This window comes from Macadamia integrifolia, unplaced genomic scaffold (assembly GCF_013358625.1).
Source record: "Macadamia integrifolia cultivar HAES 741 unplaced genomic scaffold, SCU_Mint_v3 scaffold_170A, whole genome shotgun sequence".
Classification (NCBI taxonomy): Eukaryota; Viridiplantae; Streptophyta; class Magnoliopsida; order Proteales; family Proteaceae; genus Macadamia; species Macadamia integrifolia.
The window spans coordinates 193,808-263,815 of NW_024870628.1; the positions used below are offsets into that span (position 1 = coordinate 193,808).

General features: G+C 38.3%; 10 protein-coding genes across 18 annotated transcripts in view; 2 read left to right on the top strand and 8 right to left on the bottom strand.

The window, feature by feature from the left end:
- The window catches only part of LOC122070978 (ultraviolet-B receptor UVR8-like), a 1,712-nt gene extending 526 nt beyond the window's left edge, over positions 1 to 1,186 (bottom strand). Inside the window, exon 1 of the mRNA XM_042635238.1 lies at positions 1 to 1,186. This exon is cut by the window's left edge and continues 526 nt beyond it. Within this exon, the coding sequence (XP_042491172.1) occupies positions 1 to 1,117 (1,117 nt within the window). The 5' untranslated portion in view covers positions 1,118 to 1,186.
- Positions 1,187 to 3,973: 2,787 nt separating this feature from the next.
- LOC122071011 lies at positions 3,974 to 6,794 on the bottom strand. The gene is made up of 2 exons (XM_042635281.1): positions 6,032 to 6,794; positions 3,974 to 4,431 (listed from the first exon to the last, which is right to left on the bottom strand). Exons 1-2 carry the CDS (start codon positions 6,540 to 6,542, stop codon positions 4,352 to 4,354), a joined length of 591 nt encoding a protein of 196 aa, XP_042491215.1. The 5' UTR covers positions 6,543 to 6,794; the 3' UTR covers positions 3,974 to 4,351.
- Positions 6,795 to 12,843: 6,049 nt separating this feature from the next.
- LOC122071006 (pentatricopeptide repeat-containing protein At1g08070, chloroplastic-like) lies at positions 12,844 to 17,399 on the top strand. The gene is made up of 2 exons (XM_042635277.1): positions 12,844 to 14,478; positions 15,369 to 17,399. The coding sequence occupies exons 1-2, from the start codon at positions 12,932 to 12,934 to the stop codon at positions 15,874 to 15,876; spliced, it is 2,055 nt and encodes a 684-aa protein (XP_042491211.1). The 5' UTR covers positions 12,844 to 12,931; the 3' UTR covers positions 15,877 to 17,399.
- Positions 17,400 to 18,521: 1,122 nt separating this feature from the next.
- On the bottom strand, positions 18,522 to 20,492 carry LOC122071007 (chalcone synthase 2-like). The gene is made up of 2 exons (XM_042635278.1): positions 19,774 to 20,492; positions 18,522 to 19,649 (listed from the first exon to the last, which is right to left on the bottom strand). The coding sequence occupies exons 1-2, from the start codon at positions 19,949 to 19,951 to the stop codon at positions 18,640 to 18,642; spliced, it is 1,188 nt and encodes a 395-aa protein (XP_042491212.1). The 5' UTR covers positions 19,952 to 20,492; the 3' UTR covers positions 18,522 to 18,639.
- A 2,787-nt stretch (positions 20,493 to 23,279) lies between these two features.
- On the bottom strand, positions 23,280 to 25,566 carry LOC122071009 (ribonuclease 1-like). The gene is made up of 4 exons (XM_042635279.1): positions 25,359 to 25,566; positions 25,048 to 25,203; positions 23,835 to 24,033; positions 23,280 to 23,727 (listed from the first exon to the last, which is right to left on the bottom strand). The coding sequence occupies exons 1-4, from the start codon at positions 25,461 to 25,463 to the stop codon at positions 23,462 to 23,464; spliced, it is 726 nt and encodes a 241-aa protein (XP_042491213.1). The 5' UTR covers positions 25,464 to 25,566; the 3' UTR covers positions 23,280 to 23,461.
- A 5,075-nt stretch (positions 25,567 to 30,641) lies between these two features.
- LOC122070988 (ribonuclease 1-like) lies at positions 30,642 to 32,116 on the bottom strand. Its single transcript, XM_042635252.1, has 4 exons — positions 31,959 to 32,116; positions 31,701 to 31,856; positions 31,248 to 31,446; positions 30,642 to 31,072 (listed from the first exon to the last, which is right to left on the bottom strand). Exons 1-4 carry the CDS (start codon positions 32,058 to 32,060, stop codon positions 30,819 to 30,821), a joined length of 711 nt encoding a protein of 236 aa, XP_042491186.1. The 5' UTR covers positions 32,061 to 32,116; the 3' UTR covers positions 30,642 to 30,818.
- Positions 32,117 to 36,488: 4,372 nt separating this feature from the next.
- Positions 36,489 to 38,162, top strand: LOC122070975 (pentatricopeptide repeat-containing protein At2g22070-like). The gene has a single exon (XM_042635234.1). It carries the CDS (start codon positions 36,489 to 36,491, stop codon positions 38,160 to 38,162), a length of 1,674 nt encoding a protein of 557 aa, XP_042491168.1.
- Positions 38,163 to 39,899: 1,737 nt separating this feature from the next.
- On the bottom strand, positions 39,900 to 44,621 carry LOC122070999. Of its 9 annotated transcripts, none has more exons than XM_042635269.1 (4): positions 44,293 to 44,621; positions 43,967 to 44,087; positions 43,238 to 43,330; positions 39,900 to 42,537 (listed from the first exon to the last, which is right to left on the bottom strand). In XM_042635269.1, exon 4 carries the CDS (start codon positions 42,404 to 42,406, stop codon positions 40,034 to 40,036), a length of 2,373 nt encoding a protein of 790 aa, XP_042491203.1. In that variant the 5' UTR covers positions 42,407 to 42,537; positions 43,238 to 43,330; positions 43,967 to 44,087; positions 44,293 to 44,621; the 3' UTR covers positions 39,900 to 40,033. The 9 variants fall into 9 exon arrangements, with proteins under 9 accessions (XP_042491203.1, XP_042491205.1, XP_042491204.1 ...); XM_042635271.1 differs by having other exon boundaries at positions 43,217 to 43,330; XM_042635270.1 differs by having other exon boundaries at positions 43,201 to 43,330.
- A 4,662-nt stretch (positions 44,622 to 49,283) lies between these two features.
- LOC122071004 lies at positions 49,284 to 52,791 on the bottom strand. Its single transcript, XM_042635276.1, has 2 exons — positions 51,378 to 52,791; positions 49,284 to 49,385 (listed from the first exon to the last, which is right to left on the bottom strand). Exons 1-2 carry the CDS (start codon positions 52,661 to 52,663, stop codon positions 49,367 to 49,369), a joined length of 1,305 nt encoding a protein of 434 aa, XP_042491210.1. The 5' UTR covers positions 52,664 to 52,791; the 3' UTR covers positions 49,284 to 49,366.
- A 10,974-nt stretch (positions 52,792 to 63,765) lies between these two features.
- On the bottom strand, positions 63,766 to 64,377 carry LOC122070983 (S-protein homolog 5-like). The gene has a single exon (XM_042635244.1). The coding sequence runs from the start codon at positions 64,314 to 64,316 to the stop codon at positions 63,891 to 63,893; it is 426 nt and encodes a 141-aa protein (XP_042491178.1). The 5' UTR covers positions 64,317 to 64,377; the 3' UTR covers positions 63,766 to 63,890.
- Between the last annotated feature and the right edge of the window lie 5,631 nt (positions 64,378 to 70,008).

The following is a 70,008-nucleotide window of genomic DNA, read 5'->3' on the forward strand; positions in this document are numbered from 1 at the left end:
TAAGGCTATGCACTAACTCTGGAATCATCTTGTCACTCTCATCTCCATGACCCAATGCACCACAATAACCCTTGCCCCATGTATACACAAACCCACTAGAATCAAGCCCCACGACATGCTCGTCGGCGGCAGCGATACGGACAACATGAACACCTTTAAATGCCTCAATTTCACGGGGTTGAAACTCATTTTGTTGTTGTCCATGACCTAAACAGAAATTAGAGCCTGAACCAAATGAGTATACCTTCCCATCATCAGTAACAGCTAAAGAGAAACTTGCACCAGCAGCAATCTGAATCACACAACCCATATCCTGAACAAGTTTGGGCGTGGGTTCAGCTAATGTATCACCATGACCAAGCTGCCCATGAGTGTTGATCCCACATGTATAAACTTGACCATTTTCAGTGAGAAATATAGTAAAACTAAGCCCTGTAGCAACCTCTTTGCAAGGAACTTCCTTCAATGCTTCAACAAGCTTAGGCCTGAAAATGGATTGGCCTCCTACTTCTCCATGACCACAACATGAATTTGAATTGTCTCCACAAGTGAAAACCTCCCCAGACTGCATCACAAAAGCTGCATGGTTGTGAGAAGCTGAGATATGGCTTACCCTACTGGATGAAATTGGGAAACTTATTTGGGTCATTGCACAGCAGAGCGATATACCTGGACCTTGCGCAAGAACACCAGATTGGTTGAACCCACAGCAGTATACAGTGGAGCCTTTGATCAATAAGGTGTGGTATCTTCCTGTGGTAACTTGCATAACGCCTGTAGAGGTCTCGACCATGCTAGATGATTGTTTGATCGACTGCAAGAACCTCAGCACTCGCTTCCAATTCCCACCGCAACGATTGAGGAGCTCGTCGGAAGCATTTGAAGGGAAGGAAGCAAATAATGGATGTAAGGTACAGAGCTGAAAGGCGGCGAAATCGACCGTAGATCGGAACTTGGGTGGGAATAGCCCATGATGAGTACTTCTCCCTCCGAAAGTCCAACATGACTGTTCTAGACAGGCAAGATCAGTTGCATTCAGTCGACCTGAATTTAGAATCTCTAGTATCAAATGAGGGGGCAATTCTTGCAAAGAAAGTGATTGATCATGATCTGCCATCCTTGAACTAAAAGATGTAACCAGTTGCCTGGACTTCACTTGAAACAAGAGATACCTAGAGAGGATAATTCAGAGTTTGGAGATTGATAAGACCAAAGACTGCTATTGGAACAGTTCCAGGTTAACTTCTAATATCAAAACTTGTATTGCATAGAAATCTTCTAGTCGAAGAAAGAGATTAGGAGTTTTAGCCTCTAATAGTCTAATATCAAAGAAATCTTCTCTTTGAAGAAACGGGTTAGGGATTTGAACTTCTAATATCTAATTGTTATGGAGATATCTTCCAGTCGAAGAAAGAGGTTGAACTCTTGATTTAAAAAAAAAAAATAATAATAAATAAATAAATAAATAAAGTAAAAATAAAATAAAATGGAAATATTTGTCAACTCTTCCTATAATTATTTTTGGAAAAATCTTGTCTTAACAAAGATGGTGAATCATAGACTCTCATTTTTTATCCAACGATTGTGTATGTTTGAATGTATACAAACCCATTTGCTATAACAAAATGATTAGTTACTTTTAATTTAATTTGAAAACATCTCTTTACAATGGCTTAAATAACTTTTGAGAATAAATGAAAGAGCAATAAATAAAAAAGGCTATAACTTCTAACGTCAATAACTTAGTAACAACTAGTGAATCCACTATTTTTTTTTTTTTTCTGCCTTGTGTCAAAATAATGTTTTAAAATTTATTTAAAATATATATGAAGAACAGATTAATATGTGGATTGATATTTTAAATGTATATGTAAAGCTATTTATAAGATTTCACCATATAATATGAAGACACCTGTTGGTGTACGATGTCTTGTATTCCGTCGCAGTTTAATCCAGGGAGTACTGGTTCAAATTTTTTATTTGAGGGCAATTGTGTACTTTCCGGATTAGGGTTTTTCGTTATATATTTGTAACGAGAGTTTCTTTCTCTGTAATGCAAGCAATACTGAGAGAGTGAGAGGTGTGAGGGACGAGCGTTGTAACTTTATTCTCCATTGATAATGAAGCAGGATCTCATCTCACTGTGGACGTAACAACCTTGCCGAACCTCGTAAATCTATGTGTATTGCTTGTTCTTATTTTTCCATTTTCTTCTGCATCGTTTTAGGGCTGCGTTTCTACAGACACCATGGTTTAAGAACATTGAATCAAGATCAAGATTGGTGAAGGAACGATACTAATCTGATTTGGATGGGCTTGGATTGGACAGAAATACTTGTGGGTTTAATTTAAAACCATTTTTTTTTTTTTTTTTACCATTTTACCTATCAATCCCACCTCCTTTCATATTGTATCAGCCAAAAATTAAGATCATCAAAATAAATATCAATTCAAGTCAATCAGTTCAAACCAATCCAATCCGTCCTCAAACCATGAGAGACACAAACTTCAAATCAACCAATTGACTCAAGGATTAAAAGAAAGGGAAGGTGCATGGTGCTGCCATCATGCCATATTCCGTGGTCTATTGAATACTTTGACACCAAAGGGCGAAACCAAGAGGGAACAAACATGCAATACTGAAGAAAAACCATGCTTTTGGATTAAAATGATATTCAATAAAAAAAAAAAAAAGAATGTGCAGTACACATTCAAGTGCTTTTTTTCTAAGAAGGAATAAAATGACGGACAATTACTAAATTTTTCTACCTTGAACATTCATTTTTTAGATATATCACGTTGGGTCATAAACCATATAAAGGAAAAGAGGTGAATGAAACTAAATACAATAGCTCACAATGTTTTGTATCGCACCAAATCATCATTTTATCCTTAAAGTGATTTGGTGGATCGGACATCGTCAGAATGTGCTAAAAATTTTTAGATAACATATTTTCATGTCATTAAAGCGTGCCCTAAATTTTGATGTGAGTTGGACACTATTTGAAACCCTATTTTTATAAGCCATTCTTGCTTTGTATACAAATCTTAACTATATTTTCAAAAAAAATTATAGTATCATTGGATATTGCTATCAAAATTATTTCCATTTGGGGTTCATCGAAATCTAACAATCCAATATCTTGGAATCATTCTTTAAAAATATCAAAAAAGGTCATGCCAGTGCCGACAGGGTTACCTTTTTAAGCAATTATGGGTTTTCCACGTGGCAACCCCTAATTAGGACACTCGTCCAAAAGTTTAGAGGAGCTACCTAAAGGCTTGGAGTGGCCCATTGTTCTCTCTCCTCCCCTCTAAATCCTCCCTTCCACTCAATTTTAAAAACACACGAAACCCTAGAGTTGATGGAGGGGGCGGGGGGACGGAGGCAGGGTCAAGGGTGTGGCCTGGCTGGGGAGCTGCATTGGTTGGTGGTGGAAGCAAGACATGGGCACAATTGGTGGGGGTAAAAATGAGACTAGGGTAATTAGTGATGTGAGTTAAAAAAATTGGAAGAGGGTGTGGGACAAGAGTAAATGATGTGAGGAAAAGATCCTCTTTAATTATTGGGCTGCTCAATTAGTCATTCGATAGTTAGATGGACCTAGATGCGTGCTCATGTATTGGGATGCATGTCTAAATCCTCTCAGTCATTGGATGGTTAATAGGACTCTAATTAAGTTGTCTACTAATTGGAGAGGAGCCAGATCCAATGGCCAGGATGGGGAGAGTGAGACTTGGGAGACATGGGGTGTTTCCATGTTAGGGTAAGTATAAATAAGTCATAAAATTAGAAATTAAAAAGAAATTGATTAACCTGGGTAATGTATATTGATATAGGAACTCCAAAAATAATATGTGAAATGTTGAGTACCTTAACTGCAATTCACAAAACATTGGATTGCCTAACTCCTAAGTGTCATTAAACAACCCCACCACCCAAAAAAAAAAAAAAAGGAGATTAACAATGACATTCACTCCTAAGCAAGGCTTAAGCTTAAGCCTTGAGTTTTGATTTTTGAATAATATTAATTGAGTAGATGAAATTTAGAACGAAATTACAAGTATGGGGAAAAGTAAAAAAAAAAAAAGAAGAAGAAGAATGTAATGAAAGAATCCTTTACATTGTTGACATGGAAAAATATTTTTCCATTAATTTGTACCACCATGTACTTGAGAAAACTGCACCCTTTATGCAGTTGATGAAAAATTGAAAATCAATTTTAGAAGCAACCCTCAATCTCTCTCTTTATGCTCGCCCTCTCTCTTTCTCTCTCTCTCGCTCCTGTGGGTGCATATTCTCTCGATCTATCTCTCCCTTTCTCTGTACAACTCCCACTTTTCATTCCCTTCAATAAGATTGCCTCACAGAACAAGCTACGGCTTGTGCCCAGTGCCTCAACTTTGTCTTTATTTGTTGAGGTTTGTCCCCTGCAAAAATATTTACAAGCAAATAGAAATTAAGACCAATCATTTTGTATAGTTATTCATAAAAAGGAAAGAGCTTAGGGTAATATTCATTGCAAACCACCTTCCATTTACCTTGCACTAGAACCTGGAAAGACTTTAACACCCACTCCCCCCAATCCTCTTTTCATATTTCATTTCGAATGTGTACACATGTCCTTAGTTGGGTTTTTAGAAAAAATTGGTTTTGAAATTAATTGAATTTTTTTTTTTTTTGTAAATTATTTGGCATCAAGGGAAAAACCTGAGACATGTATGATTGAATATATACTTGAGATGGGTCACAAAATTTGATAATGGCACTCTAGCCTAATATATGAACCACTTATATTGAACTTTTTTTTTCCACCTTAAATTCCCAATAGCCAAGCTAGTGAATGATTGACAAGGGCATTGGTTTTATAAATAAATAACCCACGAATGGTGGTGTCCAATTTTTTTCCATGTTAGAAAACCCTTTTATCCCACAATGAAGGATGGATTTTGGCATGTAAATCTCTAAACCAATTAGGTTATGTCCTTAATAACTATCACATGGCATTTTTGGTTGTGGTCGTAATGATCATGATGTAGTGTGACATTTGTTCAAAACTAAGTGGAGAAAGGATGGGCACCCCACACATATGTCGCATGCTAGTGGGCATTGTGTTTATCCCCCTTTGAAATAACCCCTACCCCTACTAGATAATGCCCCATTGGTGTCGCCTTGTAGCATGCAGTACACGAGCAGCGTGACTATCCCTCACCCATATAAAAAATAGGGAAGAGACTCTCTAAGGTAAGGCCTACACTATATGTCTCAGCAGTTGTATTATTTTAAGCAGAGATACGATGATTGAAAAAAAAAAAAAAGTGAGAAAGTTTAGAGTATCCTCTACCTGCTCATAGAACCGTCTCCCTAAAGAATAACACGATACATCACAAAACAACAGGAAAATAATAAACCACGAAATAAAAATTCTTAAGAAAAAGAGAGAGGGTGTTGGCATAGCTTCTGCCTCCATACATGTTTAATAGGGGCTTGAAGTAGAGAGAGAGAGAGAGAGAAAGAACCTTACCTAGTCCTAATAAAAACTGAAAAAAAAAATTGACTTGTTATCTTAGGTCAATGTTGTAAGCTTATAATCATTTAATTGAGAAAAGGGAAAGGAGTCTCCCTCGTTGCATGGCCTGCATCATTGCAAGGGCCAAGAGGGAATCCATATAGATATAAATAGGGAGTAAAATTTTTAAGTTTCACAAGGGTAAGAATATCATTTCTCCATCCACTGTGTATGAACACAAAAACCACGTAACTAGGGATCGTTCATTTCACTGCAAGGAAATATTAAATTCCTATAGGTCCAATAAGAATATGACCCGTTAATGTCAATAGAAATGAACCACCATGCGAGTTTCCTGGCCTAGAAATCTTATTGGGCAAATTGCTAGCCCAATTAATCTCTTCAATGGGCCATTAAATGCCCAAACCATATTATAATTAGAATTTCTATGCACTCCATGGCCCAGCAAGCAATCCAACCACTTGTGCATGAAGAGGGAAAGAGAGAGAGAGATAGTTAACCTGGGTTGCAGATCTTCCAATCAGACTCGCTACTCCTTGGGCTCCCTAAAGACGAAGATGGGCTTTTGGCAGAACCCATTGGAGTAGACACAGGGCTTTGTTTAAGACCAGCTGTCTCCAAAGACGAGCAAGAAGCAGACGAGAACCGCCTATTCACAGCGAAGTACAGATCAAGAGCTGGCAGTGTATTACAGAGGCTTTGTCCATCTTCCTCATTGAAACCAAACCCTAACTCAATAGACCCTTTAAGGTCACAAAGATCCTCATCTGTCAACCCAATACACCCCGCATCCGATTCCTCAAACCCAATCCTCCGCCGGAGAATCTGCCGGCGCCGCCTCTCCCAAGCAGCATCACGTGGCGTCTCGCACATCGAAAGCTGCTTTGAAAGCCTCTTCTTGTTCTTCCACATAGGCCCAACTAGCTCTAGCTTCTGCAATTCCTCCTCCATCTCTTCTGATTCCGACGATGATGACACCACTTTGAGCTTCTGTTGCTCCTCTCCCGTCATTTTGACATACGGGAGAGGATTAGAAATTGAAAGGGAGACTGATTCTACTTCTTCTCTTCTTCTTCTGGAGAGGGCTTTTTTTTATTGTGATTTTGTTTAGGTATAACGGAAAGAGAGGGAGAAGGAGATGTAAAGAGAAGAAGTAGGGTGGGAGAGAAGGGTGTAGAGAGCAGCTGAGCCGGCTAAGGCCGGCAGGGGCCGCTAAGAGCTTTAATGGAAGGGAAGAAAGGGGGTTTTAGATGAGGGGAGAGGGAGGCAGTCGCGCAGATCCGTTGGCGGGCTTTTAGAAGTCCAATCGTTTTTAACTAACTTTACAACCAACCCTCTTTCTCATTTGTATTTGCGGCGGGAGATTTTTTCGGAATTTTGCCGAATAATTATAGGGCTTTTAAGTGTTCTTCTCCCCTCTTCCCACCATGGTTTCAAGTAGGGGTGTCAACCGGTCGGGTTGGTTCGGTTTCAATCAAGTTTAATCGGGCTTGAAGAATTTTAAAAGCTGCACCTTATATGCCCATTTAACTAATCGGGCTTAGTTAATTGAGGGCATGGTACACTTTATATTCAATCGATCGACCTCGGATTATAATTGGGCTACTTTAATCAAGCTTTAGTCGGGCATTAACCAGGCTACGGACATGTTTAATGTTAAACGGATTTTAACCGGTTTTTAAACGGACTCTCTTTAAAATGTGCTCTTATATTCTGGCCCACTCATACAAGCCCAAAAATAACAATAAATCAATAAATGACACCAAATATAACCATTATTTAAAATGTAACACATGTCTTTACTTTTTAGTTTTTACTCTTTAATTTGGGGGGTAAAATAGGTATTCTAAAATCATTAAAGGGTCAGGCCAAGCCGGTGCACAATAGGCCGATCTCGGTCGGGTGTTATTCGGTCGGTCTCGATCGGACCCCCGACGGTCCAAGTTACAAAACTGAGACTGATCATTTATAAACGGGTCGGGCTCAAGCCCGACACGTTTAATAAACGGTCCAGGACTGTCGGTCTATAAACGATCGGTCCCGATCGATTTAGTCGGGTCGGGCCACGAATTGACACCCCTAGTTTCAAGTATCGGTCTGGTATTGGCCATATTGGATCGATATTGGCTAAGATTGATTTTTGATCCTTGATTGATTCTTATCGTTTTTGGAGTAAAATAGTAAAAAATTAATATTTAAAAAAAAAAATAGGGCAAAACCGATCGATACCCACCGATCCAATCCGATCAATATATACCGACCCTTAAATCCTTGGTTCCCAGTGATTTAGATCTCACGAATCGATTCGTATCGGTCTCTGTCCATACAATCAACTATATCGATACGTATTCGTCTAGATCAGATGGTTTTACTCATCTTTTCCATTTAAATTTTGACTTTTTATGAGTTATCCTTGATCCAATATTGATACTTGATTCCAAGATCGGAAGGTATCAGTATCGGTCTTGATTGATCTTGATACAATCCGATACCTCAATACTTAGAATCCTACTTTTGTTTACAATTTCATATAACTCTACTCCAGAGTTTTAAAACTTGGGATTGGAATCTAAGAGACTGATCTTGATTCCGATTAATTCAGAGCTGTTGATACATTTCTAAATTTAGGGTATTTAGTCGATTTTGGACGATTCCTAACCAATTGTGATTGATCCTTATTGGATCCGGATTGAGATTAAATTGGTATGTTAAAGTATATCTTCTTGAAGCATCAAAGCAATGTAAATATCAAGCCTTAGCAAATGAAAAAAAAAATTTTAAGAGAAACAAACCATTACATAGATAAATTTTACATATCGACATTTAGAGTTCAGCACTTTGTGCGCCCAAGTTTTCAAAAGACTGATATATGGAGAATCAATGACAAGAAATTGGTTGTTATAGAAAAGACGGTCAATAGTAAGCCGCCAACCAAAAGTAGGCCAATCCCACTTCAAAAAATTATCAATAAAGATGAGGTTGTTAAGTTCTGATAAGTTGCTTATAGTTCTATCAAAAACACCATCTTTGACTTGAAATTCCTTAAGCCTGATCAAAAGTCCCATTGCCGCAGCCTCAGTATCCTCTCCTATCATGACAAAATCAGCAAGAGAGAGTAAGCAACCGGTATGAGAGAAAACTGATAGTGCCCATCCAGAAATGTTCAAAGATGTATCGGTAATAGATGTTATAAAAAGAGTATTTTCGGGATGTCCCGTTGGGGTAGGAAGAGGGTGTGGTGGGGTGACTAATGGCTTCTGAATTGGACAAGCGGGTCTATTGGTGGAAAGGTGTTGCAATTTCGTTGTCCAATGGTGCACTTGGTGGATAACACCACACGAGAGAGGGATGAAATCCCTAAAACAACCTTGTTTCTATGCAGCCATAAGAAATAGCAAGTAGTAATTAGTATAGTAAAAAAAAAAAAAAAGATAACTTAGTTGGAGTCAAATGACTCGAATTATAAAGATATATAATTAATTGAGCGACAGAAGTGAAGGGAAGGCTAGATAGTCTAAAACCTAGAGGCCCAGAAGCCCATATCCTTTGAGCAACCTCACATGAGAAAAACACATGAAAGAGATTGTCCTGTTCATTGTGACATAGACTACAAGTGGAGTCTATATCCATCTATTTGTGCATATATTCTTTTGTGGGTAGTCCATCGCGAAGTAAGCGCCAAAAGAACAACTTAAATTTAGGCGGAATTTTAAGTTTTCAAAGATATCGCCACCAGTGTAAGCAGGGCAAAGAGCATGAACACTTATAAGAGCATCCAGTATTATTAGTACAGGAGTTTGTTAAAAGATATCTAGCAGCTATCTTGGTTGTTAAAATGACATTTTTAGAGAGATGGCACCACCAAAGATCATCATGTTCAGCAGAAACATGAATGGAAATCTAGAGGACCAGGTTTGATATATGATCAGACAACAAAGAATGCGGAAGATTAGAGCTCCAACAATTTTGAAAAATAACATGCCTTACCATCATTATTTGACTTGAGATATTTTGAGCATGATATTGAGCAATAGAAATTGGAGAGTTGTGAAAAATCCAAGGGTCAATCCAAAAAAAAGTATTATTCTCGGTACCAATTTTCCTGTAAATCATATTTTGAAGAGTGGAAAGAATACTAATAATTGCATTCCAACAAGGGGATCCTCTTGTTTTCAGAGTTTTAGGATCAAAGACAGACCTATGATGGAATTACTTAGCCTGTAGGATCCGCACCCATAGACCTTGCGGGTTGGTGAGGAGTCTCCATCCAAGTTTTAGGAACAAGGCCTTATTTTGGGTGCAAGAATCTCTGAAGCCAAGGCCTCCTAAACCTTTAGGCAGACATAATTTTTTCTAACTAATAATATGAGTTTTTCTGTGAGAAGGTGAGTCTCTATTCCAAAAGTGAGAGTAGACTGAGTCCAGTTTCATGCACACAATCTTTAGAATAGAGAAACAAGACATGATATAGGAAGGAATTGATGATAATGTAGATTGGATTAGGTCCTGTCTCCCTACAAAAGACAGAAGGGATGCTTTCCAAGAACTAAGCCTATTCTCCACCCTATGAACGAGACTATTAAAATTTGCACATTTAGATCTTGGATGGAAAAGTTTAGTACCAAGATAGACCAAATCCTTATCCATTTGAGAGTTGCCAATAGAACGACAAAGGAAAATACGGTCATCATGATTCACATTTGAGCTAAATGTAAGTCCACTTTTGGAAAGATTAATGGCCAAACCAGATAAATCAGCAAAAAGATCCATAATGCATTTAATAGTGGATAAGTCCTCATGGGTAGCTCGACGAAAAATGAAGGTGTCATTTGCAAAAAACAGAGGGGTAATTTCCGGAGCAAAGCGAGACATCTTGATGCCCTTAAATATGTTAAAATTCTTGTGAGACAAAAAATGAAAAATTGAGTTGTGGAAGCAGAATTTTCATTGGTGCATCATGAGGAAATTCATTAAAGGCTTGCAAAACTCAATGAAAGATCAAGCTTCAAATGAATACTTGATAAGACTAGGAGCCTTACATCAAGAAATTGTGTATATAAATAAATAAATAAAAAGATAAAGTTTTATGTACGAGAGCTCTCCCTATGTTACAAAGACAAGGGTGTGAAATGACTACTCTGTCTTCTCTTGGGCCGCATGCCCTTATGTCTAGGTGTAGGGGGACTTTGGGACAAAAATCACTTGCGCATAAAAATATATGAGATAAAAAGGGGGAAATGACTGGAGAAATATTGTCTATCAATGAAGGTGCATTTCCGGTGGGGAAAACAAGGCAGGGATCCTCTATGTAAAAAGGAAAAAAAAAAAAAAAAAAAAGGAGGGGTTACATGGATTGAGATCCACTCCAACACCGACGACCCTTCAATGATCCATCCAACAGCTTGAAACACTTGGACACATATCCTCAGGTGTTGACAGGTGTTGAGATGTGTGACCAGGCCCCTAACCCTTGGATGATCATTGGGGTGACGTTGAAAGGTACAATCATTGGAAAGGAGCCTGATCCAAGTTACACAACTTGATAAGTAGCACCTTTGTTTCACCTATATTTGGCTAATGGTTTAACCATATGCATTATTGGGCCATTGGGGATTTAACCAGACCAAAATGGGAATCGTATTGTACCTTCCTAGTTAACCCAATTAATTTTCTCTTAACAAAAACCTTGCAATGGTCATATAATTAATGACTACGCACATCTGAATTAGAGTTGAAAGCTCCAACTATCACATTTTTTACTGTTGTATATGTTATTCATTTAACAGGAACGTGGGAAAAGTTTCTTAAGACTTTTGGGCTTTGTTGAATACCATAGTCTTGGGCTATAAAGTTGTGAGAATCATTAAGGCTAAATAGTGTTCTTTCTCTTCATTCATTTGTAAAAGTTGTGGGAAAATTTGTTTCCCCATTGGAATCACAAAAAGGTGATTGAATAAGGCAAGACTGAATCTGTTCGATCATGGTCTTTTCGATCATGGTCTTTTGATTTGGTTTTGATTCAGTTCAAGATATAATATGCACAAAACAAATCAAATCGATTTCAATTTTATACAGTTCCTATTAGACACAGATGTGGGTATATGGTGGGATACCCAACGTTTTCCCTTCTTTTTATTTGTTTTATGTATTTATTCATTTCATTTTATTTGTTCTTCTTTCTCTTAAAAGCAGGGATCTAAACAGATGGGATACGGATCGAATTCGGATCAGATGTTTGGATATGGATACCCCTAAACGAATACGGATGCGGATCGAATTTGGATTTTCAATCATTCGTTTACTCTCTGACTTGTGTAATCCGAACCTTTCTCCCCCTAATGAATATAATTTACTTTTAATCCATCTTTCTAAGTTGTTTTAACTTTTTTCCTCATTTTCCAGAACATGTTTAAACTTCAAGAACCCTCAAAATCATTGATTGATTATTTAATCAGATTGAATAATTATTTTCTAGATGATTCGAATTTTAAGATCGGATACGAATACCACTAAACGAATACGAATACAAATTCGAATTTAGATTTCAACTATCCCTTTACCTCCCTAATAAATAGTATTATTTTACAACACTACTTTGATAAGGTTTGAACTATTGTAATTTCCACCTCATTCCAAGGATTGAACCCTTTACTTCGTCTACGCTATTAAGGATCAAACTATTTTAATTTACACTACATTTCCCTAATTCCTGTCAGATGATTATGAATCAAATTGAAGTATTTTTTTATCGTGTTTTAAAGTCTCAAAGCATTCTATTATTTCCATTTTTCCACCAAAGATCGAACAACTTCACTTTCCACATTGTTATAATGGATTGAATCAACTTTCCTTTATTTCTATACAAGATAGGATCTACTGCTCGAACGATCACCTAGTCATACAAGTTAGCATCTAACATCTATCTCACCTTCTGCCATTACAAGAATAAAGAAAAGTATATTTGAAACAAAAAATGACAAGTGTTGAATGATTCGTATAACCAGGTGATCGTACTAACAACTGATCGCTTTTTCTTTCTATATGGGGTGACATTGTTCTTACATCAATAGAGGCTAATAACACTACTTGTAAAAGCATCAAGGGATGGAATTTTTATCTTTCATAAAAGGCAAAAAAATTATTTCATATATATATATATATATATATATATATATAAATAAAGGGGGAAACAACCCTACGGTCCAGTGGCCACTGTGCCAGTGGTAAACTGGTAGTGACTGGTAGGGCATACACAAGCAGGGGCAGAAGCATCTTCTTGCAGTACTCTGTATTTGGGCGTGGATAACCAACCGGGTAGCGTTATTTTCCTTAAAAAAATAAAATAAGAGAGAAAATGATATTGTTGCTGCATTTGAAAATATTCAAGCTCTGGTTCTTCCATGAACAACACCTCGAATACAGTAAGATGTTTATACTCAAAATCTCTTATTCCATCTCTCTTAAATTCATGCAAGAATATGAGGGAGGTCAAGCAAATCCATGCCCAAATCATCAAAGAAGAAAACAAATCTCCCTTTGAGGTCTTATCCGCCGCTGAAAAGTTAATTTCTTTCTGTGCTGTCTCTCCTAATGGAAGTTTAGAGTATGCCAAAGCCCTTTTCAATCAGCTATCAAACCCAACTGTCATTTCTTGGAACTTTCTTATCAGAGGTCTTTCCACAAGTAAAAGTCCACGGGAAGCTATATCATTATATCAAACTATGCATAACAGAGGTTTTCAACCCAATAATTTTACCTTCCCTTTTGTAATCAAAGCTTGTGCTGAATCTTGCATGACTTCATTTGGTGTTTTGGTTCATACACATTTGGTAAAAACTGGTCTTGAAGCAGATTCTTATATCCAGAGTTCCTTAATTCGTATGTATGCGAATGGGGAATATCTAGATGCTGCAAAGCAATTGTTTGATGGATGTTCTGATAGAGATGTGGTTTCTTGGAATGCAATGATTGATGGTTACGCAAAATTTGGTAAAATGGAGCTTGCTTTATCAGTGTTTGAGCAGATGGTCTGCAGAGATGTGATCTCTTGGAATACGATGATAAATGGGTATAGTACAATTGGGAATCTTGAAGAAGCAAAGAGACTGTTTGATGAAATGCCTGAAAAAAATGTGGTATCTTGGAATTCTATGTTGGCAGGGTATGTCAAATGTGGGGATTTAGAGGCTGCCTGTGGAATTTTTGGAATGATGCCTCGGAGGGATGTAGTGTCTTGGAATGCAATGTTGGCATGTTATGCACAAAGTGGTCGTTCAAACGATGCCCTCTCCCTGTTTGATGAGATGCAGGCTCTAGGTATAAAACCTACTGAGGCAACTATGGTCAGCCTGTTATCAGCTTGTGCTCATTTGGGTGCTATGGACCTTGGGGTCCGCTTACACAAATACATCGATGACAACAAAATAGCAATCAACACCATCCTGGGGACTGCGCTAGTAGACATGTATTCCAAATGTGGAAGCATTTCCAAAGCAGAGCAAATATTTTATTCTATAAAATACAAAGATGTTCTTGCTTGGAATACCATTATAGCTGGCATGGCCATGCATGGTCATGCCAGGAAAGCACTTCAGATTTTTACACAGATGCAAGTGGAGGATGTGGTGCCTGATGATATTACATTTGTCTCTGTGCTTAGTGCATGTAGCCATGCTGGGATGGTTGAGGAAGGTCAGAGACTACTGGCTTCAATGAGCCCCACATATGGTATTGAGCCAAAGGTTGAACATTATGGGTGTGTCATTGATCTCCTTGCGAGGGCTGGCCTTTTGGAGGAAGCCGTTAATCTGATTGGGACTATGCCAATGGAGACTAATGCTAGTGCATGGGGAGCACTACTTGGAGGTTGTAGAATACATGGGAATATTAAGGTAGGTGAGGTAGTGGGAAAATCCCTTATCAACCTCCAACCTCATCATAGCGGCCGGTAAGCTATCTTTTCTCATGCCTTTTAATCAGATGTTTTTAATACCCAATCTCATTCAGAAAGAAGTCTCCAAACTCAAAAGTAGACTGAAATCGGATTCTAGCTATTGGTCAAATATAATCTCTAGATGGATAACACTATTTCATGCTATTTCCACCTGGGACCATGAGTTTCACATGCTCAAGTTTCTAAACCTCAGCCTCCCCTCAGCCTCCCTTAGCTTGGAATCTAATTCAGCCTGGACTATGAAAGAAATTTATTGTAAGTGATTTTTTCTTAAATATATATTTATCAGTTTAAATAATTTAAAAAATTTCAGGATATAGAAAATACTAAGGTCTTCATGTTGCCTAAAATGAGCTATGGTGGCATAAGGGAAAAGTTTCACACATGTAGGTCACTAAGACTTGCAGTTTGATGGGTGCAGCATAGGTGGTCTGTGAACTACTTTGTTGAATGCAGACCTGATCAAATAATCATAACCAAACCCTCTCAAATGCTTCTTTATAGTCAGAAGAAATATGATCTTGAGATGCCTTTAGGTCGTATGGTTATGATTATTTGAGTGGAAGCTTGGGCATTGGAGATCTCCCAGGTATGGTCCACCCAGCATCATGCATGTGCCATGGATCAATTAGTTGGGAAACGGGATTGATTTGCTGCAGATTGATCCTATGTGCTGATCCTTCGTGAAATCAAGTAGCAGAGCTGATCCTTGAGAAAGTTAAATTCGACCTTAACTAATCAAGTAGAAGATTTGGTGCCCCAGCATGTACATGTCTTTGTTGAGCGTTTTAAAATGCCCAGCAAGCATGGGCTTGCATTGAAATGAAAAACCCAAAATTTACACAAATTTGTAATCTCTTTCTACTTCTTTTGTCCTTCAACAGCTATGTCATCCTCTCAAATTTATATGCCGCTGCAAAGCGATGGGATGATTCGAGAAATGTGAGGAACCTGATGAGATCCAAGGGGGTTGCTAAATTGCCAGGGGTAAGCATGATAGAACTGAAGGGGATTGTGCACCAGTTTGTAGCCAGTGATCGGTCCCATCCAGAGTCAGATCACATTTACAAGAAGTTGTCAGAGATCTCTACACAGCTGAAAAACATACTTGGGTACTTACCAGATACACAGCAGGTTTTGGTTGACATAGAAGAAGAGGAGAAGGAGCATGTTCTACTTGTTCACAGTGAGAAGCTAGCCATTGCTTATGGGTTCATATGCTTGGGCCCTCTAGATCCGATTAGGGTAGTGAAGAACCTTCGAGTTTGCAGAGACTGTCATAATGTCACAAAGTTAATTTCGAAGGTCTATGGTCGAGAAGTTATAGTGAGGGACAGGAATCGTTTCCACCAGTTCAAAGATGGTAGATGTTCTTGCATGGATTATTGGTAGATCTACAAGATCTGGGTGTGAAAAAGAAAATCATTGTGCTGTTGGAGAGTGTGGCTTGCAAAAGGATGCATGAAGGCCTGATGAGCTTTTCTTTCATGGATAAGGGGTCACATACCAATTGGTGTTTTCAGGAACATGGTTGCATTTAATCTTCATCTCAAACATGCAAGCCATTTGATGCATTCGGAGAATGTTGTCCAAGAACTTTTATGGTCATTCCGTTATCTGAAATGTCCCTGGAGAAATCTCTTTCCAGGAGAAAAAGAACAGAAATTGTGGTTAGATTTTAGATTTGGTGACCTGATAGGTTTTTGTCCTGAAAAGCACCATATTTATTTTTCTCTAAAGTTAAAGAGTTTTCATTCTTCCAAAGCTGTAACTTATCACTAACTGCGTGATGACAGAAATTCTCTTCCACCTGGGACATATTTAAGGAAAGGTGTTTCATGTACAAGGCCAACCTATGAAGCTATGTGTGGTGTGGATGTATCATGCTTTACTTTCTGATTATGTTGAAGAAAGGAGTCTCAGTATATCCAGGTAGATCTTTGCTGGCCAGTAGATGTAGATGTTTCCATCGCTTTCCTATGGGTCATCTGAGAAACACACAGGATAAGCCAATGCAGTTGAAGTAGTTTGATGTTTATATGATATGCAGTGAAATTAGAAAAACTTCTTGATATGATCTCTAGAAACTCTGGCTTGCATCCAGTGTAAATTTCAGGAAAGCCACATTATACCTGGCTTGCCAAGGAGACTAAAGTTAAAAAGGGGGGAAAAGAAGATGGAATCCTGATATGGACATAGAAGTTGATTAGCGAAAGCCTCTGCGTACTAATTGAAAAAGAAAATTGCAAATGATGTGTAAGGTGAAGGGATGCTAGAGGTTTAGATATGAAAGCTGAGGAATTCTTATGCTTGAAGGCTTAATGTGTATCTGTTAATTGTTTATAGATGAACTGGTCAGCATGAAAGTTGACAGAAATTTTGAGAAGACCATCTGATCAGTCTGATGAGAATCTTGACCATGTGTTTCCTCTACATTCCCATGATCACATATAGTTTACTTGAAATGAAGGATTTGGAGTGAGATTTGACTGCTAAAAAGTCAAGTTTAATAATTATTTCCATTTGATCAGTCTCCTTGAAAGGAGTGAGATTGCAGAGATGTATCCATTGCCCGCATTGACTTCACTCAAAGTATCTGTTGGAAAATTCTGTGGCTGTAGGCACAAAATTATTGAAAGTTTGTAACTAACAAATTTTTTCTTAGGAGAGGGATTGAAACCTGGTCATGTGGATACTGTGCCAGCACGCAGACCTAGAGAGTGTGTGCGGAGGCATCAGCCGTGGAGGGCAGGGCAGTCTTTTCATGTAGCCTTGTGTCGCATGGGGGTGTGCGACCAGGTAGTGTCCTTTTTCCCTTCTTTGTTACTTGTACTATGAATGGATGACAATTCAGATAGGATCATGCTTCAGGTACTTTTTACCCAAAAAAATTGATATGATGCTTCTATGAGAAATGATCTATCATATTTATTTAAGACCTTTTTTGTATTTTATTGCAAAAATTAAAATAGGTTGATTCACGATTGCCATGTTATTCTGAAGGCCAAATGGGATTCTGATGTTCATAGGAAATTCTTTTTATTGGTTAGATTGAAGCCTAGAACCTGAGCTCAAGTGGTTCCATCTAGGCACCTGTTTAGATATTACACTCCCAGGATTTTTTTTTCTTAACTATTGTCCCTATAATGCAATACTGAAAAGCTCTCAAGACCAATCTTTGATCTTTAGCCATTTCACCACCGGTCACAACCTAATAGAACCATTACTCAGATCATTAGAGAAATTAAAGGGAAGAAAACTTAAGATTTCAAACCTAAAAAAGAAACTTCTGTAATCAATACCCCCACATAATTACTTAAAAACCCAAGCTTCATTGTTAGATTGTGATTTATATCTTCCTCCACCGATCAAGATTTTTGGTGTTCAGTTAGGCATTCGAGGGGTTTTAGGACTTGAAATGAATTTATGAATATTGGTTGGTTTGGCTTATCTGTTGGTTTTCAAATTGATGTTTACTCTTAGGGTAGAGTTCCAGGTCTGAGATCCATTTGTTTACTAAGGTAGAAGTTTAATTGGTGAAGGATTGCATGATGGTACCAAAATTAGTTAGGCTTAAATTGGCAGAGTGATCTAGTTATTATCTTCTACAAAATCGAATATATAACTCTTCTACTGAATTAAAAATCGAGTACTCTTTTCTGACATCCACCATGGAACCTGCACCTATGCTTGCGCTGGGTATTTTCATGCCCAGCTGTGTCTAGTTATAACTTATTAATATCATTATATAACTAATACATGTCATATATGTTCTCTCTTTCTTTCTGCAATTTTGTGACACATCATATGATGCATATCTTAATATTTTCATTTTTTTTTTTTTTTTCTGTTTCAATGATTTGATACAAATTAGCATTTCACTGAAGAAGCAACAGAAATACACAGCTGCCTATAGCTAAGAAAGAGGACCTTAGATCTTTAGGACTAAACGTCTTAAATAGTTAAACCCAAAGGATTGAACAATCAAGTAATTGAAGATGCAAAATACACAGCAGGAGAAAAAGTTCCCCAAAAAAAATCCCACAGTATAGGTATGACCCATCTAATCTAAGGTGTGGGATAAGTCTCATCTCCTCATGGGGGAGAAACTATTTCAAATAATTTGAATTGCTATAAGATTCCACTACTCATCACTTAATGATCGTCTGGAATTGAAGGGATGCTACGCAACACAACTGTCTCCACAGTCAAACCTGGTCCAAATCCTAAAAGTATACCCCAATCAAATCCTTCACCAGTTGTTGTGTTCCCTTCCTCCATAGACTTCTTCCTCATCTCATCCAAAATGAATAACACTGTGGGACTTGACATGTTACCGAACTCACTTAGCATTTTCCTTGATGCATTCAGTTTCTCCTTCTTCAAGCCTAGTGTTGTTTCGACCAAATCCAAAATAGCTGGCCCACCAGGGTGAGCCACCCAAAAAATGGAGTTCCAATCGGTAATGCCAATCTTGCTGAATGCTTCCACCAAGCATTTCTCAATGTTGCCAGAGATTGTTTTGGCCACATCCTTGGATAAGCTGATGGAAAGGCCTGATTGACGTAGGTGGCCTGCGACCATCTCCTCTGAGTCGGGGAGAATTCTGGAGCCTGCTGAGAATAGTTGGAACAATGGGCGCTCGATAGACATATCGGGATCTGCACCAACTATGAGAGCTGCTGCACCATCAGCAAAGATTGCTTGCCCAAGTAAGGAGTGGAAGTCCGTGTTTGAAGGTCCCTTGAAACCACTGACGGAGTTTATCTCGGAGCAGACAACAAGAACACGTGCACCTTTGTTATTCTCTGCAAGATCTTTAGCAACACGAAGGACAGAGCCACCACCGTAGCAACCTAGATGATACATCATCACACGATTGACGGTAGGGGAAAGGCCAAGGAGCTTGACAAGCTGGAAGTCGTAGCCAGGTGCGTCAACACCAGAAATGGTAGTGAATACAAGGTGTGTGATCTTTGATTTGGGCTGCCCCCACTCATTGATTGCTTTCAATGCCGCTTCCTTGGCTAACTTAGGTACCTCAACAACCATAATATCTTGGCGTGTGTCAAGTGTTGAAGCCATGGGGTCAGAGAGATCGGGGTTCTCTCTGATAATTTCCTCAGTCAGGTAAGTGTGGCGTTTTCTGATAGTTGATCTATCACCTATATTTAAAAAAAACAAAAGAATATTAGTTTGATGTGAAAAACCAGGAAGGGAACGGTAGTATAATGACCAAAAATGTATATAGTGTGATTATGTAATGATGATATGGCAGTAGTGACTTACAAATTCGCTTGAACTTCTCCTTCAGGTCTCTCATGTGCTCACTGTCTGTTGATCGGAAGTAGAAATCAGGGAAGTCAGTTTGGTAAGTAAAGTTGGATGGGTTTGCTGTGCCAATGGCCATTACAGTGGCAGGACCCTCAGCACGCTGTGCTTGGAAGATATCTCCGACGGATTCCATTTCTAGCTAGTTTCTCAATCAATATAGTTCGCACTCCCAGAACCCAAATCCAAATCCAACTGAATGAAGATGGAATGGAAAGAGTTTAAAAAGCAGAGACAGAAGAATGAAGATGGAATGGAAAGACTTTAAAAAGCAGAGACAGAAGAATGAAGATGGAATGGAAAGCAAGTGATGATGATGAATTTGTGAAGCCTATTAATGGGGTTTTTATAGTAGAGACGAGAGGGGGAAGGTTGAATTGATCAATGATGGGCTCTGATGCAAGTAAGCCTATCTTGAATATATGACTTTGCAGCTTTTGACACTTTGACTTGGAAGTGTAGTATAAAGAAAAATTCAACGAAAGCGTTCATTCTGCTTCGTTTTTAGTTTTTAATAAATGGGAAAGGGATAGGTATGCCGTAAGTGCACGGTAAGTTTTAGCAGACAACGACAAGTTGGGGGTGCAGGATGAGGGGAGTAGGGGGTCATTTCAAAAGGGGAAAAAGAGAGAGACACAGTATGAGTTAATCTCCGGTAACACCGGTAGCATACCCAACTTTTTCCTTAAATACATAATATGATGATTGGTCAATCAATTATAATAAAGACATGCATAGTGATGCATTTTTGACATTTTCTTCAGTCTTTGTTTTAAGACTCTTGAACAGTTTTGGCCTAGCTATATGCCTCACTGTTGCCAAGGGAGATTCACTTTAACACGTGGAAGACGTTAAAGCTATAAAAATGGTTTTTAAATATAGCGTTGGCGCTAGGGATGTCTACACCTAATCCTAATCGATGAAACCGATCGAATCAAATCAAAATTAAATCGAATTGACATCGAATTGAGTTTATTGGATCACATTTTGGGCCCATTAAAATTAAACTTAAAAAATCAAACCAAAACCGATTTAATCCGATAAAAAATCGATACGAATCCAAAATTTATAAAAACACTTTTTCCCTCATATTTTTGAATATTTACATGGCAAATCATAGTAAACCAATAAGAGAAATCAATGAGAAATCAAAACCGGTGCATCTTTACAGTCACTGTTATTGATTTCTTGCACAGTATTTTGGTTTTTGTTTTTGTTTTCCAGTCTGTATTCATTCTTATGCAAAGAATTATTCTCATAACAGATGTACAATATTTCTAAGGAAGAAAAACGCTACATACCCGTTAGTGTGTGTCTACACTCAAGACACAATAGATATGAAAAGACCTCGCTGTCTTATGTTGAAGATGCTCATGTGTGTTATCCTATCACTGCATGCGAGTGGCATAGAGCTTATATTCTAAATGCAAAACAAGTACATAATCTAATAATCATAAATTTTGGATCAACCCAATGAGTCAAATTAGTCTGATTCTGTATTTGAAAACCATTTTTACAGCTCTAACGGCTTCCATGTGATAAAATGGGTCTTCCTCGCAGCAGCGATGCAAATAGGCCAAAACTGTAGAGACTAGAGTCTTAAACGACAATGACCAAAGAAAATGTCAAAAAGGCATCACTCTTGCTTATCTCCTCATTTATAATTGAGATTCATCGATCATCATATTATATGCCGTTGCTTTATTTTTTAATCTCTCCCTCCCTTTTCCTATTCCACCAACTGTTAGTTAAAACGGGAACGGCCAAAAAATAGAAACGTACGGTACGGATTTTAAACATAAAAATGATGAACTGAACGATATGGTAAAAAAAAGGGTCAAAAAAACAAGGAATGGAAAACGGACGAAAACGAACTATACGAGTATTAAACGTGTAGTTTTCAAAAAAACGAAAAAAAAAAAAAATGATAGTATACTCATGCAATTTGAGAGATTATTACCTGTATACATGCATCTAATGTTCCAAAAGCTCTGGGAGTCCCAAGATAAAATAGCCTAATGGGGTACAAGAAAATGAAATGTTACTCACTTTAGCTTCTCCTTACTCAATGGGCTATAAGAAGATGAGATTTTTTTCCTATAGATAGTGTGGAAGTTAAAAACCAAAAACCAAAAACCAAGTACCATATTGTCTTCATTCTTTACTTTTACTTATAGGTTTTTTTTTTTTTTTTAATTAATTTTTTTAATAAAATTCCTATTTTACCCTTAAAAAACAACTATGCGTTTAAAATGGCCGTTTAAAACGGATTCTTTTGCCGTTTCCCTTTTTTTCGTATTGTACAATAGATACGGGAAAACGCGTTTTAAACGGCAAGAAAACGCAACCGCGTTTTAACTAACAATGATTCCACCATGGCTGGTTTTGGTGCTGATGTGCCTCTGCATTAGCGTGGGGCTAAGAAGGGGATGCATAGGGCATCAATAGGGGTCGATGGGTTGTCATTTCACCCCCTTTGTGTCTAGCACCAGATCCATGCAACTAAGTACGTAAGATTCCTTTCTCTGTATATATGTGTGTATGTTTATGTGTGGAGTAAAGAACCTTATCCATCTAGCGTTTCCCATGTCTAGACACAGCTGGGTGTGAAAAAACCCAACTGACCCTGTATGCATTACCAAAAGGTTGCCATCACATTCACCATTACCTTGATGGAAGGAATGGTTCAAGGAGATTGTAATAAGGTAGAGTATTTACAAACGCTGTCGTCTAAGAGAAAAGACCATAACCCTGTTACTCTAAAAAATAAGAAACCCTTTTTCAGGATATATGAGATAGTAGCGGCTAGTGTGTAAGGATAGACCCAGAGATGCAGTCATTTAGGATTACAATGATAGGGATTGTGATCCTAACGAGGAAAGTTCCCAACTTCCTCTACAGTTTAGTAATTCTAACATATTGATCCAATGATGTTAAGTTCTACCTGATGAGCCATCTTTCGGTGGTACAATGTCTTGTATTCCATCTCTTGCATAAATGTGCTGATTCCAGAGGTCATTAAGAGATTGAAAACCTCAAGGACTTAAAAGGATCCATTTTAATTTAATGGACTTAATGGCCCATGGACTTAATGACCCATTTTAACATGAGTATCCTTTTGCCCAAAAGAAGCGAGTGAAAAATATAATTCCTCTAGAAAAACATTTCCGTCCTGTGTGTAATTTCATTTCTGGGTTGACGTTGTGCAAATCTTTTATACTATTCTAATTTGTGGCTTAAAAAGAACTAAAGATCTGCTTAGGTTAGACGAAATCGAGATCCTCTTTCAACTTTAGGAATATTAAAAATTGTTTAGCTTGCAAGAATGATACATTTTAAACATCTCTACCTCACCATCACCTCTCACCAAAGCCCGCAATGACAAGAGCCTCGTGCACTAAGTACATGGGCATCAATGCTTACTGGGTCACTGGAGAGAGTTTTATTTTTTTTCTCAAGAGAACTTTGTTGAAAGATAAGAGGAAGTTAAGAAGCAAGAAAGCCCAAAGCTACAAAAAAACTAGACAAAACAATGCTAAAGAGTGAGAGTAACCAAATTGTTACAGCCTGCATCTCTTTTTTATGACCATTAGAGATTCTTATTAACCAAAGTAAGCTAATGGGTTATGAAGACATGAAATCTCTATTACAGTTCCTCATGATCCAGAAAATCCTCTCTTCCATGTGATCCGAAAGAAGGGAATTCAATCTTCCCATAGCAGCGGCTACTTGAGGCGATTGGGCACTCAATGAAGTTAGTCCCAGAAGTGTCAACACATAAGTAAACCTGGTAGAGTTGATGGTTCCTTGAGCTATCAACATTACATTCTATTCCAGGAGTGAATCCAGTGGCTTCTTTAATGGCTTCCTTAATTTTCTCTACACTGTAGAACCTCCCATCTGGTTTGATTCCTGCAACATTTTCCCACCAGATACAATCAAGAACATAGCAAGAAAACCGAAGTTTCATTAATAAAGATTGACAATGGGATTAGTGTGTAATTTTTTAAGTATTATACCTGCATTTTCAAGGGCTTGGAGAAGGTTCACTTGTTTCTTAAGATTGAGAGCTGCTTCGAAGTATCCATGTTGATCAAAGACAGATTCTGCACAGGTCCCGTGTTTCAACCATTCATGAGACCAGAATTTCAAACCATTGCTGGTTGGGCAGGCAAGTGTAGGCCAGTACTTTTGCAGACTACTTGTCAAGTCTGAGATCTACATAAATTTGGAAAGGAAATTAGAGGAAGAGAAATTATATATAAGGGCTTTGCTTTGGTCTAGAAAATAATTTGATCCATTCAAAACCTTGGTCAACAAATGGACCCAATCTAAACTTGATCTAGCTAGCTAGGTCTACAAAACCCATACTGCATTACAACATTTGGTATTGGTTCTTGCCTGGATTTGGGCTGAAAAGCTGTTGGTTGGTATAGGTTGGAGTTTGTGTAATACAGATAGAAGGACTTGGAGGAACCTAGACGGGAAATGAGATTTGATTGATTGTGGTAGGCCATCTCTTTAACCTTGATTGTATATCGGTTCTGTTTAGTGGTTGCTGGGTATAGTTCTAAGGTGACACACCCAAATCCAATCCTTGGCTCCATGAATTTCTTGTTCAGGAAGCCTTCGGTTCTGAATGAACATTTTTCTTACACAAGAAAGGTGACACATGCAAATCAAAGAGTTTAGTTGCTTTATGATGACTACATAAAATTATTAATCATTAAAGCATTGGTTTAATAACCCGATTATATTTTTCGGGTGAATGAAAAACTAAGCGAAAAAGCAAAATTCAAAGACAAACCCAGAAAGCTATAATAGGGGACCCCTATCGAGAGCGGATTAGGTCCTTGAAAAAGAACCATTCCTATACCAAACTGATCCACACAGATGGAATCCACCCAAGGAAAAACCCAATGGTGAATTCCATCTGTGTCATTAGACTGTACCAGATTAGCTCCTGAACGAGAACCTGATCTACACTCACCCCTATCTACAAGTTTTAGTTACTCCTCCATATGAAATTGGAGATGGTGTGTTCAAACCTGTTAGGCATTTTGCAGAGGCCCATTAGCAAGAAGTTCAGGGCCATTCAGAATTTGCTTCAATTTTTTTCTGATACTCTCTTATATTATAGTTGAAATTTTCAAGGAGTCTTAGAATTGAATAGAAGATAAACAGGAGAACATAAAGTGAAAAGGTGGAGCATGAAAAGAATGCATGTAGTACCTCAGATGCAACAAATCTTGTACTGCTATCACAGTTAGAAGGATAGGACCCATCATCATAGTTGGGCCAAAGCCCATGAATGCCAAAGTCTGCATCTGGCTTTCCTGTGGTTGGGTAGCAACAGCTTCTCCTTGTGTCACAGTAGGACCCTGGCCACTACATAAAAAAAAAATGTGAGGAAAAAATGAAAGAAACTATTGATGAACTAAATCCAAAAGAAGAGCCCAATATAAATTTAGTGTAATCTGGAAGAAAAAAAATTATATTTTAGTTAGAGAGAGAGAGAGAGAGGTTCTCTCTTGTAAACTGACCTGTTGAACAAAATAGAAGAAATCAAAATCCTGTGATGAAGCACACAGAACTGCCAGAAGTTGTATCACAAGAATTGGAATGAGGACTCTGCAACCGTTTTCCATGGTTCTTCCTCTCTTTCTTTCTCTTTCTTTCTGTTTCAATCTTCTTGTATGGGTGTTTCTTGGGTTGGGTTTGGGTTGGGTGAGTCGGGAGGATTCTTTTGTTTGGGTATTGCTGGTTTGGTTACCTTTACTTATAAGGGAAAACCAAAACTTGTGATACGAATATTCTGCTAAGTATATCCTAAGGTACGTATCCTATTTATTTTAATACATATTGCGTGATCATAAAACGTGCAGTGCTGTATTGCTTTATTTTTTTAATCTCTCCCTCCCTTTTCCTAATCTATTATTAAAGAGTTTTATGGGGGAGTCTCTAAAGTAGGTGAATTTTGATTAGGTATTAATAGTTTTTCAGGAAAGAAGAATTCATTACCAACTCTTAACAACTTAGTGGTGACCACTCGTAGGATTTTTATAGAGTTAGCTAGTCTATCTATGGTCATGACTTGAAGGATACAGTAACTAATGGATGGATAAGGGTTTGGCTACATTCATATATTTATTTAGAGCATTTTATAAACCTTAATTAAATATCATACAGGGCTTAAGAAGATGGTAAAAGCATAGTTTCTTCACATTAAAAGGAAAAAATCCGTCATGGATTGTAAAGAGGTAGCAATTAGTAATAAGCATATAAGGAAAAACATTGGGTTTTTACCAGTTTTCAATTCAGAGGGATATAATCCACCACGGCTGGTCTTGGTGCTGGTGCAAAGTGGGAGCCAATGAGGGGCACATAAGGGCATGAACAGGGGTGAGTTTTTTGTATTTCATAGGGACGGGCTGTCACTTCACCCCCTCTGTGTTTGGGCACAGGGGCTATGCAACTAGGTAGGGTTCTTTTCTCCATATATATATATGTGTGTGTGTGTGTGTGTGTGAGAAAGAGAGAGAGAGAGAGAGAGAGAGAGAGAGAGAGAGAGAGAGAGAGAGAGAGAGGGGGGGGGGGAAGGAGTATTTTCTCCTCATCCATGTGAAGAAAGGAATCTTCACATATACTCCCATGGCCATTATCAGATTGTATTAGAGAAGGGTGATGACCAAGAATCCAATCACATGGTTACACGATCACCAATGGGAAATGGATTTCTCTTTTCCACGATTGAAGGAAAACTTAATCCGATAGGTTTCCATGTTGTCCATTATGTAATAACCTTTCTCAAAGCCTTCTTTTTTTTTCAAGGTTTTCTTACAAAATATAAAATTCATGTCCTTAACATAGATTGCAACAAGCTGAAGGCACGACAATGACAATGGACGATCCTCCTCTCTATCTCTTATTGTGATTTAGCATGGTCCCCCCCTTCCATGGCTGATGTAATTGTTTTCCTAATCACATTATCAAGGACATATCTATATTATTAATTAAATAAGAATTATTGAGGAATCTTTCTTGGAAAGTTAGTTTAGGCATCTTCATGTTCATATCTTAGAAGTAGAGGAGGAAGAGTCCTTTGGATAAAAGATTAGCATATAGAGATAATGACTACTTTTGAAGATGACAGTATAGTTAATTATGTTGCTTCTAACATTTTTTTATTTTTTTTACCATTTGGACGCGTTGTTTTCTTCTCCTAAAACTGTTTTTTAGGAATTATAAATAGGTTATAAGAATTCAGAAATGATTTAAAATGGCCATGGGTACGAGTGGAGAACATGTCAAGTTCTGAGCTATCAATTAATCATATTCAAACTCAATTTAAACTATTTAAATAGTATATGTGAAGGCCCTCATTATCCCAAATACCTCACGTAATCGCAAGTAGCACTTAACCAAGACGTTCCTACTAAATTATATCCAAGTTGAAGTTAGTTTATAATATAGTTTGAAAAAAAAAAAGGTGAATCTTTGCAAATACATACAAAATATATATAGTAAATACTATCTAAACATTGGCATAGCATTGTTTTTCATCTCAAAATCATAGTGGGAAATAATATTGCAATGGAGTATAGAGATTTGTATATAGAATTATTTCTAACAAGTCCTTAATTTTTTTTGCCATTTGCGCGTTGTCTTCTTTTCCCAAGACTGTTTTTCAAGAATTATAAAATAGGTTATTTGAGATAGGAAATTATTTAAAATGACCATGGGTGTGAGTGCGCATGTCAAGTTCTGAGCTATCAATTAATCAGATTCAAATTCAATTTAAATCCTTTAAGTAGTTTATGTGAAGGCCCTTAGGATCCCAAATACCTCATGTGATGGCCGATAGCAATTAACCACAATGTTCCTACTAAATCATGTCCAAATTGAATTTAGTTTTATAACTTAAACTTTAAAAGGATTGGAAATATTTGCAAACAAATACAATATGTACCAATGATAGTTTTTTAACATGTATCCAAGGGCAATGTTCTCGAGATGCTGCTTAACTTTGTATTTTACCTCTCCTTTTGCTTCTTTTACCTCTCCATTTTTCTTTACTATTTTCTACTGCTTTTTCTTCTATTACTATTTGGTTTTATTGGATTCATGAAGTCAACCCATTTAGTTGGGATAAGGTTATGATGGTTGTTATTGTTATTAATTTCTAACATGTCATCTGAACATCATGTTGTAAGTTGGCTTAGTAAATATTATCCGGACATTAACATATGGCACTGTTCATTTTTTTTTAAATCATAGTGGCGAAGTGATATTAATATGGAGTATATTCATATAGTATTTTTTTCTCCCAACATCATGTTCCCATACTTCAAGCTGGTCTGCCCAAGCTTGGGCCGGTCTGTCTCTAGCTGGGTCCAATACTAAATAATAAAAAAGCCTTCCAAAGACAGCGAGAGGGGGAGAAGGGCCAAAAGCCGGTGGAATGGAGACTCACAGGGGGCTATGGCAGGCATGTGCAGCCGTGGGCACCATGCTAGCAATCGCGGGCCAAGCTGATGCCTATGACCACAGGTGCAAGGGAGAACCAAGGCTGCTGGAGGCTTGTGCGAGAGATCCAACAGGCCAGGCGTGGCCTGCCTACTCGTATGCAACCTAGGCTCCCTGCTGGTGGGTGGCTTGGGTTGCTTGTTCGCATGCAGCTTGGCCTCATGGCCTGGTTATTCACAGGTGGCCATGGCTACCTGTACTACTATTAGAGAATCTTGCCAAAGAAAACCCTGGCAACCGGAAAACCCCACAGAAATTAGAAAGTTGAAGAATTGACAAAGGGGAGACTTTTCTGCTAATACATGAAAAAGTTTGAAACTTACAAGGGTGACCCTAATAATAGTTGTTGGGCTATGAAATTCCAAATCAAAATTCGGCCGTTAGTAACGCCTCTTCGCATGTGTTAGGGTATTTGTCATTAAAACAGTAAACGAGGTTTAAGGTTACCTTCAGATTCACAAATGAAACCATCCAATGAAATGTTGCTCTTGTACCTGTCACCATGGTGAGTCATTAAGATTTCTTATGTCTTGTCATATATATTTATATATATATATATATATATATAAAATAGAGTTTCTTTTTATCTAATGATTGTGACTGGGACAAGTGGTTTGATACAAAAAGGTTATTCACAACTTGTCCATTATCACACATAATTCAGTTCCTATAAGATATAACCATTTACCCTTGAAGTGATTGAACATTTCATTACAAATTAGTGCATCCACTTAACATCACATAATGGACTTATGAGTATGAAAATGGACACCACCAAAAATAATCTGTCGAATGTCGAATGTCAAATGTCTAGTATCAAAGAGTATTAATGAGTGGTTCGACATAAAACATTTTTAACATAATTTTAAAATATATTTATATATTTATAATCATATATTAAAACACTTGTAAACCATTCACAAAATTGTTACTAATACCGGTTATTTTAGTCCAATTATAGTCAGGCAACTCACTAAAAATATTCTTCCATTCGGAAAGTCAATATTTTGTTAAGCATCTTTTCCATTTATAGTAAAACATTATATGTCGAACGCATTGATGTATATCCAATTTAGACATCAACCTTTGGTACACCATAAATGCATATGCACAACTATAATAGTAAATACATCATAGATATAGGGACAAAATCAGAGATTCTTATTTCTCAAACAACTCCTGTTATTCCATAAAAGAATATAGTCTGATCACATTCAATATACATCCATATAATTCTCACACAAATGGTCTTCCCTTCAGGAATGGATAACTTAATGGATACTTCTTCCATCTATAGTGGAACATTGTACGTTGAGTGCATTAATATCTAAGTCAGTGTAGGAACCCACCTATGAGTCTTTGACACACCACAGACATATAATATGCAATTGCATGCGTATCCAAATGTATGAAAAAAAAAAAAAAAATTAAATTACTTATAATTGTATAGTTACAGTAAATCATCAATACCCCCTACTCCCTTCTTATTCTATGTTTATCTTTCCTAATCCCCATTGGAAAATCCATCGAAGGCAACTGTAGCTGTAGGGTATTATAATCAATAGGTGAATTAAAGAGTCGGGTTCCTCAGATCTGTTAATAACTTAATATCGTATTTAGATAAATTACTTAAGAGTTGTTAATGGAAGATGATGGATTAATCTTAAAACACATTCCATTATTCATCGATGAATTGAACTACCAATTGGAGAGTTGGGTTCCTCCTACAATTTAGCTTAATTAGAAGGAGAGTTTTGGATTCCCCTTTGATTTGAATCCATTGATGACTTAAATCAGAAAATAAAATTATTCTAATTAAAAAGACCCGTGTAGATTTATCTGTTGGTGTCCCACGATATAACATCCAATTGCAGGCCCCCGATAGAGATCGATGGTTCGTTTGTTAGTAAGCGAGTTGTGAGGTATGAGGATAAGCGTTGTAATCATATTCTCCATTGATAGTGAAATAAAATTTCATCTCGCCAAGGACGTAAGTAATCTTATCAAACCTCGTAAACTTGTGTGAATTATATATTTTTATTTTTCCATTACTTTATGCATCGCTTTTAAAATTATGTTTCTACACTACCCAGTTTCACAATGGCTAACCAAACTACCATGCTTCAGATATGGCTTATGTTCTGGAAACCCAACCCATAAGGTTTTTACTTAACAACATCTCAACTTCTAAATTCAATTGAAAGATACTTTAATACTGATTCCTTAAAGCAATGGTTTGCCACCAATAACAACTTGGTCAAGGCACCAATGCTCACCGATCACAGAAGAGATTCTGATTCTTCTTAAAAGAGAATTTTATTGGAAGATAAGAGGAAGCTAGTAGGGAGGCAAGAAAGCCCAAAGCTACAAAATGCCTAAACAAAACAATGGTGAAGGGTGAGACTAACCAAATTGTTACAGCCTGCTCTTTTTCCTAAACCTAAGAGTAAGCTATTTGATTCTGAAGATAATCTCAGTTACAGTTCCATGTACTGCTGATCTTGTGAACCAAAAGTAGGGAATTCAATCCGCGAACCGCAGCGGCTTCTTGGGGCGACTGGGCACTCAATGAAGTTAGACCCAGAAGTGTCTACACATAAGTAAACCTGGTAGAGCTGATGGTTCTTTGATGTATCAACATTGCATTCTATTCCAGGAGTGAATCCAGTTCCTTCTTTTATAGCTTCCACAATTTTGTCTACACTGTAAAACCCCCCATTTGGTTTCATTCCTGCAACACATTTTGCCACCAGATGCAATCAATAATATAGATATGAAGAAAAATTGAAATATCTCTACACAAGAGCCTAAGTGCTCTATAGAGGCGCAAATGGGTACTTTATGTATTAAAGATGGATTAAGATTAATTAGGGGTTGATTAGTGTGTAATTTTTAAAGTAGTATACCTGCAGTTTGAAGGGCTTGGAGAAGGTTCGCTTGTTTCTTAAGATTGAGAGCTGCTTGGAAATATCCATGTTGATCAAGGACAGATTCTGAGCAGGTCCCATGTTTCTCCCATTCATGAGACCAGAATCGCAAACCATCGCTGCTCGGGCAATTAAGTGTGGGCCAGTTTGCTTGAAGACTGCTGATCAGGTCTGAGATCTACATAAATTTGGAAAGAAAAATTTAAGGAAGAGAAATTATAAAATAAATAAAAAATTCCAAATATATCATAGTATTTCTTGCTGCAAATGGGCTTGGCCCATTTGTTCTTAAGAAGATCTATTGCTAGCCCATCTGAAATGAGAGAGAGAGAGCTTAAAACAGTTAGGCATCCTACAGTGGCCCATTAGCAAGATTGACTTCATTTTTTCTTCTTACTCTAGGTGGAGCCAAGAAAGGAAGGCAGAGAGTACCTTAGATGCATCGAATTGGGCATTGCTATCGCAGTTAGATGGATAAGTCCCATCATCGTAGTTGGGCCAAAGCCCATGAATGCCAAAGTCTGCAGCAGGCTTTCCAGTGGTTGGGTAGCAACAGCTTCTCTTTGTATCACAGTAAGACCCTGGCCACTACATCAAAAAAGGTAAGGAAAAACTTAATAAGGAGCTATTGATGAACTAAATCCAAAAGATCCCAGAGAGAGAGAGAGAGGTTCTCTCTTGTAAACTGACCTGTTGAACGAAATAGAAGAAATCAAAACTCTGTGAAACACACAAAACTATCAAAAGCTGTATCACAAGAATGGGAATGAGGACTTTGCAACTGGTTTTCATGGTTCTCTCTTTCTTTCTCTTTCAATCTTTGTATGGGTATTGCTTGGATTGGTTTGGGTTGGGTTGGTTATCTTTACTTATAAGGGGAAAAAACCAGATCATGTGCTAATATTCTACTAAGTATATCCTTAAGTATTGCACTTATTTTAATTCATTGCGTGATAGAACGTGCATTGTTGTTTCTTTTTTTTTTTTTTTTTGGAGAGGGAGAGTGGGGGGGGGGGGGGGGGGAGTTTCAAGAGTTGGTGCATTTTGATTTGATTGATAGTAATAGTCTTCAAGGTAAAGGAGAAACAACTTTCAGCTCCTTGGAGTTTATTAGTAATAGCTTGCAAGATTTGTAAAGAACTTATCTATCGTGACTTGAAAGATATACTAACTAATGGATGGATGAGAGTTTGGCTAAATTCAAATATCTAATCAGAACATTTTATAAACTAAATTAAATATAGGGGCATAAGAAGATTCCTAAATTGTTGAGGGTTGATATCTTGTATCCAGTGTTTTGGATTGTGGGTTGCCTCCAAAAGGTCATTAAAATCCCGTAGAACTCAAGGCATAGAATTTTTAGGGTTTACATGGAGTAATTTTGGAAAATTAAATGAAGAAGAGAGCTTGTAACTTTTTTTACCATTATTAATGAAGACACTCTCATCTCGCCATGGGTCCACATAGACATCTTGCCAAACCTCACATGTATTGTATATAAAGCCTATTATTTTTTTACGGTAAAAGAAAATTTTAAAGGCAGCAATGGGAGTAGATTTTCATGGAAATTTATGGCACACGTTTGATTGGTTGTCATGGGAGAGGTTATAAATTTAAAATTAATTTTTTTATCAAAATAAATAAATAAATTCTTCTCCCTTGTAAAGCAAAAACAATCAATCTCCATAGGTACGAAAAAACATTGATGGTTATTACGAGTAGTCAATTCAGAGTATGATTAGACAAATCAAAATTGGATTTACTTTCAGTTAGAAAAGAATTTGATATTAGAGAGAGAGAAATGTTGTGGTTTTTGAGTCTATACATAGAGGGGGAGGCAAACATCTCATGAAAGAAGGAAATTCCATCTCTATTGATGTGTTTATGTTGCATATTAATATATGCTAGGTGTTACTCTCCCAAGAACCCAGCAGTGTAGGATCCAATGGCCCAGTCCCAGGTGCATCTATGTAGATGGTGAGAGGAGTAGAGATGTGTGTCAGACTACTCAAAGTCATGTGATCACACTTTCACTAAAGTTAATTAAGATCAATTAAATATGTAAATATATAATTAATATATGAATCATGAAGAGGAACTCGTCCTAATTATGTTTATATGTAATAGTGGACGTTGGACTTGGCTTCGATAATTGAGTTTTGACTATATCTAAATAATTATTAATTAATTAATTAAGAGGAGCAAAAGCCGTACTACAATTCCCTCTTGATAGCCAATGTGGGAGGTAATGGGAGCATGAATAAGGCATCTGATGGGGGGATATGATGATCATTTCGCTAACCCATGTGATAGGTTCACAAGAGGAGACTATGGGGGCGACATTATTTTTACCTTTTAAAAATTAAGGGAGTACTCAATAGCTAACTAGGAATTGAGATCAAGTCCTTATGTTGGGACGGTGGAGACACATTCCCGTCTCTTGGAATAGAGATTGGGGATGTGAGTCAACTACGACATGGATCGCGCTCGTCACAGTGGTATCCATACAAAATATGCCTGTGGCCTATGGCCTGTGGCCTATGGCCTGTGGCCTGTGGAGAGATAGTGAGTGGTAGTGAGGATCCAATGATTGAGGTGCAAGCCAGGCCCCCCAACCATTGAATCCTCATTGTCACTCATCGTTCCCCATGGAGGATTTTGATATTTATCTACACACTAAACTTTTTTTCCGTCGATCATACATTAATTCATTGTAGTAATTAAATTATGCCATAGTGAATGATCCCACCAATCATATGTAAATCATATCTTTTACGATCTTTATCACAATATTTTTATAAATCAAATAAAAAAAAATTGCACAAAAAATTGGTAAAAAAATATAAGATGCAACAACCTGAAGGTACGAAACTGACAATGGACCCTCCCATCTATCTCTTATATATTGTGGTTTACCTAGGGTTCACCAAAAACTAATGTGGGCTACCAAGGTCCCCTCCACCCCCCAATGGCCGACATAATTGTTTTATTATTCACATTATCAATCTTGTTTACATTACTAATTAAAAATGATTATAAGGACTGTTTCTTGGAGAGTCAGCGTAGGCTTCTTCACGTTCGTCATATCTTAGTGGAATAGGTAGAGTCTTATAGGTTAAAGAATAACATTAGAGATGACAGTTTATTATAATTAAGGTTCTTCTAACATGCCCTTAATTTTTTTGTCATTTAATTAGTTGTCTTCTTCTCCCAAGACTGTTTTTCAGGAATTATAAAATATGTTATTTGAGTTTGGAAATTATTTGAAAGGGCAATGGGCGCGAGTGCATAACATGTCAAGTTATGAACTATACTATCAATTAAATCACATTTAATTCAATTTAATTCCTTTTGTGAAGGTCCTCATGATCCCAAATTCCTTTCTACCAAAAAAAAAAAAAAAAAAAAATGATCGTTCATGTTAATTAGTACTAAATTAGGTCCAAATTTAAGTTAATTTTTATAACGTAGTTTTAATATGCATGAAAAGGAGAATCTTTTCCGATAGATAACAATATGGGTTGAGAATCGCTGCTTCATGACGTGGCCATTGTGCCAACATCAAGACCAATCAAGGAACATGCACAAGCAACCATTCAACTAGGGGGCTAAATGGTCTTTCCACCAACCACTATGTCAGAGTATAGGGGTGCAACAAAATAACAATATTTTTCACTAACAATATACATGACATTGACAAAAAAAATTTGTTTTAAAATCATGTTGGCAAAGTAATCTTTTTTTTGGTAAATCTGATATATTGATATAAAGTTTAGAAATTCATATAGCATTCTTTCTCGGAAAATCATGTTCTCATACTAATGATACTAACATGGACTATGCTAGTGATGCGATTTTTTTTTTTCTTTTAATATTGTGTTGCTCACACATTATTTTAAGAATTCAGATTGAATCAGACAAATTAATTGGATTACCAAGTTGAATGGGAATCGATCTTCCTAATTCAATTTTTCCTTGATTCTGAAAAAGAAAATGAGGATCGGTCAATCTCCATCATGTAGTCATAGAACGTACTTTTGATTTTTCCTTAATTCTGAAAAGAAAATGGGGATCGGCTAATCTCATTCTTGTAGTCACCAAAAGTAGAGTAAAGCATTGAAACTCACTTCATTACATAGGGAAAATAATTCGATAAAATAAAAGTGTCATTTTGTATGTGTATTATAAAAATGTCCATGACAATTACACTTGCAATAATAACACAATGATATATACTCTTAAATTATTTTTGAAAACCCTTTTATATCCCTATATCTTTAAGGACTTTAGAGTTTTAGGCTCAAACTTAGATCGAATATTATTCGGTCATTCTTGATGCAAAAGTCCTACTTAACAATCTTTGAATCAATTAGGAACCCAACTCAGTCCAACACGTTTAAAACCTATTTAAAATTCATTTAAAGCCATTTTAGTCAATCTTAATGTTTTAAAGCCCATTTAAAGATAAATGGCCTAATAACCCCCTGTCTAAGGCCCATTAAGCATGATTATTGATAATTCAATTAAAGCCCAAAAACCAATCGACCATTAATAAATGTGTCAATGCCTGCCATATGCAGGCCCGAGTCACCCGATTACCCATTCGGTGGGGCGGTCATAGTGCAAGGGGAAAAATTGCAAGGTTCGGTTAGGCCCGACGGACCCAACCTGTTGACAACCTTGCGGGCCTGCGGCCCTGCCTATTACGACCGTTGGGGAGAGCCACTGAAGGGAACTTCAAATGTTGGAACTTGGAAGCAATCGTTGCCTTGGCGGCAGTCGCTGTTGTACTATTGTCCACCAGCGGTGAGCGTCACTGCCTCATTGGTGAAAGCGAAGAACTTTAGATTCAATATCTGAAGGAAAATATACTCTTTCTGTGATACTCACAGTGCATCAGTGTGAGGAATGAGGCCTCTGCAACGCATCAATGTGACCTCACAGTCTCGCACCACCGTCCTTGGCTGTCGCTAAACCCTTTGATGGTTTGGTCCCATTACAGAAACTGATTAATTACTCAAATGCAATCGTCTGTAACATCAAAATTTCCAGTTTCTAGACTAACCTATGATCCCTTTTTCTCCGAAATGCTCCAATATCTGTCTCTACATCGCTCTCATACAAGAATGCATCAACACTGCTTCTCTCCGGGGAGGAAAGATGCTCCACACCCACTTCCTGAAATCAGGATTTCTCTCTTGGGTCTTCATATCAAACCGAATGCTGGAGTTGTATTATAAACGTGATGAAGTTAATGAGGCTCGGAAATTGTTCGATGAAATGCCTCGAAGAGATTCAATCACTTGGAACATCATGATTGCTGGTTGTGTAAAATCGAGAGCTATTGACGATGCCCGAATGTTATTTGATGCAATTCCTGACAGGAATGAAGTCTCGTGGAACACCATGATTAAGGGGTATGTTGAAACTGGTAATGGGTCTGAAGCTTTGGATTTGTTCATGCAGATGCTCCAGCAGGGATGTGTACCCAACCAGTTTGCGGTGTCTAGTGTTCTCCGTGCCTGTTCGGCTTCATCATGGTTGAAGCTCGGAAAACAGTTGCATTGTCTGATATATCGGCTTCAATTAGAAGACAATGTTTTTGTATGCACTGCCTTGGTTGACATGTATTGCAAGTGTAGAGAACTTGAGTATGCTTGTCGGTTCTTTGATAGAATGACAGTACGAAACATTATCTCATGGAATGCGATTCTTACTGGGTATTCTCAGAATGCTTTAAGTGGGGATTGTTTACAGTTGTTCATTGAATTGCTAGACTCTGAATTTAAACCAGATCACGTCACATTTTCTGTTGTTCTTAGCTCAATAGCATCAGTGGCTAATTTATCTCAGGGGAAGCAACTGCATGGATTCATTGTCAAGACCCCATATGGTTCCAACGTTTTTGTTGAGACCGCTCTTATTGATGTTTATTCCAAGTCAGGCAGTTTAGAAGATGCCCGTCAAGTTTTTGATGCAATGGCAGAAAAAAATACGGTAACATGGAGTTCAATGATTATTGCTTATGCACAAAATGGATGTGGCCGAGATGCAATTATTCTATTTGAGAAGATGTTGGGCTTGAGAATCAAACCAGATGCTATCACTTTTGTCGGTGTCCTCATGGCTTGCAGTCATTCTGGGCTGGTTGATGAAGGTAGACATTATTTTGATTCAATGATTAGACTTCATAGGGTGGAACCTGATAGAACCCATTACACATCAATGGTTGATCTTCTTGGACGAGCTGGACGTTTAGAGGAGGCTGAGAATTTGATAAATAGTATGCCAGTAAAACCTGATGCTGCAATCTGGGGTGCACTATTAGGGGCTTGCAGGGTTCATCGGAATTTAGAGTTGGGGAAAACTGCGGCTGTAAAGGTTTTTGAGTTAGAACCACATAATGCTTCAGCTCACATGTTGCTGTGCCACATGTATATGGAAAAAGGAGAGGGGGATGAAGTAGCAAAGTTGAGAGTCAAGATGAAGAACCATGGTGTTAAAAAAGATCCTGGTTTTAGTTGGATTGAAGTAAATAATGCAGTCCATACTTTTGTAGCAGATGATGAATCCCATCCCAAGATGAAGGAAATTTATTTTGCATTAAAGGAGTTGATTAAACAGATAGAGGGTCTGGGTTACAAATCTCATTCAAACCCTTTCTTTGAGGAGAGACAGTCTTATCACAGTGAGAAGTTGGCAATTGCATTTGGACTGATCAGTACTCCATCAGAGATGGTGATCAGGATCATGAAGAACATACGGGTCTGCAATGATTGCCACACTACCATGAAATTTATTTCCCTAGCGTCTGGACGTGAGATCATTCTCAGAGATGTTTGTCGGTTTCATCATTTCAGAGATGGAAAGTGTTCTTGTCGTGACTACTGGTAGAGTAAATCTTTTATCATGTTAGTTTTAGAATATTAACAGCACTCAATTGGTGCTTATCCTGACTGAAGCTGTAAATTCTTGAATTACATGAAACATTGAGATTATTTTGCGAGTATAATGACAGTTTTGTAGCCATATAAGTTTTATTAAGTGCTTATCAATGAAAAGTAAGTTAAGACTCTTCTTTGAAAATTGCATCTTTATACAATATCTATGTATGTTTCTTGAATGCCTCAGTCAAGAGGGATCCTCAAAATGTTATAAGATTCTTTTTTTATCTGAAATTCAGAGACAAGACTGATACAATCAAAAAGGGCTTGGAGAATCTCTCTCTCTCTCTTACCATTCTAGCACTGGAATCTCTCTGTTACCATTCCACCACCGGAATCACTGTTATCAAATCTGAAAACCATTGCCCTTGGATCCTTGATAGATTTAGCTGCCTCGACTGCTGTTTTCTCCATAGCTAACTTGCTCTGTGGACTATCTTATAATAATCCACAGGGCTGGATTAGGATTCCATGTATTTCAGAGCCCTACAGTTCACTGCTTAGGTTGAAGAATCTGTTTGCACTAGTCCCTGTTGAACTATGTTTTTATTGTTATTTTGAATTTCCAGGAACAAGTTGACAATTTGAGTAGATTGCAACGGCAAGATGGGTTTAATGGTTTTATTTTCAGTAGTGGAAAAACACAGAATTTTGGAAAAGTACTGGTAGAAGGTTGTAGTACGATTTCTTTTTTGTTTTTTTGGTAAAAAAATTGTAATATGATTTTAATCTCTTTGTTGACATGAAGGGCAATCGAGTTCAATGTCTTTCCAAATGATTTTATTTGTAGCAAAGGAGAGAAGAGCATTAAGCACATGCGGCCCTGGCATGTCAAATGTCCTGGGTCAAAATGAAGTAAATTCCCCCCCCCCTCAAAAAAACCAAGGTGTACCCAATGCACAAAGCTCTTGCATATGTGAGGTTTTTTTTTTTTTTTGGTGGGGGGGAGGGGATGCTGCCTTGACAGGATGACTTTAAGAATGAAGAGTAATGAAAAGAATGGACCTGATAGATATTGCCTATCAGTAGCTAAATTCGAGTTGGATGATTTCGTTTTCAGTTCTTATGTTAAAGCTTCCACCAACCTTCAACCATTTTAGCTCTGCTCATGCACATTAGTTCTTCAAGTTCTACGCCTTACTAAATGATCACAACTGGTGGAGATTCCTTTGAATTGGGAATTGGCTGGAATCAGCATCGGATCCAATTCCAATTCGCTTCCTCAAACCATGAGTACCATGGAAATAATGTTAATAAAAAGGAAAAAAGTAAGATGTGGATAATTAAAAATAGAAAAAACAACCCCAGATCATCAAGGTAAAATCCATGTTCTGAGAATTATAGATTGAACTTGCTCCATGATTGTAATTTCAGGAGACAGTTTTTTGTCAAGAACCAACCAAATCAGACTACCACAAACTGCAATAGCTTCCCTGATTGTTTTCCCCTTTACTAGAGAATAATATATTGTTTTTAGTATATAAAATGGTTTAGATCATACAATGATGTTTTTTGGTCCCCCAAAACCCAAAAAAAATCTAGAACAAGGAACCATTGAATGAGGTTCATCCAGACACTGCATTAGTTTCCACAAATGTCATCCACACAACAGATTCTGGAGTCTGGACATCATAAAGCCATCCACTAAATGTAATTAGATGTAAGATGTCAAACTGGGCAAGAGATAGAGGGGAAAGGAGTAGTGGTAAATATCAGAACCAAACAGTATACAAAATATGCAATTTTTTCTTTACAATGAATGATATACTTCATTCTTCTTATTTACAAGAAGCATCATCACTCATGGTTGGATGATAAGACCTAGTTGCTTAGTTTAGAAGGTAATGCATCAGGTTCCAGGTGCAAACAACCTTTTGGGAGGTCATGGGTTTCACTACCTGCAACAATGAAAGCTGGTATCTGGTGTGAGAAACTAAGCATTTCCCTTGTGGAAACCGTCCGCAAAAGCTCATAACCATCATCTAATTGCCTTTGAAAGAAAGTCAGGAAACCTGTCACTTCAACTAAGCTGGCTACTCTCAGCCCAGACTCCTCTGAGAAATCTGAAAGGACTTCGACAATCCTACAACAGCAACCATTATAATTAGATCTCGTCCATTTGCTGTTCCAGTTCCTATACATGGCCCAAATTTCACCTTTCTTAGGGTAAACCTTGTAAAAGGACTTATCCTTGCTTCGCTCACACTTCACTAGATGAGAGAATCTAGACAGTTGGAAGTTGCAAGTGACTCTATCAGTTTGAAATAATCCACAAACAAATGGTAAACTTTCTTTGACCCACTGGACCTCATCGCCAAGTATGGGGTAAGGCTTCAAGAGCGTCACACAAACTTCATTCCTGGAAATCAAATTCTTTATTCTCACATATTGTCGAGGCATGGAATCAGGACCATCATATATGGCCCATATTTTATCTGAGACAAAATCCTTCGCTGTCCATTTAGACTTCAAAGCCTCACCCTCTGGCTCTGACATAATGGCAGTAGGGGTCGAAGGAGAATGGGTGAAGGTTGAACAGTCACTAGAATTCTCTTTCCCCAATGGTTTGGCCATCCCTTGAACCAATTCTGCAGGAACAGCCAAGGGGTCCAGCTCAAACATCCCTGCAGAAATTCCATTCATCTCTCCACCTGCAAATCTGAAGGCAGGGACAATATGAGAAAAAGTATATGAATGGGTTCCAGGAATCTGGAAACAGGATTTACTCCCATTGTCTTGGTGTCTTTGAAAAATGTTCCTGAATCCATCTACCTTCTCCAAGCATACAACCCTCACACCTGCTTGCTTTGAAAAACTTGCGACTATTTCAACAATCTGCAATCTGTATCCTTTTCTAGTCTTGGGATCCTTACACCATTCAAATGGTTCCCAGTCTCTATAAATTGCCCAAACCTCACCTTTTCTGGGATAAATTTCAACTGGCTGCTCTGTAACAGTTGCAACCTGAGAGACCACATGGGAAAATTTTGATGCTCCCCCCACCATCACTGCACCCATATCAAGTTCGAAGGCCCCACAAGCAACAGGCAATCCAACTGCACACCACTTTTTCTCATCAGCACAACCAGGTATAGGTTTCAAGCATGTGAAGCGTAATTGAAATGGTTTCATGATAAAGCCACAGATCCGATGGTAGCGACGAGGCATGTTCTCTTGATCATAAGCAGCCCAAACCTGGCCCACTGAAAAGGCCTCAGCCTTCCTATTATTGTTGAAGTTGTAGTAATCTGAGTCGGGCATTTTACAAAGTGACCGTGATGGATTTCTTTGTGAACTGCGAGACCCTGCTCCTCCATTTGAATCTGTCTCTGGTGCAGAAATTTTACTTTTAGGCGCACCAAAAATGCTAATATTTTTTATGGGCTCCTTCCCTGTACCTATTAGAGCATTCTGGACCCCACTCTCAGTAACATCCTTAGATGTTATCACTTTATGATGCTTTCTGGGACAGCTCAACTCATTAGTTACATCAAATGTATCACTGCTAATCTTCATCCACCCAGAAGAACTCTGTGAAGTAGCTTCTGTTTTAATATTATTTACCGCCTCCTTCCCTGTATCTATTAGAGCATTCTGGACCCCACTCTCAGTAACACCCTTAGATGTTATCACTTTATGATGCTTTCTGGGAAAGCTCAACTCATTAGTTACACCAAAAGTATCACTGCTAATCTTCATCCACCCAGAAGAACTCTGTGAAATAGCTTCCCTTTTTCCTTTTACAACTTCCATGTCAGGTTGCTCCTGCAAATCTGACCCATAAGCCCAGCAATCCCCGAGTCTCTTCATATCAAACTCTGCCCGCTTCTCTCGGTCAGAGAGAACAGAGAATGCTTTCTTGATGAGTTTCAGGGAAGCTACAGTGCCAGGGAACTCATTCTTGATGGGTTCCAATAGGTTAATGAGCTTGCAATACTGAGACTCTATTGTAGATTCGTCTGCCCCTGGTTTGAGCTGAAGAATCCAGTACCAGTCTGTTGAATAGCCAGAGAGCCCAACATTGGCAGCGCATAGTATGTCACAAACAGTTAACATTCCAGCGATGTTATCAAGAGATGGAAAAAGATCTTTTGCCTTGAGTAACTTGTCCCTGGCACCACTGTAGTTGTTGCTGACCATCATCATTTCAGCAATCTCCTTTTCTCGAAAAGCTTCCAGCATGTTTCCATCCATCACTCACAATGTATCAAGATATCAAGCATATCTCCTTAACAAGCTCTGACTGTGGTTCCTTCGACTTCAAAATCCAGTGTCTTTAGCTCTTGCACCAAGTATGTTGGGTTACAGTTTCAATCAGTCGGTAACTGTGAAGGAAAAACATTCATTACTAAACATATTACCTAGTCAATGCACTTCAAGCAGAATAATAAAATTGAATAAGAAAAGGAGAGGGAAAAGGAAAAGGGGGGAAAAAAAAAGATAGGAAAAAACTTCTGTATTCCAATGTACAAACAGAGAAGCTTGTGTTCGTAGAGTATAACAAAGAACTTGAATTTTATCTACAATTTGTGACTGGGTACTTGTGACTTGTGAGAAGTATATACTGCTGTCTGGATTGTATTTCACACTTTCCAAGTTTACAGATGAGATATTGCCTACAGTGTTTTATAGCAGAAAAGACCTTGTGAGAGATATTAAAAAGAAAAAAGAGGAAGTCCAAATTGGAACAGCTTTGAGTCTCACAGGAAGAAATAAATAATCAATTACTAAAATCCTACAAACATTTAAAAAAGGATCAAGGTGCAATTGACTCCCCGCCTCCTTTCTAGGTTTCAGTCTATCTAGTTATATATCTCCCATAAAGCCCAGAATTTGTGAAACATATTAGCAGGAAAAAAATTGTAGAGTTCTTAGTGAGCCAATTAATTGCCTGAAATAACAGCTAATGAATACTCTAGAAAATCCCTCTTCCTAACAAAATCTTTGAATTTAAAATAGACAATAAATTATAGATATGATGAACCTACAATGGATGCTACATACAATCACTTGTAAGTGGTACACCTTATGCCTTAAGCATCCAGTGCCTTCTGGCGTTAGGTTCACTGATTTCCAATCCAATTTCCCCAACCAAAAGTCCCATTAACTAGTATCCACCTGCAAGAGGCTGTTACTGTTACTGAGAACCCAAGTACATTCATTGCTCCACGCTTTTCAACCATCTTCAAAATTAATAGAACCCATCTTGTCAAATGAAATCACAGAATTAAACGTTGAATTAGTAGTTTTACAATATTTAGAAATTCAAGAGTTTATATCCAAAATAAAAAGATGATGAACAAAGAAGGGGATACAATAGATCTAGATTCAGACTGAACAATTGGTTTTGTTCTCCCAAAATAAAAAAGTAAGAGGCCAAAACAAGCATCAAGATTCGCCTGATTCTTGTTGGTTAGACACATTTCTGCATTTTCAATCAACCAAAAACCTTTTTAGGCAAGTGATAGAGAGAATGAAGAATTAAATAAAATCTATTAAGTGATTAACATAAGCAAAATAATAATAATAATTATTATAATAAATAAATAAATAAAACACACAAGACCCATAATTCAGTTCAACCCCAAAAACACAAAATCAACAAAACCATAACTTTGTTTTCCCCATTTTTCTCTCCATAACAAAGCCTATAACACTTGACCTCAAGGTAGGAGTAAAAACAGAAAAAAACTGACCACTACCAAGGGTAAACAGAATTCATCACTGAAATGTAATACAAATTATTTGACTTACCTCCATTCAGAGACTTAATCACACAATGCATGCATAAGCTCATACCAGAAAGGTTGGCCCTTTTTCCAAAGAACAAAGTTACAAACATATTACACAATTCGCTCTAAAGGGAATGACAAACCTGAAATCAAAATACTAGGAGGGATTAAATTAAACTCTGTTACGTTAAGTTCTAAGAAGTAAGATCCAAACAGAAAAAAGGAAGGAGGTCGATACAATTCTCTTACAGTCGTTTCCCTCATTGCTAATTAACAGAGCAGGCCAGGAAGCGCACACACACACACACACACACACACACACACACACACACACACAGGGGTTCATACCTGAAAGTCTAGACAAGAATGGTTCAGAGAGACGTCTCTGATGGTTCAAAAGTGAGCAGGGATCAAACCCAACACATGATGGAAAACACAAAGGAACCCAAAAATGAAAACAATCAACAGAATCCAAGAAAGGGAAACGTCGTCTCCTAATTTATCAACACTGAAGATGCATCATTCTTAATCTCTGGTGTGAGAGCTTCGGTTTCGGGATTCGAAGTTCGGACTTGAAGGTTCTATACATTGGAGTTTGGAGTTTGGACTTCACACTTTTCCCCTTTGGTCGGAAAGGCCATGCAAATGAAGAAAATGAAACAGTTTTTTTGTTTTTTTATCCAAAAAAAGAAAAAAAAAAAGCTCTGTTTGGAAAGCTGAAGTGTGGTGTGGAATGGTTGTGGGAATAGGTCCCACATGTCAGTGAAGTGAACGATCGAATTGATAAAGTGAAAGAAAATTAGAGTCCCAAGTCCCAAGTCCCAACACTGTTTGGTTGGCTTATGTAAGCGTGAGAGAGGAGAAATTTCAGTTAATGAACCGAACAATCTGCTGCTTCCTGGATGCATGTAACTTTTATAAATGTTATAGCAGATAAGAAGACTAATGTATCTTCCAAATTTTCTAAAGTAATGATTTATACTTTAATGGTGGACCTATAGAACTACTATATGGCCATTTTCATTTAAAAAAAATTCTTGACAAGAAGCAATGGAAAATTCCCATTTTGAAGATGAATAAAACTACAGAAGTTATGTAAGAGATCAGTTTATACATATTTTATCCTCACAGATCCATTAGAAAGCCCCCAACCAAATGATGAAATGTTAAATCATTTTTGTTCTCTTTGAAGGATTCTTCTATTCCTTTCCTTCCAAGTCCCTTGAGTGATGTGTAAAGTAAGATTTTATAAATAAAAAAATGTGTCCTCTCCTTCCATAGTTCCATGTCGAAATTCTCAGCAACAGAATAAAGATAAATCTTTTTGTGTGTTACTACTTACTAGCTACAATCACATAATATATTAATATCAAGTAACAATTAAGTGCCTAGCCCACTTGTTAGAGTGTAGAGCGTTAAAGTTCATAGGAGGTCTTAACTCTTGGGTTTGATCCTTTAGTTCACATCTGTTCTTCCCCTCATAGCATGGATTGAGTAGGACCTATAAATTAAATTTAAAAAAAAAAAAAAAAAAAAATTGGTAAGAGAACTCTAGCCACTTGGCTATCATTATGCATGCAAACCAATGGATGACTGTGTGAAGGCATCTTTAATCCATGGGGTGGGTGAGTGGGTGGATGGCACAATTTTTTTGCACCCTACTGTGTCTAGACGCAGGCACATATAAGCAAATAGCTTTAGTGAAATAATGGTTTCGATTTAAATGATTTTATTAAGCTTTTATTTTTAATTCAAGTGGCATCTTTCCCATCTACTTTTTCATTGTAACGAAGGTAAACTTGGCATTGAATTAAATTTTTATTGTTATATGTTTTCTTTTAATAATTGTAAGATTATAATTATTTATATGTTTTCAAAATGTTAAATATTTTTTAATTTTTTTGGTGGGATTTATTTATTTTTATTATAATTTTTTATTATAACCATGAATGACTTAACTTATTATGTATATATATAGTTAAATTGAACCATTTATTAAGAGATTTCACAGTTTGTATGTAAGTAGCTTGGTTCGATTTTACTAAGCATTTCAATTCAATTTGGTTTTGACACCCTTATACAAAATCTTCAAACAAGCTTATCAATTTTTAAATCCAAACTGAAACCGCTAGCTATCTATCCAATTGATTTTGGCCCCTTATTAATGCGTCTTATCAGTCTCTTGTCTGTTTTTATTAGTCTTATAACGGTCTCTTGTCAAATACTTATTAATTATCAATATATAAAAAGATTAGGAAAAAAGAACGTTGCCCACCTACGCCATCTATACCTAGACATAGGTGAGCATTAAAAGACCATGCTTCCCCTACTATTTACTAAAGATGTCTCTGTTAGACCTCCCATTGGCCTGCACAATGGTGCAATGGCTGCACATGTGGGTAGAGTTCTATGACCCTATAAAAATTAATATAATAAATATGGGAGAGGGATAGGTATGCTGTCGATATCAAGTATGTTAGCGGATAGCACCAATAGGATCACATGATGGAGTATCATTTAGGAAGGATATGAGGGTCGTTTTTGAAAAAGGGAAGAGAGAGATAGACACAATAGGTGTTAGCATACTTGATATCGGCGGCATACCCAACCTTTTCCCAATAAATATATAATTCATTTAGCACCTTAAATTGAGTTCATATAAATGTATATGCATCATATATCTTGATTTAGTAGTTATAATAATTATAACCACCTGATTAAGTATGTAGATATATAAATAGGTTAATTATTATTGTGACAATGGTTTGTAATTTTTTTAAACATCACAAGGCATCTATTCTGCCATGTGGACCGATGATATGGTGATTCCTACCATTGGATAGAGGGGGCTTGGTCTAGATTATCCATGTGCCAAAGTTAAAACCTAATTCAATCAAACACTCACTTTTATATAGGTATATATCCTTGTATAAACATATGTGTTGTAGTACTATACACTAGGGGTGTCAATTCGTGGCCCGAACCGGCTAAATCGATCGGGACCGACCATTTATAGACCGGCCCGGCCCGGACCGTTTATTAAACGTGTCGGGCTTGAGCCCGGCCCGTTTATAAATGGTCGGTCTCGGTTTTGCTACTTGAACCGTCAGGCGCCCGACCGAGACCGACCGAATAACACCCGATCGAGACCGGCCTATTGTGCACCGACTTGGCCCGACCCTTTAATGATTGTAGAATACCTATTTTACCCCCCAAATTAAAGAATAAAAACTAAAAAGTAAAGACATGTTCACATTTTAAATAATGGTTATATTTGGTATCATTTATTGATTTATTGTCATTTTTTTGGGCTTGCATGAGTGGGCCGGAATATAATAGCACATTTTAAAGAGGGCCCGTTTAAAAACCGGTTAAAGCCCGTTTAACATTAAACATGTCCGTAGCCCGGTTAAGGCCCGACTAAAGCCCGATTAAGGTGGTCCGATTATAACCCGAGACCGACCGACGAATATAAAGTGTACCATGCCCTCAATAACTAAGCCCGATTAGTTAAATGGGCGGACACGATGTAGCCTTTGAAAGTCTTCAAGCCCGATTAAGCCCAACCGAAACCGAACAGGCCCGACCGGTTGACACTCCCTACTGAGCAGCACATTCAACAATTTGTTTTACCTTCTTTGTAGACACATTATGTGCAATCTTGGTACAATAAGCCATATTGTGCATCATCACTAGTTCAAGTTACTAGACATTGTGTGCAGTCCAAGTTGGCCGTTGAATGCTCAACAATTCATGAAACAAATGGGTGTTTAGTGCTCTTCATTACTTTCAATGAAAGTTCGTAGGAACACTTTGAGCCAGTCATACGGGTGTTTAGTGCTCTTCACTGCTTTCAGTAAAAGTTGATTTATTTTCTTACATAAACATAACCTCTTATTTCCTGAGATTAAATATACGAATGCTTTTAAGATCTTTCAAGATGTAGGATAAATGATGTCACTTAACCTGCCGACCAACGAAATTATCCCAAGAGGCTCCAGTCACTTTCAAACGTCATGACACATAAAACAAACATTCTTATGATAAATAAATAATAATAATAATAAAAAACACACAAAAACAAATCCTCATAAAACAACCATAATTATTCAGCCCGGTGGATGTTGCCGTCAGCGTGATATCCCATTTGGAATTTATTATTTGAAGATCTAAAAGAAGTAAAAGTTTTAGGGAAACAGAAAGCTATCTATCTGTCGTGTGAAAAAAATCGTCTAAGCAGCTATATTAGTGTAGTGAGCATCGGGTGATTGGGAGTCTTTTGAGGTATATGTCAGAGGCTTTCAGTCATTCAATGCTCACCACTTCACTGCTCGCTACAGAGGATGTGGATTCCTATTTATGTGGCTCCTATGCCTAGACATAGGTCCATACAAAATTATCCTTACACACCTAACTACACCCCTTTTAAAATAAAAAAAGTCCTAGCCATGTTGATGCATTTTATGCATTATTATTGGCAACGGTGTTGGTGCAAAGGCCATGCGAAATGTTATTGTTCCACCGCACTCTGAAATTTGACTTGTATGATCCATCAGTCCAAATTTTTTAAGCCTCATCTAAATTGCAATGTGGAAATTATAGAAGCACATTCTGATTGAAAAATCATTATGGTTTGCTGACCCATTAAAATACAATACAAGGTTCTATAAAAATCCGGGTAGATTCTAAATAGTTCGATCCTTAACTAGGAGAAATTGGGATCAATAGGGCATTTATATCAAATGCACTTGAAATAAAATCAAATTGAATCAAATTTAATCGTTCTTGATCAGTTGAACCATAGTGTAGAGGTGATCCATCGAGTTGATAATATAGAGGGTACTCATTTGGATTTTCCAGAGGAATCGTCGGAGTCAAATGATACGGTGGTCATGTTGTCTTTAGAAACCTGGCCCATCTAGTCGTGAGAAGTTCTCTGTGACAAATTCATCGCACGAAAAGTACATCATTCTATCTTTGCTCCCATGATTGGGTTACTGAACTGTTCAATAGCATCTTTTATCCAATTGCACAAGTTTTATTTTCTATATTACATAAATTGTGCTACAGAATTTGTCCTACTTGATTTAGGGACATCTTCTCTTTTCTTTTGGTCAGCCCAAAAAAATTTGTAGCAATTGCCTTCTCTGTTTTTTTATGTCTTTTATATTCTTAATACACACAAATTTCCTATATAAAAATGTAAAAAATAATTCAAACGCCTGGAAGCATTCTATCATTAGCCTAAAATAAAAGAAACATAGCGACATTCAAAGTTGGCTAAATTAGAGTTCCAATTTCAAAGTTGGCCAATACATCATATCCTCTTCCTTCTTTTTTTTTTTTTTTTGGGTCCAGTGTTTCAGATTTTTCAAACTGTTGTGCCACATCGCCAGAATAGGGGTCCAGCCGTTCCGTGGGCCTATGCTTTGTTTTTGTTCCTGAAGACCAGAACGGAACATGTAGTTAGACCATAGGAATTTAATATGGAGCTCCGTTTGCTTGCAAGGGAAATTTAAAAGGAAAAGAAGTAAAATTTTTAAATTAAAAAAAAAAATATTTATAATCATTATCCTATGTGAGCAAATGTGATTGTATAAGCTATTTAATTTTTTAATCATATTTAGTAATAATACATTTTATATGTAATTTTTATTTTATATATTATAGTAAAGGGTTTTTGATACAAAGTAAAGTGAAATTTTATAATTAAATGTGGAATGATTTGAAGTTAATGATATGGTCACATAGGAGAGTGATTGCATATATTTGTTACTAAAGTACGGAAATTTCGCTACATTTCCCTTTAATAGGGGTGAATCTAAAAATAGTGTCAGGAAATGAATGACCAGTGCTAAATTTTTCTTATTCACTATTAGTCTTGCACCCTTTTGGAAAAAAAGGTGAGATGAATTCCCTCTCTTGTTAGTTGAGAAAGAATTTTTGATGGAACCCATTGCCGCCAACAACAATGCATTGTCGAGATTATCAGACGACCCATCAAAGAATCAGATCTTCTTCGATGCACATTTGATGGCTGGGAGGGCCTCCCCCTAGCCCCTCCAGCATGCATCTGATAGTTCGGGAGATCTACATGCACTCCAAAGCCCTCCAATCATCAGATCCGCACCACAAGGTTGGAGAGAATCCGGACACCCCATGGCAGGGACCTTTATGGAGAGAACCCCTTTTGGCGTCTGTCCAGAATTAATCCCATCTTTTTATCATTCCTTCGCCATCCATGTCAAGGACTCAGGCTCTGGTATTGTGCTTCAAAACATAATTCTTACAATCGTCCACTTCATAGATGAAACCCCTTAAGTTCCCATGATAACCCATTGAAAGAACCTTTCATTCTAGACTTTAGAGACCCCATCAAGCTGTATATCTGCTTTTCAAGTTTGTGAATCTAAAGTCATTGAGTAGTGCGAAGTTCCTTATCTCCTTAGAATCTTTGGTGGTTTCTTTCTCATGTTTCTTTGAAACATAACCAACTTTTCTCTCTCTTTCACGGATGAACATCACATGTAATGAACGTATTTCAAAGCGGCACCTAAGTAGAGGTGAGGGAAGGGGAGGGAAAGCATGAGTGGTGAATCTTCACATAAGTGAATGTACATGAATGTCCCTGATCAATAGATATGGCATCTATTAAATGAGGAGAGAGAAAATAGATGTCATATCCACAGACCAAGAACGTTCACATACATGAAGATTCACCGGACTCGAGGGAGGTGACACTGACGCTTCAGGAGGTGGGGGCCCACTATAACAAGAGAGACTTTAAAAGGATACCATGAATGGATCCCCTTTCCTATCATCCCCCTCCCCTCTTGTGTGTGAGTAAAGTCTCATTAGGTAATTCTATTGGATGTAAATAACAAAAAAAAAAATCTCCTTGTCTCATTTTTTTTTTGGTAAAGTGCCCTTTTTCTCATCACTTAATCGATTTTTATACTTTCAGCTAAAAAAATATATATATAATTTTTTTATACATTCTATGCCTACTGTTTGAAGTGTTGCCCATTTTGATTGTGAATGTAGTGGGTCCCACGTAAGCATATTGTCATGTGTATACTTATTAAATTTTTTCTACGTTAAAAGTACAATCACATTTTTAGCATCCTCTCAACCAATCATGAGATTCTCTTTATGGGTAAAAGAATAAAAAATAGGTTATAATGCATTGTTATCTACCTAAGGGTAACAAAAAACTAGACAAACCCATACATATCCTACACAAAGGACAATTTATATAACCTTAGAAAAAAAAACATAGCAGCATGAAAGATTTTCATCCATTTTTCACTCTCTATCAGTTGTTGAGAGGGTGAATATAGCTAAGGACACTGAATATGGTTTGCACCAAGGCACAAAAAAATCCTATGACAACAAGATTCACTATCTTAGTCCGGATACTTGGCTTCACATACCTACAAATCTGACGCCGGACGGCAACAAGATGGTGGCTGTTTCCTACCTCCGATGTCTGCAACTTCAATAACGCATCCGGCAATTGTTGTTCATATTCAGGATCAACCTCAATGATACCTTGTGTGACAAGAACTTTGACTTCGTCACGACTACGGATGAGCTCTTTCATTAAACTTACATAAGCAGAAACTGAACGCCGGTTTATATCCAGCTCAAATTCAACTTCATCATTGATCACCTTCTGAAACAATGTCATAGTATGAGGTTCCATGCAGATGCAGGGGAGGTAAAGATAACCCCCTAACATTGTTTTCTTGAACTTTATCTGTCTCGTTCCCATTCCCTCTTCACTCTTGAAACTGATTCCCGCTGCTTGCAACTCCATCGCACCCCGTACTGTGGGGAAGTTGGTATAAAGGTAATCACCTTCCTCGATATGGTTGGCGCCGCGGCCATGGGAGGAGCCTGGTCCAGTCAATAGCAACCAAAGAGCTTGGCGAAGAGTAATAGGTTGTTCTTGATGCCAACGACGGCTCATCATCCTCTTGTGAAAAAGCCCATGAAGTCTCATCATATAATTTCCTTGGCTCTTCACTTGGTGTTCTAACATTGGTTCTACCAAGAAATCATACAAAACCATCCTTGCCAAGTCATTGGGTCGCTTCCATTTTCCTGATTTGAGTACCTTTTGGAAGAATCCCTGTTTCATCAACGCCTCAAGGATTACTAATGAAATTTGATTGTTGATAGAAAAAATATACCTGTTCACAAGAAATCTGATGACTTCCTTGTTCCATCTCTTTTCGCCGAAGAGTGGATCATCTGGAGGATAACCTAAGGGTTTTGGACCACCCAAAGAGCACAAGGCTACTTGTAGTATGAAACAACCTTGCTCTGTCATTACTTGCAGGAATTCTTCATTACTGCATTTGATGATATCTTCTTCAATATAGACAGCTCTGGCTTTTATCTCCACTCTTCCCACTGCATTCTTGTATAATTGGCTGGGGTCCGATTGGTTACCGCCGGTGCTTGCTAGGACATGTTGCCAGAGCCGATCTAACATAGGCACCCCCAACCCATCCTCACCAATGTATGACTTAAGCACCCTCTCCCATTTGGGGTAAAATTCATCATATTGCCAATCATGAGGGTAGAAGCATCTGCGAAACAAATCTAAATCAGCAAATTCCTTATAGGAGTAACCATCAAAGCTTTGTTTTAGGAACTTTCGTTCATCTTTTGACTGCAATGAAGTATGGTGAGGATAGCACATCCCCAACATTTTGGTGAAGCAAGCAGAGAGAGAGAGAGAGAGTACTAACTCAGGTTTTTTTGGTATTTGCTCTCAGGTGGTAGCAGGGCTAAAAATTAAATAGAAAACATTGCTGTAAAAAAGGGCTTTTAGGGTTGGCGTGGTCTTTCGGAGAGGATAGGAAAGCTCTAGAAAAGGGTTTGATACGACAAATTGGTACAGGTGATAAGGTTAATATATGGTCTGACAATTGGTTGTGTTTTACACATGGTTTCAGATATAATTGAAACCAAGGATATCTCTTGGATTACAGATCAATTGCATCAACTATTCCAACCAGCAGTCAGAGGAAATCTTGAAGATAGAACTGAGTATCTTCCATATTCGTACTCAATTGTTAAACTGATCAGCTCTATCAGGCCCAGTCCTTAAAGCGAGGTCCATAGCTGTTCTGGTTTCGATTAATCCTTAGAAAACATATTTGCATTCCACACACTAGATTGATCAGAGGAATTGTCCCTAATTAGGGCTCCATGAAAGTTTATTAGTAAGGACATTGAAGTTCACAGAAGATTCAATAAACCCACAAATATTTCCCACAATCCCATCTTCCCTTATTTATGTGTCTTGTTTGAGTTCAATCTCCCTTTTTTTTTCTTAATCTTCAATTTTTGCCCCTTTTAAACTCAAATTGGTCTTAATAAAGAGAAATCCTTTATGTCCAACAGTTAAATCTCGTACGTTCATTTTTGCTGATTTGTCCTCTTGTGTACATTTTGGAAGTGTCTCTCTCTGTTTCATCAACACGATCCGGACACGACTACAAGTGGGATATGATTAAATTATTGATGCCCATTGCTCTTCTCTCGTCTTTCTTCTTTAAATAGGACAAAAAATTAAATGATAGAAGCAGAGTTGATAGGTTGTGTGGCTGAGGAAGAATCCATGTGTCCTTAATCTGGAGGAGACAGGTAAGCCATTAATGGACTGAACAATGATGATCCTCTCAAGACGTAGGATGGATGATGTCATGTACATGTGTTATCACTCATCATTCTTTGACTAACCTACCAAGGGTCGAACAGGCTTCATTCTCTTTCCCAAACATTGTTAGCAGAAACAGGAATGGTAAAAAAAAAAATTATAAATTGACGGTACGGGTTTTAAATCGGTAAAAATAATAAATATTATGATAAAAAAAAAAAGAAACAAATAGACATAAATAAACAGTATACGAATTATAGTTTTAAAAAAATTGAAATAAAAAATGATAGTATATTCATGTAAATTGAGAAAATTAAAACTCTTAACCAATGATTAAAAGGAAGAAAGTTGACCTACATAACTGACAAGAAGTGAGGTGAAATTAGTCTAAGTGCCGAGTATAGCAACAACAAGGTCAAAGGACCAAAGCTAAATTCTAAGAAACGCCAATGTGCCAGAGTTAAAACTATCTTTTGTCTGAGCTTAGTTAATTTTGAGTATTCTTTCCACCATTTACATTCTCACAAACTAACTAATAACAAATCATGTCTAGCTGCTATCGATAAACTACAGTTTCCAAATTCCATTTCAAAAAAAAAAAAAAAAAAGACCGAGAGAATAATTGGAAATTTTGAGTTTTCTACTTCAAAACTAGTAGAGAGAGAGAGAGAGAGAACAGTAGGGCATCCCGGAAAGGCAGATAGCCACCCCACAAGGCCCACAGCAGGTCACAGCCAATTCATCAAGATTTTTCTACCAGACAAAATATATCAACATAGGGGTGGTGCAGGGAGTGAATCACCGTAAAATGAAGGCAGCAGGTTGTCACAGCCTGCCCACTGAAGGCCCACAAGCCAAGCCCAATGGCTTAGTAAGAGGCCCAGTTTCTAGAGATTTCTACCAAAGTGTGGAACTCTAGATATTTTATAAGGAAATATTATGGGAGGTTTCTAGAGTTCTCCACTAAGGAGGTGGGAAGCTTCTAGTTTCCTCCCCAACCGTTGGATGTAAGACACATGTACATATCTTAGCCATTCATTGTAACTAGGAGTTCCTATAAATAGAGGTGCCCTCATTTAGCCAAGGCACCAAGCAAGTGAGTTCTCAAGCCTTGTACTTAAGAGTTCTTTAGTGCAATACAAGTTCATTTTTCCCAAACTCACTCTTGTGTTCACTTCTTCTGTTCCCAAATCCCTTAAGGAGGGTGGTTAGGCTGACTTAGTGCCAGTGGGAGTGCTAAGTGCCAGCGCGGTTGCTTAGAAAGGTCTAAGGCCGTGACAGTTGTGGTATCAGAGCTTCGGTTGCGAGGGAGCCAAGCTTGTGGGATAACCATTATGTCTAACCTTTCAAAGGTACACGACATTGCAACATGTGAGCAGAACCGTGGAAGGGAGGGAAACCCCAACACTGGGAAGCAAAAGAGGAGCAAAGACAAGTCCGTAGATGTTGGTTGTGCTATGGAGTCGCGCTTAGCTCGGGTGGAGCTAGCAATGGGCGAGGTGAAGGGACGCCTTGATGTTGTAGAGCTAAGTGGGGAGGAGCTCGAAGGAGAGCTCAAGGAGTCCCTATTGAGTACTCTCAACATCATGGCATATGACCAAAAGGAGGAGTTTGCATCCTTTAAGGCTCATGTGTGGGAGGACATTTCCACCTTCAAGGATCAAATGCGGGAGGCGTTGGCCAAGATAGAAGCTTGTGTTGCTGAGNTCAAGGAGTCCCTATTGAGTACTCTCAACACCATGGCATATGACCAAAAGGAGGAGTTTGCATCATTTAAGGCTCATGTGTGGGAGGACATTTCCACCTTCAAGGATCAAATGCGGGAGGCGTTGGCCAAGATAGAAGCTTGTGTTGCCGAGGTACGTGAGGATTGGGCTTTGTGTAAAAGGGCGGTGGCCGGGGGAGCTACTACCTCACGAGAAGTGCTTAGAATGGAGGTGCCAAAGCCCAAGCCATTCCCTGGGAAGAGAGATGCACGGGAAATCGATAACTTTTTATGGCACATGGAGAGGTATTTCGAGGCAATGGCACTTAATGATGAGGCATCAAAGGTACAGACCGCTACTCTTTACCTCACTGATGATGCAACTCTATGGTGGCGTAGAAAGCATGCCGATATAGAGAGAAGTACGTGCACCATAGACACTTGGGATGATTTCAAAACTGAGTTAAAGAAACACTTCTATCCCGAGAATGCCACCTTCTTGGCTAGGAAGAGCCTTAAAAGGCTTAAACACACAGGTTCTATTAGGGACTATGTGAAGGAATTCTCTACCCTAATGCTCGAAGTCCCGAGTATGACCGAGGAGGAACTCCTATTCAACTTCATGGATGGCCTCCAAGGTTGGGCTACGCAAGAACTACAACACCGAGGTGTGCAGGACCTTGCCTCAGCCATCACAGCGGCAGAGTCATTGGTAGAGTTTAGGAGAGATGACAATTCTAAGGCCAAGAAGGGTACTAATGGGAAAGGTGGGGGAGAGAAGGGGCCTAAGACATACCCTCCCAAGGAAGTTAGCAATAAACCATCTTCAAACAAGGAGGGTAGGCCCAAGCAAGACAAAAGGGATAAGTTCACGCCCAAGGATAAGTGTTTCTTGTGTGATGGTTCCCATTGGGCCAGGGATTGCCCAAAGAGAAAGGCTCTTAATGCCCTACTCGAGGAGAAAGAAGACGATGAGGTGCATATGGGGTCCCTACAACAACTAAGTTCCATCAAGGCTAAGACAGAGATCAATGCCACAACCTCACAAAAAGGGCTAATGTACGTGGAGGTGCATGTCAAAGGTAAGCCCACTCGTGCCATGATAGACACAGGTGCTACGCACAACTTCGTCTCAATAGAAGAGGCGAAGAGACTTGGACTTAAAGGGATCAAGGAGGGAGGATGGCTTAAATCCGTCAACTCCCAAGCCCGTCCCATACATGGTGTTGCTCGAGGGGTCGAGTTAAACATTGGGACATGGAAGGGCACGGTTGACTTGTCGATAGTGCCCATGGATGATTTTCAAGTAGTGCTTGGCATGGATTTCTTACGAAGGGTTAAGGCCATACCCATGCCATTTATCAGCACGGTTTGCATTATGGAGGAAGGAGCTCCATGCATGGTCCCAACTATACATGGGACCAAGGATGGCCCAAAACTTCTTTCGGCTATACAGCTCGAGAAAGGAGTTAAGAAGGGGGAGACAACATACTTGGCAGCACTCTTAGAGTCTAAGGAAGACGGTCCAACTAAGGTGCTACCCAAGCCAATCGAGAAGGTCCTCGAAGAGTTCAAGGATGTAATGCCAAACGAGTTGCCCAAGAGACTTCCACCTAGGAGGGAGGTGGATCATGCCATTGAGTTGGAGCCAGGCGCCAAGCCACTAGCAATGGTACCATATAGAATTTCACCGCCAGAATTGGAGGAGCTAAGGAAGCAACTCAAGGAATTGTTGGATGCGGGATTCATTCGCCCTTCTAAAGCTCCCTATGGTGCCCCGGTTCTTTTCCAGCGGAAGCATGATGGATCGCTTCGGCTATGCATCGACTACAGGGCATTGAACAAGGTAACAATCAAGAATAAGTATCCCATTCCTTTGATAGCAGATCTATTTGATAGACTTGGTGGGGCAAGGTACTTCACCAAGTTAGACTTACGATCGGGGTACTACCAAGTCCGCATTGCGGAAGGTGATGAGCCAAAGACAACATGCGTGACGTGATATGGCTCATACGAGTTCTTGGTGATGCCGTTTGGACTCACGAATGCCCCGGCTACATTTTGCACCCTATGAACAAGATTTTCCACCCCTACCTCGATAAGTTCATGGTGGTGTACTTAGACGACATCGTCGTCTATAGCAACACATTGGAGGAGCACGTTCAACACTTGAAGATCATATTCAAGGAATTAAGGGACAATCAACTCTATGTCAAGAAGGAGAAATGTGCATTTGCACAAGAGGAAGTGATGTTCCTTGGTCACAAGATTAGAGGTGGAACCCTACAAATGGACGAGAGCAAGGTGCAGGCTATCCAAGAATGGGAGGCACCAACTAAAGTGACTGAGCTAAGGTCTTTCCTTGGCTTAGTTAACTATTATCGGCGGTTCATTCAAGGTTACTCAAGAAGGGCAGCTCCACTTACAGACTTACTAAAGAAGAACCGACCATGGTTATGGTCAGACGCATGCAAAGAGGCCTTTGAGGACTTAAAGAAGGCTGTCATGGGGGAACCAGTGCTTACCCTACCCGACTATGGCAAACCATTTTAGGTGCACACAGATGCATCTGACTTTGCTATCGGTGGGGTGTTGATGCAAGAAAGGCACCCTATTGCCTATGAGAGCCGTAAGTTGAATGAGACAGAGCGGCGCTACACAGTCCATGAGAAGGAGATGACCACGGTGGTGCATTGCCTAAGGACGTGGCGACACTACCTACTTGGGTAACAGTTTGTGGTGAAGACGGAAAACGTTGCCACTAGCTACTTTCAAACCCAAAAGAAGTTGAGTCCTAAGCAAGCCAGATGGCAAGACTTCTTGGCAGAGTTTGACTTCGTCTTCGAATACAAGCTGGGTAAGGCCAACGAGGTGGCTGATGCGCTTAGTAGAAAGGCGGAGTTAGCTTCTCTTAGCCAACCGGAGGGGGAACTTCTAGAGTTGATCAAAGAGGGCCTCCAACATGATCCTGTGGCTAAGAGCTTACTTTCCCTTACACGGGAGGGCAAGACACAAAGATTTTGGGAGCAAAATGGCTTGCTCTATGCTAAGAAGAGGAGACTCTACGTACCTAAGTGGAGTAACCTACGGAGGAACCTCATTCGTGAATGCCACGACACTAAATGGGCTGGCCACCCAGGACAAAGGCGCACGCGGGCATTACTGGAAGCGGCCTACTATTGGCCTTAGATGCGGGATGACATAGAGGCCTATGTGAGAACTTGTCTTGTATGCCAACAAGATAAGGTAGAGCAACAACCACCCAGGGGACTACTGGAGCCACTTCCCATACCAGAAAGACCATGGGAGAGTGTCTCTATGGACTTCATCAGTGCCCTACCCAAGTCAGAAGGATATGGATCAATAATGGTGGTGGTTGATAGATTTTCCAAATATGGCACATTCGTGGCGGCACCAAGGGATTGTACGGCGGAAGAAGTGGCAAGGTTATTTCTAAAGCACATCGTCAAACATTGGGGTGTGCCACAATCCATAATAAGTGATCGAGACCCTCGCTTCACAGGGAGGTTCTGGACGGAGCTATTCAAGTTGTTGGGATCGTCACTACACTTCTCAACAAGCTTCCATCCCCAGACCGATGGACAAACAGAGTGCATTAACAGCTTGTTGGAGCTCTACTTGAGGCACTTCATGAGTGCTAACCAACATGACTGGGCCAAGTTGCTTGATGTGGCTCAGTTCTCTTACAACCTCCAACGAAGTGAGGCCACGAACCAAAGTCCATTTGAGATTGCCACGGGACAACAACCCTTAACGCCAAACACGGTAATGACCGGCTACATGGGGAAGAGCCCTTCGGCGTTTAAGGTTGCCAAAGAGTGGCAAGCAAGGCTAGATGTGGCTAAGTCATACTTAGGCAAGGCCACTAAGAAGATGAAGAAATGGGCAGACAAAGGGAGGCGACCAGAAAATTTCAAGGTCGGGGACTTGGTACTTGTGAAGCTTCTACCCCAACAATTCAAGTCCCTAAGGCAGGTACATAAGGGGCTGGTGCACCGGTATAAAGGCCCATTCGAAATCACCAAGAAGGTGGGCAAAGAATCCTATAAGGTGAGCCTACCTCCTAAGCTCAAGATCCATCCAGTCTTCCATGCAAGCCTATTAAAGCCATACCATGGAGACAAGGAAGACCCAAGTCGTGGAACCTCAACAAGAGCACGAATGGCTATCACCACCTCCTATGACAAGGAGGCAGAATACCTGATCACTGACCGAATCATCTGAAGGCGAGGCGTACCTCCTAGTAGGGAGTACTTAGTCAAGTGGAAGGGGGTACCAGAGAGCGAGGCAAGTTGGGAACCCGCCGACTCTTTATGGCAGTTCCAAGAACACATACAAAGGTTCCACGAAGAAGAGGCGACGAGGACGTCGCCGACTTAGGCGGGGGAGAGTGTCACAGCCTGCCCACTGAAGGCCACAAGCCAAGCCCAATGGCTTAGTAAGAGGCCCAGTTTCTAGAGATTTCTACCAAAGTGTGGAACTCTAGATATTTTATAAGGAAATATTATGGGAGGTTTCTAGAGTTCTCCACTAAGGAGGTGGGAAGCTTCTAGTTTCCTCCCCAACCGTTGGATGTAAGACACATGTACATATCTTAGCCATTCATTGTAACTAGGAGTGCCTATAAATAGAGGTGCCCTCATTTAGCCAAGGCACCAAGCAAGTGAGTTCTCAAGCCTTGTACTCAAGAGTTCTTTAGTGCAATACAAGTTCATTCTTTCCAAGCTCACTCTTGTGTTCTCTTCTTCTCTTCCCAAATCCCTTAAGGAGGGTGGTTAGGCTGACTTAGTGCTAGTGGGAGTGCTAAGTGCCGGCGCGGTTGCTTAGAAAGGTCCAAGGTCGTGACAACGTGCTCATAATACTCTAAGCGTATTGAACAGAACACCTCCATAGGGTCTGATTCTGCATTATATCCTCAAAGTTCATTGATGACATTGTCGGACTTATCTTCGGTATTGCTTGTTATATGGATCAAACAAGCCTAGTCTTTGATTTTCTCACCAACTGCCAATGTCATCATTGCCTTGAGTAACTCATCTATGACCTCTTCAATCACCGGCAAAGGATTCTTTTCATGTTTGGCAGAACGTATCATTGAAGTAGGATTCATTCTTGGACATTCTTTCTCCAAAACTTTCACCTATCCAGTTGACGAGGTAAAGCTTGGATATTTTGATAATGTGAGAATGTCACTCCAACTATAGCCATCCACCCATTCTTTATCGGGCTCATGAAAAAGGGGATCGATCATACACTGATCCTAAACCACACAAAGATCAGGAGGTGGGATAATATGGTGGAGATTGTGGATAAAAAGTGGGATGGTAAGAAAACGATGTTATGTGGGAGGTTGGGTATTCTGATAGGATAATGGGAGGTGAGAGGGTGATGAGGATTATGACCTCGGGTGGTATGATGGGGATTCTAGTTGATCATATATGAAAATCATATCCTTCACAATTGTGACGAATTAGATTTAATGGAACACTTTTATTCCTGGATTTTCATTTGGAGGAACATGCAATGATAAGGTTTCAGCCTGCAAGGGAAACCTATAAGTTAAAGACTGACAAACTTAGAATAGAGATTTCGAAGACAAAATTAAAAATTAAAAATTAAAATTAAAATTATAAAGAAAAATCTTATAGAAAGGTTTTTCTGCTAGACTCGAAGATTTCAAGATTATAAGAATGTGAGATTGAGAAATTGTGAGGTTTTAGGTTCATTATTGTAGGTTTGTAGGTAATATCTTTGATTGAATTTCCAATAGAACCCCAGGGGATAGCGGAGTTGGCAAGGGACCTTCATCTCAGGAAACGTATGGTTCTGAGTTTGATTCCTCTTACCTCCTTGGGGCCAATCACACAGGGTTGTTTAGTGTTTTTCACTGCTTTCAGAGAAAGTTAAATGGTTTTCATTTGATCCCGGTATAAACTAGTCATACGATTGTGGGGTAAGTATGGACCCGTGAGACTAGTCAGGCTGAAGGCCTGGATACCCATCATTAGTAAAATAAAATAATAATAATAATAGTAAAAAAAAATCCAATAGAAGATGAAGAGGAAAGAAAACTCAGCCAAATAATTAATTTACAATAGGACCCACATATCCCATGATTACAGAGTTTTTGTTGCCTAAAATATTTAGTTCCTAAGTGAGTGTAGATTAGAACTACTAGAAGACGTCGGTGAGAGAGTATGTGGAGAGGTCTTCTTTAGGGGATAGCAAATTCATAGAAGGGAGAGACTTTGTGAGATATGAGAAGGAAGAAACAAAGAGATGGAAAGAGAGATTTCAAGATTCCAGAACATTTAGAAAGATTTTGGGATTAAGATTGACCATCTAAGAAATCTTATCCCAACTAAATGAGGTGGCTACATACATATCTTATCATTGAAAAAAGAAAAAAAAAATTGATATTTTATCTGTTTTAGTTTTATCATTCATTTATCCCAAAATCTTTATTTCAGTTATGTTTGTTTATATTTTGTTTCTTTATTGTCCAATTTTCACCAAACATCATTGCTAGCCAAATAATTATCCTATAAAATTATAATTTGACTTTTGAGGGAATCTCTTGATCACAGAACACTTCAAATGCATCCCTTCATTTCATCCACCTTAGGGGTGTCAAAACCTAGCCCGAACCGACCAATAACCAAACCGAAACCAACCCGAATGAAACCGATATAAAAATAAATGATTATGAGATTATAATTGGTGAATTGACTATCCATTTTTTATAATATTAGTGATAATATTATTTATTGTAAGGAATTGTTACAAATCATTGAATATGAGGTTTATGAATAGAGAAATTAATTTGTAAATTGTAATAATGCTTCCATTGATTTCTTTGTTCATTATAGAAAACTAGTTTGATAGTTAAATGTAGGGGTGTCAACCGGTCGGGCCGGTCCGGTTTTGGTCGGGCTTAATCGGGCTTGAAGACTTTCACAGACTGCACCGTGTCCGCCCATTTAACTAATCGGGCTTAGTTATTAAGGGCATGGTATGCTTTATATTCGGTCGGTCGGTCGGCCTCGGGCTATAATCGGGCTACCTTAATTGGGCTTTAGTCGGGCCTTAATCGGGCTACGAAGATGTTTAATGTTAAACGGGCTTTAACCGGTTTTTAAACGGGCCCTCTTTAAAATGTGCTCTTATATTCCAGCCCACTCATACAAGCCCAAAAAAATGACAATAAATCAATAAATAATACCAAATATAACCATTATTTAAAATGTGAACATGTCTTTACTTTTTAGTTTTTACTCTTTAATTTGGGGGTAAAATAGGTATTCTACAATCATTAAAGGGTCGGGCTAGGCCAGTGCACAAATAGATCGGTCTCGAATGGGTGTTATTCGGTCGGTCTCGGTCGGGTGCCAGACAGTCCAAGTAGCAAAATCGAGACCGACCGTTTGTAAACGGGCCAGGCTCAAGCCCGACAAGTTTAATAAACGGTCCGGGCCAAGCCGGTCTATAAACGGTCTGTCTCGATCGGTTTAGTTTGGTCGAGCCACGAATTGACACCCCTAGTTAAATGAATGATTGGATCATAGGATTCATTTTGTCATTTCAGAATTAGTTATCTTCTTAGTAATTTGTTATCCATTGGTCTCAAATTAATTATTTTTCCCTTACAATGATAAACTATGATTTAATCATAAATTTAAAGTGTTTTTTTGGTCGAATCTTGTCGCTACAAGTTATGAATGTAAGATTTTATTATGGCTCAAGATCACTAATAAACCGATTTAAACCGATATTAACCCGATATTGAAAAATTGAAAAAAACCAAAACCAAACCGGACCGTAATTGAAACCGACCGAAAACGAAGTTCCTTAACGGATTGGTTTTGGTCTCCATCATTCCTAGACCGAAACCGATTCAACCCAACCGAAACCAAACCGAACCGATCAATTGACACCCCTAATCCACCTTATTCTAATTCTTTGTGCAATATCATCTAACTCTCTCTCTCTCTCTCTCTCTCTCTCTTTGCTAACGATAGGTGTCCAAGCCTTTGACCTGACTAGTCTTGCGGGCCCATACTGACCCCACAACCTCATGGACCGGGTCATACTGGGGTTGAATGAGAACCATTCAACTTTCACTGAAAGCAGTGAAGAGCAATAAACACCCCCGTGTGAGTGGCCCAAGGTGTGCCTAGTGGGAGTCGAACTTAGGACATCTGAGTTTATGGCTCGTATCAAGTTCGTTGCTAACCAGCTGCACTATCCCCTTGGCTTCCTCACTCTCATGTAGGGGGTGAGTCTAAGAAAATTAATCACTCAATTGTAATACAGAGATAGGATTTCATTTCTTTATAATAAACCGGGTTTTGTTTTATTTTCACAAAGAGAAACTAATTAAATAGGTAGGGTGGCTCATCTAAGAGGCCAAGTTCAGGTGTCCAAATTCCAATGCTTATTAGAGAGAGATTTACTGGATTTCAAATGCCAGGATCAGGAGCGGAAGCGTCCCAGATAGATTATTCGCGCACCTGAACCTGATCTGATCTCCTCAACTACAATTACACATCAATTGCCATGCCAGCGAAGCCAAGCTTTAGTAGCTGCACCAGTTTTGGGGTTCACAGAATAAAGCGCATCCATTTTTGCAGCCCACCAGTGCTCACAACAACCAAATCGATCCCTCTTTTCATCATAAATATCAAAATACACATCTGCATTTCTCCATTGTATGCGGCAAAAGTAGAGTGTAGTTCCCCACAAGTTATCATGGAAACCCCACTCAAAATACTTTTGATAGGAAAGGTCATGCACACCCAAATCATCATCCTTTGATTTGCAATGAATCGTCAGTACATAACCTTCACCCAATTCGTTTATAATTCGAACATGCCTCGTAGCATCAACAGTAATAACAGATGAGAACTCACCAACCCACATCATCAGAATTAAAAGCGTCACCATGTGCTTGTTTATATTACTGAAACGACTCATCTTGGTTACTTCTCTAATCTGATTTGGTTGTGATTCACAAACACAGGTCGTCTGCGTCTCCTCACTTGATCTCCTCCTCCTCCTCCTCTTCCTATATTTATAGTGTAGAAGAGAACTACAACCTCAAATTTATGGCCGAATGTGTAGGGGTGAAATGATCTTGTGGTTATGAGTCAACGGTCAGCTAAATAGCTAATCCAAGAGGGAGCTGTAGACCAAGGTAGAAGTCAAGTGTCAATTATAACAAAAGCCAGTTGGTTAGAACAATAATTGCCTAAGACAGTTGATGAGCTATGGTACGCAAAGAGCAAAGAGCCATGGTCACGGAAAACTCTTTTGGTTGTTTTTTACTTCCCATCCTTTCCTATCCAAAAAAAAAAAAAGTCAATTGATCAAAGTATCAGAATAGAAATTAGTTAGTTATAAAAGAACAAGGATAGTTTTTTGCTAAGTCTTCTACTTTGGATATTCTTGATATACATTCTTCTTTCATTTTTTTTCTACTTCTTTTGGAATACTACTGATTTTAGCGCCTACCCCTCCCCCACCCACCCAAAAAAAAAAAAGGATTAGTTGATTGGTTGACAGAATAGAGTCTAGTTGATAGATTGTAACACTTAATTGGTTAGTGGTTCGTGTTGGTTGTTGACGCCAGAGTGGAGGTTAAATATTTGTGGATGAATTTGGGAAAGGAATATCAGGAATTACTCTTTTCTTCTTCTGTCTCAGGAGATTACCCTTCGAAGTAGCGAAGTCTTCTTTTATTCTTTTCTGCAATCATAGTTGGCTTCTGTAAATCCTTGTTCCTGTCAAATGATCACCTGTACACTCCCGTTGGCCTCTAGCTGGTGTAGGATCACACAGCCTGACAACGATCCCTCTCTGATAGGACTACATTTATGATGGGGTCACATGATAAGGAAAGCTTTTTGACACCCAAATCAGAACCAGCAGTATGAACAATAGATGACAATTCAGACTCCTATAATAGAAACACTATGAAGGAAAACGCCTTTTTTTGGGTAGAAACACAACTTCAAGAATAGAGAAAAGATCACTGCATGGTGCCTACGCCCAGACATCAAAGGGGGTGAAATGATCACCCTGCCCTCCTGAAATAGGAATATTCCCACCCCTATGCATGCATACTCTCATTGGCCGCACTAGCGCAAAGGTCATGCACTCTGACAACGATCCCTCAATCTCTCTTCCCCTCAATATGTGGAAGAGGACGGCCAAATTTATTTTTTTCTATATAAAGACTGTACAGTGATGGCAAGTTCCATAAAACAGAGGACTCCCTAGTTTAGGAATATTTCTTTTCTCTTCAATATGTAGAAGAGGATGGCCAGATGTTTTTCTTATATCTTATATGGTAAGAATAAAGAGCATATGTGACCAAAAGATCTATCCCCTCCCTTGTTGACACTTGACATATCAATGAGTCTACTCTCCTATGATATATTATGGAGAAAGTTTTCATATACCATAGTGAAGGAAAATTACACTCATCTAAAATCATAAATGCTTGCCCCCCTATGATACGAAGTCGATAATACTCCCAACTACCTTGATACTCCATCAAGGAATTCTGCCTTACCATGGTGAAGGAAAACTACCTCCATATATTATTACCATTAGCATATATTTTTGGGGCAATATATTTTTTTATCCAAAAAAAATAGCATATATTCGGCGTAACATATATCTTTTAGCCAAAAAATAACATATATTTGGTGTAAATAAATGTTTAGGTGCTATTTAATTTTGAGATTAGACATGCATCATTATTGGGCTTATGATCTTCATTTTCATTAAAGCAGGAATTCCACTTATATATATATATATCATACTATCATACTACTATATAAAAGTACGTACTCCATGTCTTTGGTATACTTTTTCAAAATGACCAAAAAACCATTTACTCTACCAAAAAAAATTCTCAAATGACCAAAAAACACCCGACCAAAAGACCAAAATCCCCTCAAAATTGAATATGAAACAAATATCATAATAAACTCTCTATAATTCTTTCTCTCTCTCTCTCTCTTTAAACATGGAAGAAAAAGGGGAGAGTGGAGTATTAAAAAGGCATATAATTACAAACCCTAAATCCACTCATCCTCTCACCCCTAAAAATGGAAGATAAATCAAATAATAATAATAAACTCTTTAATTCTCATTCTCTCCCTCTCTAAACATGGAGGAGAAAGGGGGGAGAGTGGAGAGAGAAATAGAGAGAATTATGGTGAATGGGGATGGAATGAACAATTATGGAGAGAGATATACCAACAAAAAAAGAAGTTAATAATAATAAACTCTCCATAATTCTCTATTTCTCTCTCTTTCTCTCTCTCTCTCTCTCTCTAAACACGTAGGAGAAAGGAGAGAGTAATAATTAATTAAATATTATAAAGGATTAAAAAAAGGCATATAATATTCCTCTCTCTCTCTCTCTCTCGCTCTCTCTCTCAACGTGGAGGAGAAAGGGGGAGAGTGGAGTATTAAAAAGGCATATAATTATAATTATTAATTATTAAAAGTCATATAATTATAAACCAAACAAATGCACTATTATTCCTCCTTAAATCTCTCTCTCTCTCACTCATCGTCTTTGGAAAAAAATGTGGAGCACAATGGGGGGAGATTCTCCATAGAGACAATAAATAATTATGGAGATATTAAAAAGGTAAGTATGGAGAGAGATATACCAAAAAAAAAAAATAGCTCCTAAAATCTCTCCTTCCATTCCTTACAAAATCTAAACGTGGAGGAAGGGGTATATTCTCTCTATAATTCTCTTTCTCTCACTCATCTCTCTAAACATGGAGGAGAGAGGAGTGGAATAATCATTAAAGCAGGAATTCCACTTATATAAATATATATAAGGTTAAATATGGAAGCAAGAGAAAATTTTACTCTTATATAGTCTAATCTAATGAGCTTGCTATATGAAAATTTTTTCCATCACGGTAGGGTAACTAATTTAAAATTGAGAAAGAGAAAGCTGCTTCATCATGTGGCTTTATGCCCATACACTGGTGTACGAAATTATCACCCTATCCCCTGAAATAAAAAATTGTAGGGAGTGTTGATGCTCCTTTGTGCGTTTTCATTGGCGCTATGCTTGTGTAGGGGCCACACAACCTGGTAGAGATCTCTTGTCCCCTAAAATCTAACCAAATGTGGTAATTACCTTTGGGAGAGTTCTCGGAGCAAACGGAATAGGGAGAATGCTAAAATGAAGTGTCACAAGAAAATACAGTACAAAATAGGGCAATAAGGTAATTTTATGTCAAGAGAAGAGAGATAAACACAAAAGTGCAAAAGCCTCTACCCCGGCAACTCAAAGAACCTTTTTCCTTAAACTTTATAAATTGATTTTTTATCCATGAAAAGCTCTTTAGTTGGCACAACCTAGAGATATTCTTTTAATTGGTATACCTATTTCTGTCATGTGGATGGACAATGTAGTAAACCTAACAATTGAATGTCTAAAGAAAATATACATATAAATTTCATTCAAATCTTCCCATATACACCTTGGCTATAGCGTAGCAGTTTGGCATTGCTCGCTTTAGAGCATGCCCGAGGGTTGGTTAGTGGATCATCTCCCCTTGAAAGTGCATTGTTGCTTGCCATGCACCACTTACTAGTAGCCTCACCCCTTGGGCCTTAGTGGGCACCCACTTCCTCTTTGGACCACCATAATGGCGAGTCCACCTTATCCTACAAAAATAAATAAATATTCCATGTATGTCCATTCATCCCTTGATAGTTGGTGCAGCCTCTTGGCATTCTTCAATTTCTAATACTTTATTTTGTCATGTGGAAAATTTCCTTTCGAGCTGAATTTGACATGTAAGTAGGGAACATCAGGGTAAAAGTTAAATCCATGAGATTTCTTCCGACCTTGCATCCTACTAAAAATATCAATCGTTGCCTAACCAGAATGACCCTTTCCTTAGCTTTTTCACTTAAATTCAAAGAATTTTATAGTGATGGACAAACAAATAAAAAGAAATGAGACAACAACATTTATCATAATGAATTTGATCTTAAAATAAAAAATTAAAAAAAAAAGTGCACAAAATATTAAAAATGATGGGGTTTTATCAGTTTCGAACTGGGTTTTTTTATTGGTTTATAGTTCAATTGATACGATTCAGTTTTAATATCTATTGGTCTCATAGAACCCCAAACTAAAGGTTTGGATTCCATTCGGGTTAAAAATCTAGATTCAATATTTCAACCTATTTCATAGAATCCCAAACCAAAACCAAACCAATAAGAGTTTGATTCGTTCAGGCTGAACTGATTTACTTGATCATTCCAACCGGGCTGGATATTGATACCCCAACAATAGCTTCAAGAATCGTATAGATTTAATTAAGGGTAGAAAGAGGTTTTGTGAAGAGTCATGCACTATGATCATAGACACAGCCATCAGAGTGGGTGAACAGGTGCACCATAAACCCACATCCCCCATTCAACAATAGTATGCATCCACGACAATGCATAAAACCTTTTGTCTTTAATTAATTAGCCGGTAAGCCTTTTTTCTTTTGCCTTCATGGTATCCATTTTTTTTCAATAGAAAAACAAAAACAAAAATCAACCTTCTCATGTTAACAGTAACTTCAAGATCTCAATTCATAGGGAAAGATTACAGAAAAAAGAGTTTATTTCACTTTATAATAAACCAGGTTCTGTTTTATTTTTACGCAGAGAAAGCAAGTACGAAGGTAATTAGGAAGGTATATAGCTCAACTCCAACTACACATTGCCATGCCAATCAAACCAAGCGTCGGATGCACCAGTTTTGTAGTCCACAAAATAAAGAGCATCAATCCTCGCAGACCACCAGCACTGATCACAACGAAATCGATCCCTCTTTGCATCATAAACATCAAAAGAAATATCTGCATTTCTCCATTGAATGCGGCAAAAGAAAAGTGTAGTCTCCATTGAATGCGGCAAGTAGAATAAGTGACTTAGAAAAAAATATGGCCCTCCTCATGACAAGCCATCAAAATCTTACGAGAGAACTTACCCAAGTTGTCTCAATTATGCGTGAGAGGGAGAAGAGAACTTTACCCAGTCAACCAGAGCCTAACCCTAGGCATCATCAACCTGTTAGTTCACAAGGACCAACTAATGCACCACCAAATATAGTACAAGGTCAGACCCAACAAGGGCCCTCTAACCAATGTAATGTTGTTTATGCCCTTAGGAGTGGTAGAGAGTACCAACAGAGTGTTTCTAAATCTTCCCCATCTATTACTCCTGTTAACTCTTCTTCAGTTGAGGACACAAGTGTGCCTCTTGTTCCAGGTTCGTCTGATGAACCTAAAGATTTTTGTAAAACTAAATATGATTTGGTTGAGGAAACCAAAAATGATTCTTCTGAACAGGGGCAAATCCCTAACAGTCCTTATGTTCATCCTATCCCATTTCCTAATCGCTTGGTACATAAAAAGAAGACTGCTTCTATGGATAAAATTTTAGACGTCTTCAAAAAGGTAGAAGTGCACATCCCTCTTTTGGATGCCATATCCCAGATCCCCGCCTATGCAAAGGTACTAAAAGATTTGTGTACTCACAAACGTATCACTAGTGTGCCCAAAAAGGCGTTCTTGGCAGGTAACATTAGTTCCATAATTACTCAGCCTATAGCAGCCAAGTATAA

Bases quoted from the DNA above. Each gene is read 5' to 3' on its own strand.
- LOC122071007 (XM_042635278.1), bottom strand. From the start codon at position 19,951: ATGGAATCCGTCGGAGATATCTTCCAAGCACAGCGTGCTGAGGGTCCT. The intron at 19,650-19,773 runs GTAAGTCACTAC...TTTTAAATATAG, and splicing joins GGAGAAGTTCAAGCGAATTT to GTGATAGATCAACTATCAGA.
- LOC122071006 (XM_042635277.1), top strand. From the start codon at position 12,932: ATGAACAACACCTCGAATACAGTAAGATGTTTATACTCAAAATCTCTT. The intron at 14,479-15,368 runs GTAAGCTATCTT...GTCCTTCAACAG, and splicing joins CAACCTCATCATAGCGGCCG to CTATGTCATCCTCTCAAATT.
- LOC122071004 (XM_042635276.1), bottom strand. From the start codon at position 52,663: ATGTTGGGGATGTGCTATCCTCACCATACTTCATTGCAGTCAAAAGAT.
- LOC122070975 (XM_042635234.1), top strand. From the start codon at position 36,489: ATGCTGGAGTTGTATTATAAACGTGATGAAGTTAATGAGGCTCGGAAA.
- LOC122070988 (XM_042635252.1), bottom strand. From the start codon at position 32,060: ATGAAAACCAGTTGCAAAGTCCTCATTCCCATTCTTGTGATACAGCTT. The intron at 31,857-31,958 runs GTCAGTTTACAA...TTTTTGATGTAG, and splicing joins TCTTCTATTTCGTTCAACAG to TGGCCAGGGTCTTACTGTGA. The intron at 31,073-31,247 runs GTATACTACTTT...AATGTGTTGCAG, and splicing joins CCAAGCCCTTCAAACTGCAG to GAATGAAACCAAATGGGGGG.
- LOC122071009 (XM_042635279.1), bottom strand. From the start codon at position 25,463: ATGGAAAACGGTTGCAGAGTCCTCATTCCAATTCTTGTGATACAACTT. The intron at 24,034-25,047 runs GTACTACATGCA...AAATTTATGTAG, and splicing joins CAAGATTTGTTGCATCTGAG to ATCTCAGACTTGACAAGTAG. The intron at 23,728-23,834 runs GTATAATACTTA...AAAATGTTGCAG, and splicing joins CCAAGCCCTTGAAAATGCAG to GAATCAAACCAGATGGGAGG.
- LOC122070999 (XM_042635272.1), bottom strand. From the start codon at position 42,406: ATGGATGGAAACATGCTGGAAGCTTTTCGAGAAAAGGAGATTGCTGAA.
- LOC122071011 (XM_042635281.1), bottom strand. From the start codon at position 6,542: ATGACGGGAGAGGAGCAACAGAAGCTCAAAGTGGTGTCATCATCGTCG. The intron at 4,432-6,031 runs GTTAACTATCTC...ATATTTTTGCAG, and splicing joins TTGGAAGATCTGCAACCCAG to GGGACAAACCTCAACAAATA.
- LOC122070983 (XM_042635244.1), bottom strand. From the start codon at position 64,316: ATGAGTCGTTTCAGTAATATAAACAAGCACATGGTGACGCTTTTAATT.